Below are 72089 nucleotides of genomic sequence, written 5' to 3'. Positions count from 1 at the left end.
TAAAAATGGCTGGCCATGCTTAGCTTCTAAGATCGGACACAATCTGGTGTCTTTAGGGTATTTAAACAGAGGCTGGATTGCCATCTGTCGGGAATGCTTTGATTGAGAGTTGCTGCATGGTCCTTGTGGTCTCTTCCTACTCTATGATTCTATCATTCTATAAGACAAACCTATCATGGGGTTTTCTTGGCAAGTTTCTTCAGAGGGCATTTGCTATAACCTCTTCCAAGGCCGAGAGAGTATGACTTGTCCAAGGTCACCCAGTGGGTTTCTATGGCTGAGCAGGGATTTGAACCCTGGTCTCTAACACTCAAGCCACTACAGGCTGGCTCTCAGGGTATTTATTATGTAGACTTGTCAATAATTTAACAGGTCACTAGGGGTCCCTCTGGTATAAAGGATTTTGCTGGGAAAGGCAAGAAGATTTGGATATATTTTTAAAAAATTACAGCCAGATCTGCCTTGGTCAGTTGGTGGCACTCTTCTCCCTCTCCTTGGTTTTTCATTGCACTGTAATGCAAGAGAGACCATCAAATGAAAATGTATTAACAATAGAATAACCAGTTTATTCTGCAGCAAAATTGAGGGTCTTGTTGCATAACATCTCCTCCTCCCCTTCTTTGCAAAACAAGGATAGATCAGATGAAAGCAAAATGCAGTAGTACTATGCAACTTTATATTCTATTGATGATGCTTAGAATTACATTATGTTGCCACACATTGTATGTTAAATATGTCATATTTAGCTTGTGGTCTGCTAGGATCCCTTTTCATTCATATTGCTGCCAAACCAGGTCACTCATCCTGTGTTTATCTGAGATGATGATGATGATGATGATGATGATGATGATGGTGATTCAAGACATCAAGTTGGTTGTTGTTGTGTGTCTCCAAGTCATTTTTTATGTACGGCGACAAGATTTTCTTGGCAACTTTCTTCAGAGGTGGTTTGTCTCTGAGGCTGGGAGAGTGTGACTTGCCCAAGGTGACCCAAGGGCCTTTCGTGGCAGAGTGGGGATTTGAAATCTGCTCTACAGAGTCTTAGTCCAATGACCATACTGCTACACCATGCTGCCAATATAGTACCTTACAGTTGCCCATGCTGAAATTCCTTTTGTTTATTATGATCTGGTTCTCCTATCCATCTTGAAATAAAGACAGACAGACAGACAGACAGACAGTGGTTATAACACATATAAACTATTTCACAACAAAATAAATATACAAGAAAAGCACGGGGGAAAGGGCCAAATGGTCATATGTGAGAAGGGTAGCAACTATCATGCTGACTATTGACTAGTGAAATAGTGAACATTTCAGTTTAACAAAGAATTAAAAGATTTTTCAAGAGAATCAGAAGCAAAGTGTAGCATTCTGAAGATATATGGGATGGTGGTGGAAAGTGATAGATGTTGTGTGCTTTCAAGTTGTTTCCGACTCATGATGATCCCAAGGCGAGCCTATCACAGGGCTTTCTTGGCAAGATTTCTTCAGAGGAGATTGCTATTGCCTTCCTCTGAGGCTGAGAGAGTATGACTTGCCCACGGTTGCCCAGGGTCACCCAGTGGGTTTCATGGCTGTGCAGGGATTCAAACCCTGGTTTTCAGAGTTGTGGTCCAACACTCAAACCATGACACCATGCTGGCTCTCCATTTCCTGTACATGTCCATTTTAAATCTCAGCTTATCAGAAAACTCCTTTCTTTAGAGGCCTCTCATTTTTCTTTCTTGCTGGAATTGTGTGCAGTTGTACCTTCAATACTATACACTGGGCCCTTGGTATCTGCTGGGGTTTGGTTCCAGGATCCCCTATGGATGTCAAAATCTATGAATGCTCAAGTCCCATTAAATACAATGGCATTGTAAAATGGTGTCCCTTACATGAAAAGCAAAATCAAAGTTTGTTTTTGTGAATACACACACACACACATATATTCTGTGAATATAACTGGATGGTTGAACCTGTGTACAAGGAATCTGTAGATACTGACAGCTGACTCTTTGAGAATCTCCCATCTACCATGAACTCCCTTCTTTATGAATGTTTCTGAGTATGGGATCTCACCCCATATTTCCATCAGCTCCTTAACTTCATCGTTCCAACCAGCCTTGTACTGGAATCATGTAGTGTTGCTTGGAGTTTGCACAAGGCACGCTAACCACCAGTACCAAAGAGACTGTAGTAATGTTTGGGGCTTGCTGCTACTCAGTTGATCTGAGGTTTGGAGGAGCATGGTGTGGGGAGGAGAGATGTTTAACTTTGTTCAATTCCCAGCTTGGCCATGAAACCCACTGGGTTTCAACCTCAGGGGAAGTCAATGGCAAACCTCCTCTGGACAAATCTCGCCAAGAAAACTACAGCCTTGGGGTTGCCATAAGTTGAAAAGACCTGAAGGCACATAACAACAACAAAATCTTTCTCTTTCTATCACCACCATCCTGTTTATCTCCAGGATGCTACACTTTGCTTTGGGATGAAATATACTGATTCCTTGGGGTTACCATAAGCCGGAAACAATTTGAAAGCTAACAACAACAACTGTCCCTTTCCATCTCCACCACCACCACCATCTCATTCATCTCCAGGATGTTACACATTGGCCGCATTCCCACTTACAGATGATTTAGTTTCTGAGCCTATTACATGGATGAAGGAGGGCAATCCCACCTTCATCCATGTAATAGGGAGCAGATTTGAATCTCTAGTGGTTCACACTTGGGCTGAATCACTTTATTGAAAAACACGCAGAAAAAATGAGCATCAAAATGACATGTGTTATATGGGTCTAGCACAGGACCCCCTTCTCCAAACCACTTCAGCAGTTTGGATCAAGTGTGAAACGGTTGTTTAAACTGGTTCAAACCGATTTGCAAACTGGTTTAAAAGCTAGTGGAAATGAGGCCTTTGCTTAGGGATGAAATGTATTGATTCCTTGGGGTTACCATAAGCCGGAAACAACTTGAAAGGACACAACAACAACAGCAACAACTATCTCTTTCCACCACCATCCTGTTCATCTCCAAGATGCTACACTTTGCTTAGGGATGAAACACACTGATTCCCCCTTTCACCTTTTAATTCTTGGTTAAACTGAAATTATCACTATTTCACTAGTCAACAGTCAGCAAGACAATTGCTAGCCCTCTCTACATTTGTCCATGGATGTTGGACTGCAACAGCTATCATCCCTGCAGTATTGGCTGAGGCTACTGGGAGTCCTGGTCTCACAAGGCCAGGAGGGCCAAACATTGCTCACTCCTGGTATAAGGTGGGTGGTGAACCAAAACCTCATGTGATGGGAGAGATGTGGCCTGTAGGGCAGCCTTGTCCTTAGAGGAAGAGAGAGCGACTGAGAAGGAGCACAGGGTAAAGACTCTGCAATGTTATTTTTTCCTGGAATCTGCTTTTCTGCTCCAGGCGACCATTAATCTAATATTAAGCCCCTTAACCTTTCTAATTGTTCTCTTTCAGTATCAGCTGGTTGCCTATTAACCTTTCAATCTCTTCCATAATGCGGTTACTGCTGACTCCATGTAGTCTTGGCTCCAACGCTGTATTACCTCCAGCAGTGAATTGTTTGCAGACTTGCCTGTCCCTTCCTTTTCTTATAGTCTTCCTCAGTAATTATTATTGCAATTAAGAAGCCAGTCTGAGCTGGAGTTTTCAGCATCCAGTTTTCAGAGGTGACTTTACGAAGTCTCTGTGCACAGTTCTTTGTTGGTCTTTATTTTATAACTGTGGTGGGATTTTTGCAGGTGTACGTTACTGCATTTCATTTTATCACACTTGTTATTGGGACTGCAATAAAGAAAAAATTTCTGAAGTGCAACACCTGGATGATCTGTAAGCATCTCCATGGGAAAGTTCAAAATATAGGAGACTCAGCATGACATAGTGGTTTGAGCATTGGACTACAACTCTGGAAACCAGGGCAGTGGTGTCACAAGGGGGATGCAGGGGTACAAACCACACCAGGTGACAACCAAATTGGGGGTGTGTGTGTCCACTGCTCCCCCAAAAGTCTTCCTTTTGGCAGAAACAGGCTGTGGCATTCAGCTGAGTCCCATTAAAATGCTGAAGGTGTGAGTAGGGTGAGGCTAGTGGAAAGAGAAAGGAGAGGCCCCAAGTTTTTAAAAATTAAATTTCAAATTAATTTTTTTAAAAAATTAATATTTTAAAAATTAAAAATATTTTTTGACATTTGAAATTTTCATTTAAAAGCATACACACCTGGGCACTCTTCTTTCTCCTTTCCCTGAGCCTCACCTCACTCACACCATCTCTTCAGCATTTTTATGGGGCTCAGGTGAATGCCACAGTCTGTTTAGATGCAGTTAAAATGGAGAGAGGGCCTTTCATCTGCCTCTGGGGCTAGACAGGATGGAGCTGTGCCTGCCTCTTCTTCTCTCCCTCTGATGCCAGCATGATAGCAATTATGATGGGGGGAGAGCCCTCCATCTGTTTCTGGGGCTAGACATGGTGGAGCTGTGCCTGTTTCTTCTCTTACTTTGAGGCCAGGGCATTGCTGCCTAACATCCAGCCAGGTGGGACAGAGAGGCAAGAGCAGCAGGGAAGAAAGGAGTCTGTAGTGCCGCTGCCACTGCTGGCATCTCTCTTTCCTGGCTGACCATCAGCCCTGCCCAGTGGTGTCACCAGGGGTGTGTGGACCACTCTTGGTGACACCCAGATAGGGTTACCATAAATCAGGACCTCCAAACCAGGAAAAATGTAGGACAAAATTATGAAATGTAGGACACAAAAAGTGTCCTACATTTTAGAATTAAATCACTGGTGGCCCACACACTCCTTCCCGGCCTCTGCGGAGGCCTCGGCCTCCGGAGAGGCCGGGAAAGAGAGCGCGGAGCCGCTGGCGATCGCCAGGGCCACCCCTCCTTCTCAGCCTCCGGAGAGGCCGGGAAAGAGGGCGTGGGGACGCAGGGAGGCGGGTAGGGTGGGGCGGCCGCACGCAGGAGGCGCCGCCTCCCCCTTCACCTCCTCCGCCCCAGGCCTCGCTGCCCTCCTCTTCCTCCACGCGGCCATGCGAGGTGGAGGAGGAGGAGGGCAGCGAGGCCCCGCGGGTTGCAGAGCAACCCCGCAGCAACCGGGGTTGTCCCGGTTTTTAGCGGCACCCATGACGGGAGCGGGCAGGTGCCGCCAAAACCGGGAAAATCCCAGTTGCAGCCAGGTTATGGCAACCCTACACCCAGAGGGCTACTGGGTGAGCAAAAAGGCACTTTCTCATTTACCCAGCAGCCTCCCCAGATGCTAAATAGGCTCTCCAGAGGCAGCAGCATCCTCATCTCAGTGGTGGTGGCTGCTGGAGGGCGCTGCCTTCAGGGTGTGGCGTGACACCAACCTGAGGAATGCCACTGGCCTTACCAGACTTGGAAGGGGCTGCTGGGTGACAGGAAGGATGTTGAGGATGGATCAAGCTTGTTTTCTGCTGCTCCAGAGAATAGGACACGGAGCAATGGATGCAAGCTACAGGAAAAGAGATTCCAGCTCAATATTAGGAGGAACGTCCTGAAAGTAAGGGCTGTTCGACAATGGAACACACTCCCTTAGAGAGTGGTGGAGTCTCCTTCCTTGGAGGTCTTTAAACAGAGGCTGGATGGCCATCTGTCGGGTATGCTTTGATTGAGAGTTCCTGCATGGCGGAATGGGGTTGAACTGGATGGCCCTTGTGGTCTCTTCCAACTCTGTGATTCTATAGGAGTACCCCATCCCCACCAGGAGTGGGCAGAGGGCCCAACCGAGTGTCACACCTGAGGTGTCACCTGGTGCAGTCTGCACTCCCCACACCCCCTAGTGATGCGCCTGGTGTCAGGGAAAAGGGACATCACTTCAAACCCATCCATGAAAGGTGTTGATCTTGCTTTGGTCATGCCATTGCCACTGCATGGATGCGTTACAAACTGCATAGCAATATTAAAGGCAACATATATGAGAGGTAGCACACTATCCTCTGTGTGGGGATTTCTTCCCTCCCTTGTTTGTCCAATTGTGACAAGGCTTACCCCCAAGTTCCAACCTCTTTGGATCTAGTTATCCACCCTGCTCTTATTCCCCCAGGTCTCCTTTCTTTCTAGATTGGGTTTCTGGACCTCAGGGGGACCCTTTAGTGTGGACAGGTGCGTGACTTAGCTTTGTGTTCGTTATGGTAGAGAATGACCACCCCTTGATTCAGGGTAAAAAAAAGACAATTTGAATTATGAGTTAACCAAATAACCAGAGATTTAATGTGGTTTATTGCATCCTGTTAAAGAGTAGATACTTTAACACGTTCCAGAACTTTGTTCCAACCAAATAATGATATTCAACCTGAGTGATGTCAGACTTTGTTCTTCAGCTCATTCAGATAACCAGGACACATTCATTTCTCACTTATTCCTCCACCTGTCAACTCACACACAATCACACAATCACATACATCCTCCTTTTCTATGAAAGTCCAACATTTTGTCCAGGAAGAATTCCAAAATATCTTTCATTTTGAGCATGACTAAGGCTGCATCCACTCTGCAGAATTAATGCAGTTTGACACCACTTTAACTATGATGGCTCAGTGCTATGCAATTCTGGGAACTGTAGTTTTGTGAGACTTTTAGCTTTCTCTGTCAGAGAACACCAAAACAGATTACAGTTCCCAGAATTCCACAGCACTCAACCATGGCAGTTAAAGACGTGTCCAACTGGATTGTTTCTGCAGTGTGAATGCAGTCAAAGAAGCATGAATGTACATTTATATGTTTGTAGCTTTTATTTGGTCATGTCCACAATTTTTATCGAATGTCCTACATTTTTGCAGTGCCTTGACCTCCTTTGTGGTTATGATATCTGGTCACCAAAGTGTAATCTTCTGGGGCAGGAGGTGCTATCTTGAATTATTACTAATTTTCAAGTTTAAAAATATGACAAACGAACAATAGGAATGCAGTAAGCATCAACGGACAAAGTGAAAACAGGGGAAAGAAAAAGAAGACAAAACATAAGAAGTGAACACTGAAAGGTTCGACATGCTCCAGTGCAACAAGAAGAGAGATCTAGATGGGCAATAGCTGGCTGTTTCAAGTTGCAGATCTATAAATCTCAGAAGAAGCTGATTCAAAGTTTCTCCATTTGTTCCAAAGGATTCTACATAGATAAATCTTTTTTAGGAAAGACAACAAATTAATACCATGTCTTAATAAAGTTATCAAGTTATTGCTTTCTGTTGCTTTGTATTGCACATTAATGCTTCAGGGGGACAGTTTCCATATGCTTTGGAAACACTGTGGGAAGGATTGCTTCCAGCGTTGTGAAGACTCCAGACATTCATTCACAATAGGATGAAGGATACTCAATCACTGGATCATTCACTCATTTACTGACTCACTCATGCAGATGTACATACATACATAAGTAAACGGCTATGCACACTATGCTTGCCAGAACCAACCAGTCCCACCCAACAAAAATCCCCTCTGGACTCCATGCTGATGTTGCCTTAAAGCGCCAGCAACACACAAGATTATCTAGATTTTATGAACAAATTTGGGTTAAAAAGTAAATGTTTTTTAAAAAAAGCAAATTAAAGTCCTCAGATTCACAGTCCCTGCAAATTCTCTCTGAATCCTCCAGAACAATGTGGGTTCTGAATTTGGGTCCTACAAGATGATGTGGAATTTATTTATTTATTTTGTCAGTGTAGGGGACCCCTCAGAGAAGTCTCTCTTCAGTTTTAGCCTGAACTTTAAACTATCCAGGTTGTTGAACCTCATCTCCAAAGTAGGCTCATAACCTTGGACAGTTCTGGGCACCACAATTCAAAAAGGGTGATGAGTATCTGGAGTATTCCCAGAGGAGGGCGACTAAAACGGTGAAGGGTCTGGAAACCATGAAGCCCTATGAGGAGAGACTTAGGGAGCTGGGTATGTTTCACCTGGAGAAGAGAAGGTTAAGAAGTGATATGCTACTTCTGTTTAAGTATCCAAAGGGATGCTGTATTGAGGATGGAGCAAGCTTGTTTTCTGTTGCTCCAGAGACTAGGACCTGGAGCAATGGGTTCAAGTTACAGGAAAAGAGATTCCACCTCAACATTAGGAGGAACTTCCTGACAGTAAGGCTTGTTGGACAGTGAAACACACTCCCTTAGAGAGTGGTAGAGTCTCCTTCTTTGGAGCATTTTCAACAGAGGCTGGATAGCCATCTGTCTGGGGTGTTTTGACTGAGATTTCCTGCATGGCAGGGGGTTGGACTGGATGGCCCTTGAGGTCTCTTCCAACTCTATGATTCTATGATTTACCAGTTATTTCTTTGAGGAAGCAAAGTTGCTTTTGTGACATAGACAAGCGTGTGTGTGTGTGTGTGTGTGTAAGAGAAAGAGAGAATTTGAAATGTCCCACCTAGAACTGTGTGATAATGGATACCGCAAAAATATAATGACAGTTCACAACAGGATGACCAGCAATGTCACGGTCATTCCTACTGGGATAAACTAAATCACTATCCATTACAAGAGAGGAAATAACAGCTTGATTCAGGCACTACTGCTTAGAATAAAATAAAATAAGGGTGTGTCTTCTATGTATGAATTTTCCAACCCAGCCTGGGGAAGTGAGTTTTTCTGCAACAGACTAATATAGCCATTCATTTGGAAGATGCTAGGGGAGGAAAGATGCTTCAGATATCCACCTCAGCAGTGCCTCCACTACAGGTTACCTGTTTGCTCCTTTGCAATTATTTTACATCAATTTGGGAAGGAGGCATTCAGTCCTTTTGGATGGAAACTTCAATCTGGGTGATAGTTCCAGGGCCTTTGAATGGCAACAATGCCATCTTTGTCTTCCCAGATAAGCAGCTGAGCCAAAGCCAAGTTCCTATCACATGGCCTTCACCCCGAACAGCCTTCAGTACTCAGAAAGGCTACATATCACTGCCTTAGTTGTTGCTGTAATTGTTTATTTGCCAGCCTGGAGACCATCACCTGTAGCTAGAGGTCTGGCATTGTACTGGTAAGGAAGGAGGCAAGATTCATTATGAATTCTTTTTGAACTGTGGTGACCAGATCTGGACACAGTATTCAAGCGAAGGCCAGACCAAAGTCAAACAGAGTGATACTATTACTTGATTTGAATAAGTTGAGAATGGAGCTCACAAGACATCAGAAGGCTGCCCCATAGCTGTCTCTATCAGATTCTCCTGGGATTAATACACATAATCTCACTCATAGTGTCAATACAGTCAGTACAGGTAATCATCAGTCAATAAGGTAATCAGTTAACTTAGACGGGGCTTGCTCACACCTCAAAATATGGCAAAGATGACTGGCAAATAGTTATGACAGAACTATCTGTGTAATGTGAAATTTAATTTTTTTTAAAAAATGTGAAAGGCCACACTTTGCCTATGTACATCAACACAAAATATCTTCTGCAGATAGGAACTCGAGTTGAATTCTTTCCTGCTGCCACACCTGACATTTCTGCCTTTTTGTGCAGAGTGTGGCACTCTGTGTATTTTCCTGAATATTTTTTATCATAGGTTGCTGGCCATATCGTGGCATGCATAGATTGCAAGCCCAAGTAACAAACATTTTGCTGCCAGAAGATACCACATAATGGGTGCCAGAACTGGAATAGCAGGAGCCGTGCCATCCTGACACAAGCATAATGCTTCTCTGGTTTGGCTAGGAGCCGGGGAAGTGATGATGCTGGTCACAGAGCAGGGTGGCACAAGCAGCCCAGCTAGATGCTAGAAGACAAAGCTTTGCCCCAGCTTTCTAATCTACTAAGGTCCTCTTGAATTTTTATTCTGTCCTCTGAGGTATTAGCTACTCCTCCTAATTTGGTGCCTTTTAAACAATCAAAGACATGTTTAGACCTGAGAGGTTTTTTCCTTAGAAATTCTCTCATTCAGTTGTTGACAAGAACAGCATTCTTAATTTGTTACTCCTGTGTGCCTTCATTTCTGGCTTATGGCAACCCTAAGGTGAACGTATTATGGGGTTTTCCTGGCAAGTTTTGTTCAGAGGGGATTGCCTTTGCCTTCTTCTAAGATTTAGGCGCTTTACAGAGCGTCTAAAAAGGGCGCTCTGCTGGCGCCCGTGTTTGCTGCGCCAGGGAACTGCAGCGGACAAACCACGCGATTCCATGGCACAGCAAAAAGAACCCGCAAAAAGCGGGTTCTTTTTGCCGGGTGGCTATGATGCCGCAAGGCGCCAATGGCACACTTGTGGCATCATTACTGTGCTGTGACATGCTAAGCGTCCGCGACGTCAAAATGGTGGCGCCCATGTGTATAGGGCGCTGCCATTTTGACGTACCCAGTATGTCCTGGGGTGAGGCCTGATTGGATACTGCGTCCTTGGCCAACCCCTAGGATGTACTGGGGGCGTGGCAAAGGCCCGTGTAGAACGGGCCTTAGAGAGTTTGATTTGCCTAAGGTAAGCCAGTAGGTTTCCATGGCTGAGTGGGAATTAGAACCCTGGTCTCCAGAGGGGTAGAATTCAGAGACCTAGCCATGTTAGTATGGAATATCAGTATGCAAGGGCATCTTGTAGTACCTTTGTGACTAATTGTGCAAAAGAAGTTGTAGCATAAACTTCTGTAGACTTGAAACCTGGGGACAGAGTCAGGATGTAGCGCCTGCATTATGCACACCCCGAATCTTCCCGATGCAAACTACAGGAAAAGAGATTCCACCTCAACATTAGGAAGAACATCCTGACAGTAATTGCTATTTGACAATGGAAACCACTCCCTTGGAGGGTGGTGGTCTCCTTCTTTGGAAGCAGTCCTTAAATAGAGGTTGGATGGCCATCTGTCCCAGGGAGGGCTGTGACTGTGTGTTCCTGCATGGCAGAAGGAGATTGGATTGGATGGCCCTTGAGGTCTCTTCCAGCTCTATGATTCTATTATTCACTCTGCCCTTTGTCTGCCACTGTAGTGCTGCATGGGGAAATGCACCATGGCTGGCCATCCAAGACCCTTCTGGAATGACTGCTGAGCTGCTGTAGCTCCCCATGGTCATTCCATGACTGGTGGAGAGCAGAGAAGGGGAGTTATGAAAGGATCTGACTGTAGATGTACTTTGACTGCCTCCCATGGCATTCTAGGGTTTGTAGTTTGGTGAGGCCTAAAAGCTCTCTGGTTGAGGATTCTAAATGCCTTTCCCTAAACTACAAACCCAAGAAGGCCACAGGAGGCAGCCAGAGCAGTCAAAGTGGAATAGCAGCACTATAAGAGGGCAGTGCAATAAATTCTTCATGGCCAGATGCACCATCCAGTGAGGCCCACAAGGTCCTTCAGTTCTTTCAGAGAGAATGATATACTCATTCCCTTCTGGCGGAAGGGAGTTTAAGCTCAACAGTCAGTGTGTGAGTGATGCATTTGGTCATTGTGGTGGGTAGAAAGGAATACAGTCCTCCTCCACCATCACAACAATAAAAGGCATACACAGGTGTAAGGTGTGTACGTGGGGAAGCAGGGATGTCAGCCAACCCCTCTCCCAGGCCATTTGTTGTTGCATGTCTTCAGGTTATTTCAGCTTATGGTAAGCCTAAGGAGAACCTAACGTGGAGTTTTCTGGGCATGTTTTGTTCAGAGGGGGTTCGCAGTTGCCGTCCTCTCAGGCTGAGAGAGTGTGACTTGCCCAGGCTCATCCAGTGGGTTTCCTCCTAGGTCATAGTCCCATCAAAATTGCTTCTAGATGCTTGGTACCAAAGATTTTTGTTTTGTTTTTTAAAAACACCTAACAAGCACACAATAAAAATGTAAGTGTATGTTTACACAAAAACATGAATGTCTGTTCACACACCACTTAGGACAGCAAACAGCAATTAAAGTAAAATAAAAAAAAATCACTCTCAAGTAAAATTCATTCAATATTAGCACACATCCTCATTACAGATCTCTGTAGTCAAACTCATTTTCCAAAGGGCTGTGAAGTGCAGTATGGTTCCAAACCGCACTGAGCTACTGGCTGACTGAAATAATTGTTTTGTGCTGATATATTTAGTGTAAGTCACAAGCATAGTTACTACTTACCTAAAAAGTGAAAGAGCGCATGGGTGGATAATCTATGGCCCTCCAAGTGCTGTTGGCCACCAACTCCCATAAACCTGCATCATGGCATGGGATATATGGGAGTAAGTGAGGAGAATGAAAGTTGTACAACACGTGTTGAGCTGCACTCTTCCCCCACAATATACTCCAAGGAGTAGGGAAGAAGACTCCCCAAATGCCTCTTCTACTTCTGCTTTTCTGTGGGAAGGTGAACTGGCTCCAGGTGAAATTCTCACTTTCTGTGGGAAAGTGAACTTGATCCATCTCCTCTGAAGGGGGCTCCTGGACACAATTTTGGTCTCCCTACATGCCCTGTTCCTTACTATTTCCATGTTAGTGCCACCCATCAGAGCAGAGTGGCCAGATGTCCTAACCACAAAGGAAGCAAGGCACCACAAAATGTAGGCTATTCAATAAAAATGTAGGACACGACCAAATAAAAGCTCGAAACACCTATCTAAATACAACTGCATGTTTCTTAGTCCTGCTAAAAATGCAAGATGTTTTCAAATTCGTCCTGGGCAGAAGGCTGAAATGTTGGTCATGTCCTGGAAAAGGAGGATGCCTGGTCACCCTGCATCAGAGTAACTTCCAACTTTGGGCTTTAGTCTCTTCCTTAGGCCATCAAGGTCCCAGGACTGAAATCCCAAACTGTTCCCCCTTCCCTAGCCTTCTCTTCCTTTTCAGCTGTTCAGACCACTCCCAACTTTTCAACAAGTTCTTCTACATTTGGATATCTCTCTCCTCTTTCTATCACTTTGAGTCTTGGTGAGAAAAACAGCAGTGAAGGCAACATGAATGGCTTTGTAACTTGATGGGAACAGGGCCTGTTACAGACTGCCAAAATAAAGCTGCTTCGGGTCTCTTTGGAGGTATGCTATTTAAATGATTCATGGGTCCTAAGAGTCTGGAGGTTGCGCCAAAGCCACACTCCATTCCTAAGCACTGGAGTGCAGCTTTGGTGCAGCTTCCGGATTCTTAGGGTGCATGCATCATTTAAACAGCATACCTCCAAAGAGACCTGAAGCAGCTTTATTTTGGCAGTCTGTAACAGGCAGCAATTCTGCCCTGCAGATGAGCCTTGAAGATGCAAGGGGCTTCTTTTCCCTTAAGAAAGAAGTTGGCACCACGAGCTTTTGTAGACTTAAGTCTACTTCCTCAGAAGCTCATGCTGCCAACTTCTTTCTTTCAGTTAGTCTCAACGGTGCTACAAGATCTCTCCACATACTGATTCTACAGACTAGCATGGCTATATCTTTGAATTCTTCTCCCTTGTTTCTCTCATCCAGTGCCTTCAGGCTCTACCATCTGATCATCCTTCTCCATAAGGGTGCTTGGATTATATGACTTGATATACCTCCATGCCTGGCCTCTCAGGGCCTGAGGCTCAGTAAACCTGCCTGCTGGTGACCATCTGAGTTGAAGTGTTATCATAAAACATAGTGGCACCTAGGAGCTCCAGGGGTCTGGGATTGGCAAGGACAGAAATAGAGCAGCTGCCTGCATGCTGAGGGATACATCATTGCACCTGTAAGAAATCTGAACCTATTGTTCTTTCTTTCAGTGCCCCCCTCCCTTCGTAAATCAGTATCTCTTAAAGTATCTTTGTTTTTTCTCTTAAGGAAGAAAAAGAAAGAAAGAAAAATCTTTCTCTAAAGCAATACATCTACTACAGTAGGCCCTCTATATCTGCAGATTCCTTATCTACAGATTTGAGCATCTATGGATTGAAATATTTTTTAAAATATAAATTCCAAAAGGAAAGCTTGATTTTGGCATTTTATACAAGAGACACCATTTTACTATGCCATTGTATTTCATGGGACTTGAGCCTCCACAGATTTTGGTATCTATGGAGGGTCTTGGAACCAAACCCCGGCGGATACCAAGGACCCACTGTATATTTTAACTGTTTTCCTACAACCATTTGAGCCTTACCAATTTCATAGTGAATAATATCCCACTAAATTTATCTATTTAAGATATTTTTATCCTATTTTACTACTTAAAATGTTCTGTCACAGATGAATAATTGTTAGCTCAATAGGTTCATGTAATAAAAGTTTTGTGATCACCTTGCTTTTTCATGAGTCCCATCCCAAAGTCCCATTTTGGTCTCAAGGAAATAGGATCAGCCTACATCAAGTCCAACCACCTTGTCATATACTGGCTGTCTTTGACTCAGGAACTCAGAACTTCAGTGTAAACCAGCAAGCTTTATTCAGAAGCCAAAGTGGTTTGCAGCATGGTGATGTTTTCAGGACTAAGGCATTTTAAAATGAAGTGCTTAGAACTGGATGAGGTACTCCAGATGAAGCCTGACCAACACAGAACAGAGTAGGACTAATCCTTCGTTCGACTTAGTAACTATGCTCCTATTAATAGCATTCACCTCCTTTGCTGCAGCATTATACTGGTGGCTCATGTTCGATTTATGATCAACAATAATCCCAAGGTCCTTTTCACATGTATTACTGCTGAGCCATATATTCCGTACTGCCGGTGTATTTGGTTTTTGTGGCCTAAACGTAGAAAAATAGTTAAGAGAAAGTGAGCGAGACTCTGAACACCTTCCAAGTAAAGTCTTTCCAGTACTTTCCAGTACTGATGACTTCCGTGCAATTTGGCAACTGATTAACTGGGCAGCTTCAGTGTTGAAAGGTAATGTTCCTCCAGCAGTTAAACATTCACCCATCTGGTAAAGTGACATACAGAACAAAAAGTACTGAAAGTGCACCTCCCTATTTCTAACAAACTCCCATCACAGAAAAGTGAAGATCATTACATAGACAATTGTTTGCACCTTTCCCACTGAACAGGCTGGTTCATTGCTGCTTTCCGTATTGGGGTCAAGGATCAAATCCCGTAACTGGCAAGGCCAAAGTACATTGTGAAGGAACAGCAAGTGCTGCATTCCAAAGAATCAGCTGTTTCTAGCTTCAGGAGGAGCAGTCGCACAAAATGCTCTCAGGATTTACAGACTTGAGGATTTAGAGGGAATCTAGGTACTGCATTCAGGCCAAGTGTGGGCATTTTCAGAGAGTCGCTATTCTCCAAAAACCCACTCACTTGGCCTGAATGCAGTACCCAGAGTTCCTCTGAATCCTCAAGTCTGTAAATCTTGTGAGCATTTTGTGCAAGTGCTCCTTAATGTGCTTACTGCTCCTTAATGTTACTACATGACATGGAACAACTAAATGATGCATATGACATGCTTAGAACCCATGTTATTTTGACTCAATAAACAGGATGGAGTAAGGAAAACCAAAGTTTGTTGAGCCCTTACTGGTCACAGAAGCTACTCAATATGTTGCTTAGCTTATGATTCAAAGCTGAAGCTTCTATCACTCTGCAAAGGTGTTAATCAAACTTACGAGTACAGCTCAGTCACATACCCTCCAACTATCCCACTTTGGTAGGGACAGTCCTGATTAATCCTCTGTAATTCCAGTTTTTCAGCTGCTTTTAAAATGTCTCAGTTTCTCTCTCCTCCTCCTTTCCCCCTTTGTCCTCAGCTTACTTCAGTTGCTGCAAACTGAATTCAAAGGGCAAAAGTAGTTTGCACTCAGCAGGGGAAGAGGAGAAGGAATGGAATGGAATCTTGCCCTTTCCAGTGGGCTAAAGTAAAAGTAAACTGCTGCAGCCTCTCCAAGCTTGTGTGTTCATAGAATCATAGAGCTAGAAGAGACCTCAAGGGCCATTCAGTCCAACCCCTGCCATGCAGGAACTCACAATCAAGGTACACCCGACAGATGGCCATCCAACCTCTGTTTAAAAACCTCCAAAGAAGGAGACTCCGCCACTCTTTGAGGGAGTGTGTTCCATTTTCAAACAGCTCTTACTGTCAGGAACCTCTTCCTAATGTTGAGGTGGAATCTCTGTTCTTGTAGCTTGCATCCACTGTTCCATGTCCTAGTCTCTGGAGCAGCAGGAAAAAAGCTTGCTCCATCCTCAGTATGACAACCTTTCAAATACTTAAACAGGGCTATCGTATCATCTCTTCTCCAAGCCTTCTTCCTCATTAATAGCTTTCCGCATCTTGATCTGATGCTGTTTGGCTGCCTATGTCCTGGTTTTCATTTGTGAAATGTAGGAACATACGCAGTTATATATTTGTTGTTTGTTGTGCTTGTGTGCTTGTGTTTCTGACATATGGCAACCCTAAGGCAAACCTATCATGAAGTTTTCTTGCAAGATTTCTTCAGAGGAGGTTTGCCATTGCCTTATCATGAGGCTGAGAGCATGTGACTTGCCCAATGTCATCCAGTGGGTTTACATAGTTGAACTGGAATTTGAACCTTGCTCTCAAGAATCATAGGAGTTTATCAGACAAGGGAAACTGGAAATATAATCCAATGGCAATCTGAATGCAATCATGGGGTTTAACGTTATTGCATGATAACCCACTACACGCAAATTTGGGCAATGGGAAGTCAGTCCGAGCGCAATCATGGGGTTTCACGTTATTGCATGATAGACTACCACACGCAAATTCGGGCAATGGCATGCTATTTTTGGGCAATGGGGAGCCAGTTCGAATGCAATGAGCATTCACATAATTTCGCTAAACTAGCGACTTTATGTGAATGCGTTCTGGCCCCACTTTCTTTTCATTCGAAATTAAGAGAAATTCCTCTGGTGTGATAAACTCCATAGTCCAGTGCTCAAACTAATACAGCATGGTAGCTCTAGTGATGCACTAAAAAGTAGATATGGGCAGATGTAATATGATGTATTGGCCTTTGATGGAATTTCAGAATTGTCGAACCCATGTTCCCTGTAATGATGTCCACTTGCAAAATGTATTTCCTTTGTTTTATTTAATTGTATTTTTAAATCATAGAAGTAGAGCTTGGAAACATTGCTTTTATGAACAGCAACTTCCAGTATCCCTAGGCACCTTGCAAGCTGAGGATTCTCAGGGTTATAGTCCAAAAGGTAATATTTCCAAACTCAGAATGGATATTGGTTTAAAACAGTGGTTCCCAAACTTTGGTCCACAAGCTGTTTTGGACTTTACCTCCCAGAAGTCATAGCCAGCCTGGCCAACAGCCAAGAATTCTGTGAGGTCCAAAACATCTGGAGGATCAAAGTTTGGGAACCACTGGTTTAAAAGAACGGAAATTACTGCTTAAAAGGTAAAGTTCATATATGTGTGCTCGCTTTGTACAGAAGTGGAGTTTGCAGCAGCTGAGTTGCTTTGCCCCATTAGGAGGCTTCCTTGAATGCTTTGTAGTTGCACTGCCCTGTTATCTATGGAACTTAATAGCATTTACAACCGCAACAAAAATTCCATGACGCTCAGGGGAAAAAATAACCTGTCATCACCCATGCATTCCCTCCAGGGCTATGGAGATTTCACACACACTTTCATGCAGAGGGCAGGGTGCTTGGAATGGGGAGGCTTTGGTCAGGCAAAAAGGTCATTCATAGGTTGCTAACATGACAGCCTTATGGTGGCAGAAACTATGGCTTCTTTAAGAAACCCTCCATCTGGATTTAGGGTTTCTTAATAATATTCAGCATGAAAATCAGCATGTTTTTAATAGACTATAGAAAGCTTTTGATTGCATAGATCATGAAAGGCTATGGAATGCCCTTAAAGACATGGGAGTGCCAACATATCTGTTAGTCTTCATGAGGGATCTATACTCAGGACAAGAGGCTACTGTCAGAACAGAACAAGGAGAAATAGGATGGTTTCCAACTGGCAAAGGGGTCAGGCAAGGCTGCATCCTTTCAACCTTCATTTCAACTTTTATGCAGAACATATTATAAGAAAAGCAGGCTTGGACACAGAAGAAGGAGTGAAAATAGGAGGAAGGAATATCAACAATCCAAGATATGCAGATGACACCATAGTACTAGCAGAAAACCTCACAGACTTGGAACACCTATAAGGAAGATCAAAGAAGAAAGTGCACAGGCAGGCTTAATATTGAACATAAAGAAAAACAAAAATTATGACCACCGAGGACCTTCACAAGTTCAACCTAGACGATGAAGAAATAGAAATAGTAAAAGAATTTCCATACCTGGGATCAAACACTGATAGAAATGGAGACTGCAGTCAGGAAATCAGAAGAAGATTAAAAATGGGGATGGCAGCCGTGAAAGAACTAGAAAAGATTCTAAAATGCAAAGATATACAACTGAGCACAAAAGTTAGAATCATACAAACCACTGTATTCCCTATTACCATGTATGGATGTGAGAGTTGGACAGTTAAGAAAGAAGATAGGAAGAAAATCCATTCATTTGAGATGTGGTGCTGAAAAAGAGTGGTGAGGACCCAAGGACAGCCAAAAGGACAAACAAATGGGTCCTTCAGCAGATTAAGCCAGAAACCTCCCTGGAAGCCAAGATGACCAAACTGAGGCTGTCGTACTTCGGACACAACATGAGAAGGAAGGACTCATTGTAAATGACAATAATGCTGGGAAAGGTGGAGGGAAGTAAGAAAAGAGGAAGGCCACATGCCAGATGGATGGACTCTATTAAGGAGGTCACAGGCTTTATGGGGTTGCAGGAATTAAGAAGAGTAATGGAGGGTCTTGGAGATGTCTCATCCATAGGGTCGCCATGGCGCGGAACAGACCATCCCAAAAGGGCGGCCTGCCGGCACATGGATTTCCACCGGAGGGAAGCCTCAGCCGCCAAATGGCAAGGCTTCCCGCCGGCGGAAAAAGAACTCACAAAAAGCGGGTTCTTTTTACGTCATGCTTGTGACACCCAAGTGCACAAATGGCACACTCATTATGTCAGAAGCACAATGTGATGTGCAGACACTATGCGTCCATCACGTCGTAATGGCAGTGCCCATGTAGACGGGGTCCCACCATTTTGATGCCACCAGTACGTACTAAGATTAGGGAGTGTCTGCATGGTGTGCACTCCCTAACCCTATTACTGCCACCGCCACCATGCCACATTTTGCCCGTCTGTAATGGGCCCATGAACTGAGATCGACTTGAGGGCAGTTAACAACAACAATACTCTGCATAAACTTTAGTTTATTTTAATTCATAACCACCTTTGCTACAGGTCTTGGGAACCAAGATAGCTCACAACATGATTAAAAAACAGTTATGACTAAAATTACAGCAAGTTGCAGTATTAACATTTCTCACCAATTGTCATAACAACCAGATTCCAGCTTATCTCTAAGGCATATACTTCCACAAGACCCCATTGGGCAGACTGGCTCTGCACTTGCTAAGCAAATAGAGTCAGCCCTCTGTATCCATGGATTCTTTATTCAGGGATATATATGTGTTCCAAAAAAGCAAACCTTGATTTTGCCATTTTATATAAGGGACACAATTTTACTATGCTACTGTATTCAGTGGGCCCTTGGTATCTGCTGGAGTTTGGTTCAAGAACCCCCTATGGATACCAAAACTGGTGGATGCTCCAGTCCTATTAAATACAATGGCATAGTGAAATAGTCTCCCTAATATTAAATGGCAAAATCAAGGTTTGCTTTTTTGGAATTTATATATTTTTTGAATATTTTGAAGCTGTGGATGCTTGGATCTGTGGATAAAGAATTGACAATAGTACATGTGAAACTTATTTAGGAGCCCTAGTAGACCACAAGTTGATTTTAAGTAACAGTGTGATGCAGCAGCTAAAAAAGCCAATGCAATTCTAGGCTGCATCAACAGAGATATAATGTCTAGATCAAGGGATTTAATAGTGCCATTCTATTCTATTCTAGTTAGGCCTTGCCTGGAATACTGTGTCCAGTTCTGGGCACCACAATTCAAAAAGGATGTTGAGAAACTGGAGCATGTCCAGAGGAGGGCAACCAAAATGGCGAAGGGTCTGGAAACCTTAAAGCCCTATGAAGAGAGATTTAGGGAGCTGGGGATGTTTAGTCTGGAAAAGAGAAGGTTAAGAGGTGATATGATAGCTCTGTTTAACTATTTGAAGGGATGTCATATTGAGGGATGTGGTGGTTTAGTGGTTAAGATGCCAGTTCTGATGATCAGGAGATTGGAAGGTTGGCAGTTTGAGGCCCAAGCACTGCATGATGGGGTGAGCTCCCATTACTAGTCCCAGCTTCTGCCAACCTAGCACTTTGAAAGCATGCAAATGCAAGTTGATAAATAGGTACCACTTAAGTAGGAAGGTAACAGCATTTAGTGCACTTATGCTGGCCACATGACCACCAGAGCAGTTCTTAGACAACGCTGGCTCTTTGGCTTAGAAATGGAAATGAGTACCGCCCCCTACAGTCAGTTATGACTAGACAATCATTTCAAGGGACTACCTTTACCTTTTTAACATATTGAGGCTAGAGCAAGCTTGTTTCCTGCTGTTTCAGAGAATAGGACCTGGAGCAATGGATGCAAGCTCCAGGAAAAGAGATTCCACCCCAACATTAGGAAGATCTTCCTGACAGTAAGAGCTGCTTGACAGTGGAAGATGCAGTTGCCTTGATGGGTGGTGGAGTCTCCTTTGGAGGTTTTCAAACATCTGTCACAGGGAATACTTTGATTGTGTCTTTCTGCATGGCAGAATCGGGTTGGACTGGATGGCACTTGTGGTCTCTTTCAGCTCTGTGATTCTATATTTTCAGATTCTCTGTTTTCATGTGTGGCTGAACAACATCAGAGTGCAGTCTAGATGACAAAAAGTTATTATTGAGCAAGAATGCACAAGCTGAGAGAGGCTGCGGTTTGCTTTTGCCTGTGGGTCCTGGGAAGAAGGGCAAGGCTGTGCCACTTCCGCTCCTCTCTACCCTGCTGAGTTATCTGAGTACAAACTGTGATGTTGAAGGCTTTTATGGCCGGCATCCATAGTTTTTTCTGGTTTTTTCAGGCTATGTGGCCATGTTTTAGAAAAGTTTATTCCTGACATTTCGCCAGCAACTGTGACTGGCATCTTCAGAGAATATTGGCATGGAAGAGAGTGGGTATAACCCACTCTCTTCCATTCGAGTATACCCACTCTCTTCCATGGCAATATTCTCTGAAGATGCCAGCCACAGATGCTGGCAACCATCTCCTTCATCTTTGTTCATCACCTGCCCCACATGTGAGAGGCATTTATTTTTCTGGATAATGGGAGAAGAACCCTTGTTTGCGCTTTGTTTCTTTACTGTAGGACTGTTTGTACTTTGCCACTTCTGCCAGAGATTATAATCCAATAAAAACTGTAACAGGGAAGAGCAAACAATTATGATTCTGGGTATACAGCAATTTTCTTATCAGACTCACATTATTGAATGTTTATGAGGAACAAGGGCCACCTTTGGCTTTCCAAGGCTAGTTTGTGCATCCTACTCTACTGCCTTTTGTCCTTATCCAAACTTGGTTTGTGGATACTATCATAGCTTGAGTCCAACCGGCTAGAAAGCTACTGACTTGCCAGGGAAATGAGCACAAGGAAGGAGATACAGAGAACATCCCTGGAGGTCATCTAAGGTGTTTGGAAAACTTTCTTTCCTTTGGGATGAATCCTTTTGCTTTTGTATTACCTGAAAGTTTTAACAGTTCATTTCCCATGGAATTAAAATTGCAAAAACTAGGGGACTGTTCAAGAATGTTACAACTGAGTATGCTTGTGAAGATGCTCTAAATGCCATCTTCCAATTAGGGTACGTCATGAGATGAAAATGGGCCATTTTCAGAGCTAGGAAGAGTTATTCTTATCAAATGGCTGGGAGATTCAAGGGGTTATAATACAATAAAGTGACATTTCCAAGTTGTAGTCTCTATGGTCTATGTTTCATTTCTGCATCCAAATGTTTAACTGAATATAATTTTCTGTTCACTTGTTTTAGAAACTGCAATCCTTTGAAAATTGGAAGGAAGAGTGGCCAATATGGATCATAGGGACACTCTGACATTATGTGTGATGCGGCAGCTAAAAAAGCCAACGTAATTCTAGGCTACATCAATAGAAGTATAGTGTCTAGAATGAGGACAGTAATAATAGTACCACTCTATTCTGCATTGGTTTGAGAATTGGACTAGCACTCTGGAGACCAGGGTTCAAATCCCAACTCAGACATGGAAACCCAGTAGGTAACCTTGGTCAAGTCACACTCTCTCAGCCTCAGGGGAAGGCCATGGCAAACCTCCTCTCAACAAATCTTGGCAAGAAAACCCTGTGATAGGTTTGCCTTAGGGTCATCATAAGTGAGAAACGACTTGAAGGCATACAACCCACACACAGAGAGTAAATCCTGGCATAGTGTAGTGGTGTGGCATGGCGTACTGGTTTGAGTTTTGGACTCTGGAGACCAGGGTTGAAATCCCAGCTTGGCCATGTAAACCCACACTCTCTCATCCTGAGAGGATGGCAATGGCAAACCTCCTGTGAAGAAACCTGCCAAGAAAACCCTGCGATAGCTTCGCCTTAGGGTTGCCGTAAGACAGAATTGAGGTGAAGGCACAGGACAAAACCAATAAATCCTTGGTGGCACAGAAGAACATTTAATACCCTTTAGAGGCCATAGGCTCACAGAAGGTCACCAGATAGCTTGCCCTGTTCTTGTGCATGAGAGGCCTCTGAAGCCCAAGCTATTTATCCACCAGGCTCTGTAGGTAGGTAGACAGTTTCCTTTGCTTGGATTAACATTTCATGCGCTCTGTGCTGGACACTTGACACCCTCCAAGGGAATCTGGTATCAGCGGAGCGCTTGTCACCTGCCTCTGCTTGCTGGCATCTCAGAGCCTGCGGCAGCAGCAGACCTTTTCAGCAGTAACAACAGAGAGAAAGAAAAAGAGAAATTGATAGAGAAGCCTTGGCTTTGTGTCCCTCTCAGGAGGTCAGTCCTGGTTTCTGTTACTCACCAGCTTAGCACATAGCCCAAAGTATGTGTGTGTGTGTGCGCGCACGCACATACACACATGCGCTTTGGGGAGGAAAGAGGTGTGAGCAGGAGGCCAAGTCATCTGATCCATAATTGATTTATTCTTCTAAAATGTACTTTTGCAGCATGTCAATGAACAGCTTGGCCGAGGTAGAGGCAGAACAGAGCTCTTTGTCTGGCCGGTGGGGAACAAAGGCCCGCCTGTGAGCGTGTGGGCAGCACTGACCCAGCAGCGAGATCAGCTGCCTGGCCTGCTTTCCTGTTCTGCAATTACACAAGGCATCCTGGCCACCGGGCAAAAGGCTTTGCAGGATGCCAAGGGCTTAAGAAGTGGAGGATGAGGGTCAGGGCTTTGGAGGGATTCAGTTCCCACTTACTTGGATGCACAGTGCACATCTAGCCTTATTAAAAAGGATCAAGGGAAGTAACAGTGCCACTCTATTCTGCTTTGGTCAGGCCTCACCTGGAAGACTGTGTCCAGTTCTGGGCACCACAATTCAAAAAAGATGTTGAGAAACTGGAGTGTGTCCAAAGGAGGGTGACCAAAATGATGAAGGGTCTGGAAACCACCAAGCCTTGTGTGGCGAGACTTAGGCAGCTGGGTATGTTTAACCTTGGAGAAGAGAAGGTTAAGAGGGTGACATGATAGCCCTATCTACATATTTGAAGGGGTGTTATATTGAGGATGGAGCAAGCTTGTTTTCTGCAGCTCAAGAGTCTAGGAAACAGTAGATTCAAACTACAGGAAAAGAGATTCCACCTAAACATTAGGAGGAACTTCCTGACAGTAAGTGCTGTTTGGCAGTGAAAGATGCTCCCTCCAAATGTGATGGAGTCTCCTTCTTTGGAGCTTTTGAAAGAGAGGCTGGATAGCCATCTGTTGGGAGTGCTTTGATTGTGAGTCCCTGCATGGCAGGGGAGGTTGTTGGATTGGATGGCCTTGGGCTCTCTTCCAACGTTAGGATTCTATTATCCCTCCTTCCTCTGGGCTGCTTCTCATCTTTGTCTTTTTTCCTCACCATTTCCCAATGGTGCCTTTGAGGGAGATGCTAGGACACCCCTTTTTTAAAAGAAGGCTTGCTACAGCCAGCATAGGTAGCGGTTTGCATGTTGCACTATGACCCTGAAGACCAGGATTCAAATCTTGGCGTGGCCATGTAAACTTACTGGGAGACCTTGGGAAGTCTCTAAACCTCTGAGGATGGCCATGGCAAACTCCCTCCAAAGAATCTTGCCAAGAAAACACTGTGATAGGGGTGCCTTAGGGTCACCATAAGTTGGAAATGTTTTGAAGGCACACCACCACCACCACCACCCCAACAACAATGCTGGATTTCGTCTCCCATAAATCTACAAAAGTTGAATGTGACATAATGTTATCAGTCTGCAAAAGTAAAACGTTACAAACGTTTGTGACATAACATGCTATTGTCACAATTGTGCAAGCAGCACCAGCCCTCCCATGCTGAATGCATGTGCCATGCTCCTAGTTGACGTGAGCAGGTTTCCTCGGGTTCTCAGGTGTATTATTCAGCAGGAACCAAACCCCCAGTCTCCACTGACCAGTTATAGACTCATAGGATTCTACAGCTGGAAGAGACCCCAAGGCCCATCCAGTCCAACCCTTTGCCATGCAGGAGCTCAGAATCAAAGCATCTCCGACAGATGGCCATCCAGCTCTGTTTAAAAACATCCAAGGAAGGAGACTCCACCACCCTCTGAGGGAGTGTGTTCCATGGTCAAACAGCCCTTACTGTCAGGAAGTTCCTCCTAATGTTGAGGTGGAATCTAATGTAATAAGACACTACAGAGCAGAAGTTCAGTGAGATTTTGCTGTTGTGTGCCTTCAAGTTGTTTCTGACTTATGGCAACCCTAAGGCGACCCTATCATGGGGTTTTCCCTGCAATATTTGTTCAGTGTGTTGCCATCGGCTTCCTCTGAGGCTGAAAGTGTGGGACTTGCCTAAGGTCATGGGTTTCCATGGCCAAGCAAGGATTCGAACCTTGATCTTGAGCTGTAGTCCAACGCTCAAACCACTGCATCATGGTGGCTCTCCCAGTGAGATACTTACTGAAGCTGGTGATACTTTGTTGTTGTTGTGTGCCTTCAAGGACCACAAATGGATCTATTTAACCATGATGGAGCTAATGCTGCTGTTGTGGCTCCAAATGTTCCCCCTCCTTTGAACGAGTCTCATCATGAAACTATACTAGTCTGTTGTTGTTGTATTGTGCCTTGAAGTCATTTCCGACTTATGGCAACCCCAAGGAAAACCTATCATGGGGTTTCCTTGGTAAGTTTCTTCAGAGAGAAGGGTGGCGTTGTCATGCCCTGAGGCTGAGAGAGTGTGACTTGCCCAAGGTCACCCAGTGGGTTTCATGGCTGAGCTGGGAATCAAACCCTGGTCTCCAGAGTCAAAGTCATACCATTATGCCATGCCGGCTCTGGTGATGCAAAATACTCCAAGTACAACAGGAGCAGGGAACCCTTTTCTTATGAATGGGCATTCACTTGCAGGGAAGGTTAATGGGAGCAGGGAGGGATTGCCTAATGTGGACTTTTTAGCATTGCAGTATTGCAGGTCTCTCCTGGTATAAAAGCCCAGCCCCTTGAACATGGCATGCTTCTTTTCCTTTTCTGCTTCGCTCTGCCATGAGGTTATGCTGCGGTCTTCAACTCAGTTTTTGGCCACTGTCTTCGCTGTCTGCATCATACTGTGCCACATTAATGGAGTCAGGACTGCTAGAAATAAAACCACTAAGCAAGATGCTGCTGCTGGGTATCTGCCTGAGAAACAGCACTCTCTGGGATTTAAAACTATGATTTATTTGCTTAGCTTTGGGCGACAGCTGGTGTTTACAGGGGCTGGTTCAAGCAAGATCTGTCAGGGTTCTCGGATGGTTCTGGCAAGTTTCAATCTGAGTGCAGAAAAACTGCAGATTTAAGGGACTGGCAGGACAGCCGGAGGCACAGCCGCAGATGACGTGTGTCCTTCACCCAACAAGGTGTGTTATTATCCAGAGCCAGTTATTTTGGCACTGGGTAGAAAAATCATATTTCCTGCCTCAGAGATAAAGGAGAACAGGTTTCCTATGTTCGCTTACTTGGGAGTATGTACCATCAAACTCAATGGCACTTACTTCTGAGCAGACTAGGATAGAGCCAGTGTGGCACAATGGTTTGAGTGTTGGACTATGACTCCGGAGACCAGGGTTCTAATCCTGGCTTGGCTGTGTAAACCCACTGGCTGACCTTGGGCAAGTCCTATGGTCTCAGCCTCAGAGGATGGCAAAGGCAAACCTCTGAAGAAATCTCATAACCTCATAAGTTGGAAATGACTTGAAGCCAAAGAACAAGATTAGTATATAATTTCGCTGCTAAGACACATTGATGGGGGATGTTTGGACCCACAACAGCAGCATTAGCTCCATTGTGGTTAAATGGAACTTTCCTTGCTAGAAGCAGGATGCCTACTTTCAAGTTGCTGCTGCCAAGACTTTCCAGAAACATCAGATAAGTGGGGTTGTTTTTTTTTTTTTGAGGTCATACACATTTAGGGTGCTTAATACTTGTAGTAGAATAGTCTGTATGTTTAGATGCAAATCCTACTGGCTGCCTTTAGGTCTTACTCCTAGGAAAGAAGTACAGGGTTGCATGGCAGCCTTAATGTGATATGTGGAAGCCTTGATACAAACCACAACTCCTTTCACTTGGGGGTTTGAGCTCATGGTGAATGACTCATGCTGTCCTATTTGCTGTGAGGATGGATCAGCACAAGCCGATTTGCTGTGCAGATAGTGATATCGACCGAGATTCATGCTTGCAAAAGAAAAGCTCTCACTCAAGGCAACTTTGAAATTCAACCCTGAACTGCTTAGTAATTCAAGACTGCCAAGGCCACAAGAGAGAAGGGGTCAGATTCCAAAAAGGAGAAGCTCTATGGACCTCTGCACGGAGTCCAGAAGGGCAGGAAAGGGTTGGTTTGCATTTGAGTGTAAAATAGATATTACTCATTCACTCACCAGTGTCTTCTCTTGCTGCCTGAAGATACTGAAGTGTATTCTGTGGGGATGATGAATTAATTAGCAAGCAGTTCTCACTTGCCCAAGGCTTGAGTTAAGGATTAGTAGCTCCTCTTGCATTATATACTCGCTGCCACTGAAAATTGTTTGGAAGCTTCAGCTGGTGCAGAATGGAACAGGCTACCTGCCATGTGCAGAAAACTTGCCAGGAGCAAATATGACACTGGTGCTCCACTGTACGTTGGCTCTCTAGTGTTTTCTAGCCACACATTGGAAGCCTGATCTGAAATAAAGCTCCAGCCACTTGAATCCTTGTCCATCTCCTCCCATTGCATTATTTAAAACCTGCACTTAAATAAAGGCTGCAGTTCACTTACCTGGAACTAAGCCTTGGCTGCATTTGTACTGCAGAAATAATACAGTTTCAAACCACTTTAACAGCCATGGCTCATTGCTATGGAGTTCTGGGATTTGTAGTTTTGTTAGATACTTAGCCTTCTCTGCCAGAGCACTCAGGGCCACAACAAACTACAAAACCCAGGTTTCCATAGCAGTGAGCCATGGCAATTAAAGTGGTGTCAAACTACATTATTTTTGCAGTGCAGACGCAGCCTGAACAAAATGAAGCTTACTTACAAATAGAAATTATGGAGCTGTTTTGTTAATACCCTGTCAAAATTGCACAGCTAGGAGTAGAGTGCCAGTTGCACCTGTTCCTGGGGGAACCTGGATCTGGCTAGTCACACAAGCCTCAATTTCAGCCTGTTTGGTCTATTTTAATCACTCTGCATGGGACTGCCTTTCTCCTTTTGTGTCCTGTCTTTTTATATTGTAAGCCTGAGGGCAGGGAACTGTCTAATTAAAAATAATAATAATTGTAAACCACTCTGAGAGCTTTTAGGGCTGAAGGGTGGGGTATAAATACTGTAAAATAAAAAATAAAAAAAACTGTTCAAAAACTTCAATGGGTCCAAAACAATGCGGCCAACGTGGTGCCCAGGGCTGGCTACAGGGAACAGATAACTCCCTTGTTCAAACAGCTTCAGTGGCTAACACTTTGTTTCTGGGCACAATTCCAAGTTCTGGTTACGACCTAGAAAGCCCTATATAGCTTAGACCCAGATCGGAAAGGAGAATCTCTCCCTGTAAGAACCTGCCTGTGTCTGAAGATCCTCAGGAGGGGGCTTTCTCTTGGTTCCACAACTGTCACAGTCCCATCTGGTGCAGAAAAAATGGAAGGATCTTCTCAGTGGCTGCTCCCAGACTATGGAAACCTCTTTCACAGAAGACAAGGCTGGCCCCCTTTCTATTCTCCTCACTGACAGTTCTGTCTTTTAACTTTCTCATAAGTTGCCTTAGTTACCATGTTGGGAGAAAGGGGGAATTAAGAAGGTTAAATGAATATAGTTTTGGTCCTCAGCATCCACAAATCTGTAGAAAAAGCATTGTGCCTGCAACTTTGGGATGCTAAAACTTGTGTTTGTTTTTAGGGATCCCTCTTGCAACACTATGTTAATGCTAGGTCATTCCATTTTACTTCAATAAACTCAATGGGGAAATGCTTATTAGTGTAGACAACAGGGAATCCACAACCATGTGTGCACACCCTAATCCAGGACTTTGGCTGGAGCACCAACTATGTAATCTCCCACCCCATGAAGTGGTTTCAGCCAGTGCTTGTATGCAAGGGGAGACAGGATTTGCTGTCAGCCAAAATGTTAGGACATGGGCCTGATTTTTTTTTTTTTTTTTTGGGGGGGGGGAGTAGTGTTCACTCATCACAGTTTATGTCATCTGGCTTGCAGAAGGGGTGCATTCATTTTCCCCAACTCCAAACCAACCAACCAACCAGGATGCTGCTGCGTAGCAGATTCCTGCTCCATGGGCACACAGCATAGCATTCCAAGTGACAGCACTCAAAGACACAAAGTCCTCTTATAATCCACCTTTATTTGTAAAAGTCCAGATAGAAAATCTTGGGGTTTTTTTCTTAAAAACAAAACAAAAAGGCACATTTAAAACCATCCCTACCCTGGACTACATATAATAGGCACTCCCTTCCTCTCCACTGCCTGTTTCCTTTCTTCTCTCTCTGCTTGCTTCTGCCCTATAAGGGCTCCATCTCCTTGCTCTCCAGAAGTCCACAGCAGAGAAGGGTCAAGGAAGTGCAACTGAGGCTGTTCCAGCAGTACTTTAGTAGTATGTTTCCTTTTCCACCCAGCCTGAATGGAGGAAGGAGTGGGGAAAAGAGTGAGAGAGAGAAAATATACATCAGCCTGAGTTTCCTACTTCTCCCAAGGTTTCAATTACTGCATTGCAAAAGTTGGAGAACGTGCCAACACTCCTGACAACCACTGGGTCCATGGGCACTCCACAGGTATTCAGAACTCTTTTGAGCAGTACAACATATTTCTCCTCTCCATTTTTGGAATTTTAGTTTAATATTGCTTTATCATCTATATGTTTTGATTATATGTATTTGTCAGTTTGCTTTATGTTACGTTGTATTGTTCTTTTTGTATTCTATCTGGATTTGTTTTACAATTGGGTGGCATAGTTTTACTGTATTACTCTTTCTTCGTGTGTGTGTGTGTGTGTGTGTGTGTGTGTGTGTGTGCACTGTACACTGTGCAGCAGACTGTAAAGACTGCACACCTTTGGCAGGGCTTTCTTTTTAATTTGCAAAGTGCCTTATACACTGAGGATACTATATACATAAATGATGATGATGATAGATGGTGGTGGTGATGATGACCAATCAACCAAAGATGTTCAGTTATGCTGAAATACACCGGTGCTTCCTGTGGACATGCTCACTATGGGAAAGCTCCCACAGTATAAGTAATAATGGCCAAGAATAAATAGGAATAAACTCTTCTAGAACATGGCCACATAGCCCAAAAACCCCACAAAAAACAACGAACAGCAGACATCTTACCTCCCGGGCTGCGTCTGATGATAAGTTTTCGTACTTCATCATATACAAAGATGAGGAGAGAGTAAGGGAAGGCACAGAACCACCATGTTGGTCTGCAAGGGAGGAAACACAGTTGTTGTAAACAATGGCATAAATGGGGTTCAGAGAGGGCCGCCCAAACCAAATATTATCAATGTACAATTTAAGATAAGCCCAAAGCCACTTTTTATATCAACTCATTCAAGAAATTAAGAGTGGCAAAGGTTATGCCAGATTGGCCGCAGCAGTAGTGGGAAAGGTGAAAGCTCAAAGGTCAATGGGATTCGTTACTTACTTGAGAGGATACATCCTCAAGGCAACATCCATACCAGGGCAGTAAGAGAGGAAAGCAGCCAAGGCAGTCTCTTCAAAGAGACCAAAAATCAGGATCTTGTTCCTGGGGAAGCACATTTTAAAAAAAAGGTCAGTGCAGGAGGAGACAATTTTTTTCTCAATAATTACTCTGTGTGGAAGCTAGTACAAACTACTAGGCTTCCTTAGCTTTCAACTTGTTTTACTCAGGTTGATATCAAAATGTTTTTTCTTCCACAAGAAATCTAATGCATATTGCTCTTGGCTTCTCATTTTGAGCAATTCTGGGTCTCATTGGGGGATGCGGTGGGGGGAGAGGGAAAAGAATTGTGAGCTGGCTACTCACTTCATTCCTTGTTGGAAGACAGAGTTTCTTCTGGTCTTGCAAATAACCAAATCTGCCCATTGCACCACCACAATGCTGACAAAGAAGGCTGTATGGCAAGTGAATTCCACAATTTTTCTTTGTTCGTATGTCTGATGGATTAAAAAGCAGGAGGGGTGTTGTTTAGAATTCTTGCTTCTTCTGTTCATTATTGAATACAAAATCACCAGGAATGTGAGTAATGTGCCTTATCTTTTGGGCTGCTGGGACACTCACCCATTGCTGTCCATAGCTGTCTTCCACATCGTTAACCCATCGGTCATCCCATATCACTCTAATGCCCAACAAGGAGGATGGCAAGAAGCCATTCTCTGCAAGGATCACAAAGTAGGTGAAGAAGCCTCCCAAAGCTTGGATCATTCCTGGACAGAGGGTGGGGGGGAGTGTCAATTAGGCAGATGAGCAATGCTAGAAGATAATCTATGAATAAAGTACACCCACACTGACCCTTTACTTTTCTAAGAGCCCGAGGGCACATCTGTGCATAGTCACTGTCTCCAAGCTGACTATCACTGGAGCCATGCTTTCTCCGTCATGGTCTGGCTGTGTAAAAAGAGATCAAGGCCCAGATATCTGCTATTTCCCTTCCCCCCTCTCTTCTGCACTCTCCTGGTATCCTTCAGTACAGGGTGGGATACACATATTAAGAAATTCTTCTACTCTGTTGGTCAAAAGGCAGCAGGGCTTTGGGTAGATCAAAGACAATGAGCCCAAGTTCTGGCTGGACCCAATACAGAGGCCATTGTGTCTATTAAGCCTGGCACTGTGTGCAAGGACTGGGAGCTACTCTCTAGGTTTCAGACAGGAGTCATTCTTAGCTATACCTGGGCCAAGAAGCTGCCACCTGCTAAATCTGGGTGGAGAAGCCTTTCCTCCCCACTGATTGCTGTCAACAGCCATTTGTGTAAACAGAAACTTTTTTTCCTAAGCCAAATAGCTTATTTGGGAGGTTGAAATGTTCTTGTGTGCTTTGTTGTGTACCTTCAAGTCATTTCTGACTTACGGCAACCCGAAGGCAAATTTTCTTTCCCTTTCTGGACTTTGTTTTTCCTTCCTCACGGGTTGAGAGTGTATGATTTGCACAGGGTACCTAGGCAGTTTCCATGGCTGAATGTGGATTTGAAACCTGATTTCCAGAGCTGTAGTCCAATGCTCAAACCACTACCCCATGCTGACCCTGTGTGTATGTGTTGGTTATATGGGGGTACATGGATATGTGGGTGGGTGAAGATTATTATGAACATATCCCAGGAATATGGCAGGACCTCAAAAGAGTCTCCAACCATTATACATGCAAAGCATGTACTCTGCTAATGTTTTTTAATGTCCGAAGGTAGGAAAATTACTTTTTGTAGTACAACTCTCAGAATAACCCTTCCAAACTGGTGGGCTGTGGTGTGTATTCTAAGACTTCAGTCCAAACATAAAACTTTTCCAGGCTCTGATTATATCCTTTCTCCATCTGCCCATAGTCATAAAACATCCACAGCCAGTCATCAAAGAGAGAGGACTAGTGTTGAGTAAGGACTTACCAATCTGACCATAAGCCATGCTGATCAGCCTTTCATTTACCAGTTTGTCTGTCTTGGGATTTCTGGGCTGTCTCTTCATGATGTCACTTTCTGCTTGTTCATATGCCAAAGAGATTGCGGGAACCTTTACAATGCAGGAGGAGAGGGAAAGAGAGATGGAACATCAGATACTGATTCAATGTTTTCCCATCTTGCACGAACCTTTATTATTCAGGGAGGATGGGAGAGAGAATGCATGTGAGAGTGAGTGCAAAGAAGGAAAATATGATGTTTTAAGACAAACATTCTAAAACACCCATGCAGTATAAATGTATGCCTCTGGCTACTGGGGATGGGGTTTTAGATAATGGTGAAAATAGATAAGGAGCCTGTGAGGTAGCCTTACTAACCATGTCAGTACCCAAGTCAATGCACAAGATAGTCACTGTCCCGAGTGGCAGGGGAATGTTGGCAATGATGAAGATGAGGAAAGGTGTGATCTCAGGAATGTTACTGGTCAAAGTGTAAGCAATTGACTTCTTCAGGTTATCAAAAATCAGGCGGCCTGAAAGAAAAGAGCCTTTTTTAATTAAAAGGGGTGGGGGGAAACATTGCTGTTATGTAAACACAGAACCCTAGGTATAAGTGACCAACCTCCACTAGCTAAACAAGCCCGCTACAGAACAAGATTCAGTTCACATGGATATGGAAAGGCAAAGAAATATCACCACAGTAGAACATACAATGGAAATCCAAAAAACTGGGGCTGGATATACTTTGTTGATTTTGTAGGAGCCAACAGTCATGTCCAAAGACTATGCAATGAGGCTTTCCACATTCATTTATGAAACACCCACCCACAGCCATACCCACAAGTTTTCAAGCCTCTTGAATCTGACATGGAAGAGATGGTATGACATAGAAGCATTCTATTCCATTGTGTGTAGGTCACTCTGGCTCTTCATGGCATTAATAACTCACCCTCTTCAACTCCAGTAACAATAGAAGCAAAGTTGTCATCCAACAGAATCATGTCAGCTGCTTGTTTGGAGACATCTGACCCAGCAATACCCATAGCAACACCAATATCTGCCTTCTTCAAAGCAGGGGAATCATTCACACCATCGCCTGTGACAGCTACAATAGCACCCTACAAAGAGGAAAGAACAAAGGGAAGAGCTTTCATTCTCAGGCTGGTTTATGTGAGTTATCTCAAGCACAGGCCATCTGCTAGCTTCAGGTCTCCCCTAGTTCATTGGACAACTTCTAATTTCCAGACATGGTGGTGTTACTCTCTGTTGGTAATGGGCCAAAGATCTCATTTAGGTCACATGATTTACAATCTGAAGTGCTGGATGAAATCCCCAGCATCTCAAGAAGTTCGGCTCTCATGTATCAGAAAATACTTCCAGCCAGAATAGATGTTGCCAGGCATGGTGAAAACTGAATTAGAGAGCATAAAGGCCCTTCATTTATAGTTGGAGAGCACTGACAAGACAGATCAAGTTCTAGTGGGGAACAGTGCAGAAAACAACAGTAGTAAAATAACCCAGGTGTCTACTGTATTGTAATTACAATGCTAAGTAAATACCACACATTTCCAATGGATAGAAATTGCAGGAATACAGAGGTTGTCTAAACACTGAGAAGAATTCTCAATATTCCTAGCTGTTTGGGACTATGGACCAGATTGACTTAGGATGCGGTGGGCTCTCCTTCATTGGAAGTATTGAAGCTGTACATTCCACGCTGCAGATTCTGGACTGAGAAATGAATAGCACTAGAAGCTCTTCAAAGACCTTTTATTGCTGCTGTAGAAAGTTAAAAGCACCACACTGCAGAGGTGAATTGTTCGGCTTACCTGTCGCTGGCAGCCTTCCACAATGATCAGCTTCTGCTGGGGAGATGTTCTGGCAAAAACTATTTCTGTATGGTGTGTTAGAATGTCATCTAGCTGCTCAGCAGTCATGTCCTTCAAGTCTGAGCCATGAATTACACATGCTTTGGCATCCCTGAAAGTTGAAATACAGCATACTCTGAACTTATTCATTAATTTACTCATTAATGTACGAGTAAATGTTACTCATTAATGCATGCATTAAGTTCAAGTGTGAGGTGAAGAAAAAACACAATTTAAACAATTCTTGCTCCAGTACAGCACGCCCGCGCTTTGCCGCTGTGTGCTGCAGGTGTGAGTCCCATTACTTCCAATGGGGCTCCAGCACACGCGGAATCCCCCTTACGCGGAGGGATCCAGAACGGATCCCTGCGTAAGGGGAGGGCGCACTGTACTGTCTACTAGTCCTCTTCACATCCTGCTGGTAAACTCCAGAACACAGAGGACAACTGACAGTTTCCTCCCACTCCCCAGGACAATCTCTATTGTCTGCATTGGACTGAAGTGCTGTTCAGTACCTGGGGTTCACCTGGCTAACAGGAATGTTAAGACGAAGTGCAATATCTTCTACAGTCTCATTGCCTTCAGAGATGATGCCAACTCCCTTGGCAATAGCTTTAGCTGTGATAGGATGGTCTCCTGTCACCATAATAACCTGCAAGGCAATACAAACCAACATCAGTCTGCAGAAGCAACAGCACAGACTAGCTAGAAATGTGTTTTTTCAAAATAGCCTTTTCTGAGATTTTGTGGGTTTTTCGGGCTATGTGGCTATGTTGTAGAACAGTTTCTTCCTGACGTTTCACCAGCATCTGTGGCTGGCATCTTTTCTTCTTTGCTCCTTTCATTTGTACCCTGTCTTTTTCCCAGACTGAGATTCACAGTGGCTTACAAAAGACAAAAATTTACAACAAAAACCCATAGAGTTAAAAATAGGTGAGATTAAACTAACAACAGAATTAAACTAATTTAAAATATTATTTATGAAAAATACTAAAAGCAGGAGAACATTTTAAAAAGCCCTCCTGTTGTTAACAATCAATTTCCAAAGGCTTTCTGGAACAGAAAGGTCTTACCCTGCCGCCAAAAAGACAGCAAGGAAGGAATCATCCTAATTTCTGAAGGGTAGGGTGGGAGTTCCAAAGTCTCAAAACAGCTACAGAGAAGGCCCTCTCTTGCATTCCCACCAAACATGACTGTGAAGGTGGTGGGGTAGGCATAAGAACGTCCACTGAAGATCTCAGAAGACCTCATCCAGGCTCACAGCGGAAGATATAGTCCTTCAAATGGCCTGTACCTGTGCCACTATGGCCAGAATCCTATCGGTTATTCTCCGGCAGATCCACTGGATCAATGGCTGATTGGCCAGTCAGCACATAGGTGTAAATCCCACTGGAAGAAGCAACAGGATTCAAGCCAAAGAGGCTGGTGCTGCTGTGGAGTATTCAAGAAGGACAAAAGCACTAGGAGCAATTGTTTTGATTGATCCCTTCTGCAATAGAAAGCAGTGTACCAATTTCCCTGGCATCCTTGTGTGTCCAGTCCTCAGAACACAGGTGGACCTTTACACACTTTGACACTGTGTTTATGAAAGTAAACTGTGTTAACATCTGGAAAAATCCTGTGAAGGAGCAATTTTACCTTTATTCCAGCACTTCTGCATTTGCCAACAGCATCAGGCACAGCAGCACGGGGAGGGTCAATCATAGAAATGAGCCCAACAAAACAGAGATTCTCTACTGGGAAGTTCACTTCATCTGTGTCAAACTGGAAGTCTTCAGGGAACTGCTCATCTGGCAGGGCCAGGTGGCAAAATCCTGCAAAAAAACCAGTTCAAACGGTTTTATATGCCAGTGTACTCTTACGGAGCAGGAGATCACCAGGCCTATTCCTCTTGGTGCCTAGAAGCCATTTGGGAAATTATTATTAGGCAGCCAAATCTAGGCTGCCTCTGTAGTATTATGAGGTTACAATTTGGCCCTGCTAATATTTTGTTTGACAGGCCATGTAAGGCTACAGAACCCGTCACGCACTGTCCCAGTTAGCCCTTTACAAGCACCTCAAGTGTTTGATTCTACGAACACAGGAAAGCAAATCTACTACTGTAAGACAGAACTAAATCCACCTTACCCAATACTCTCTCCCCAAGGCCTCCCAATTCAAGGTACGCATTCTGAAATGCATCTTTGGCCTCTTCATCTAAGGGCTGTTCTTTCCCATGGATCAGGATTGTGCTGCAACGGTCCAGGATCCTCTCTGGGGCTCCTTTCATTACAAGCAGGTATCGTGATTCTGATGGGTTTGCATTCTTGTGGATTGACAGCTGTGTTTTTGTAACAGAATTTTAAAAAAAAACAAAACAAAACAGTGTGTCACTGGGTTTGGAGCGCACTCTTTAAGTTTAATACACACAATCTTCAAACCTCTGACACAAAAAACTGAACTCCAACTGATGTCATACAACCACACTTGGTTGGCTAAATATAAGACTAATCTATCTCCCAAAGATGCTGTGTTTACGAGAAGCTACTTGTTTTTGTGAGACATGGCAGATGATTCTTACTTGGTACTTGTTGGTAGAGTTGAACGGTATCTCCACCACCTTGGCATTCTTCTCCCTCATCTCCTTGACAGACCCACAGCAGAGTTCAATGCATTTTAGGAGTGCAGATTCAGAGGCATCTCCTGCCACCGCTCTCTAGCAAACAAACACAACAGCTCTCAGTGAATTTATGAAAGCTTTTAAAGGCTATCCTATCAATAAATATCATTCATGTGCAAGACTCATTCCTCATATAATATGCTAAATCCCCATCAAGACTTCCCACTCAAAAACAAGTGAGAAGTGGTTTAAAGATAAGCATATATTCTGTGGCAAACCAAGACTCGATCTAAAATTGGCCTGTGCTTTGTTAGCTTGCATGTGCTTCCACATGGCTTTCTTGCAAGGATGTTCAATTTGTTCCGCTGACAAAGAGCATCTATACTTAAAGATGCATAATTTCCAATCCACTAAGCTTTATGCAGCCTAGCAACCATATAAAGTTGCTGACCACAGACTTGATAAACTTCCTAGCTTTGTTGCTTGTTTAGGACAGGCAGTTCATCAAGCACCTTATAAACTACAAATACATGGCCAGTGAACTGTTTTCAGCTCAGTGGGCACAAGTCCTGCACACCTGCTCAAATCACACTTGGACACTTTTACAACTGGCATAAACATGTATGTAGCTTTATTGGCATTTCTACCATGTTCTGTCTGCGTAGGAATCAGCACATCCCTTCATCCGTTTGCTTTTCTGCTATGAAGGCTCTCTTAATCCCAACCCCAATACAGTCCTCCCTCTGTTTTTGCGGGAGATCCGTTCTGGATCCCCTCACCCTGCCATGACAATGCAAAAATGCACATATTCAAGCCCTACTGCCTTGAAAGGAGGCACGCTCCTGCAGGGGCATGCCACAGGCACGTGCCTCATTTTAACTCCCTCCGTTCACCACCCTGCAAATAATCAAGGGGCATGTATCCTAAGTCTGCGAGAACAGAAGGAAGACTATACTAGAATACTGTCAAAAATTTTTCACTGACAACTTGTGAATAAGGAATGGATGTTATTTGGTCCTCCAGCACTGGAGATATAGCCAGGTGCCTTCTCTGCCATCCATAGAATCTTGCTATTCCTCAAGATTCCTTCGTTTTCATGATTTCTCCTTCACCAGCGGATAGCCAAGGGGTTTGGAGGCAGAAAATTTGCTCCCTTTGGAACCTTGTTGGGATGTGCAGACACACACATCCATACCCCTTTCTCTCCAAGATAGCTCCCCCCCCCAAAAAAAATAAATTGCTTAGCACTTTTTTAAAAAAATGGTTCCCCCCCTAAAAAAAATTTTTTTGTGTGTGCGTGCGCGCCTCAAAATTAACTCTGGGGACTACTTTTGGCAGCTACCTCTGGCCTTGAAAATAAAGGCAGGACATGATAGACAAATGAGCAGCAGCAACAAGAGACTGACACTCACCTTCAGGATGGGAACATTTTCTTGGTTAGCCTGAAACACTGCCCGGTTGCAAAGTCCTGCGACCCTGGATAAAGCGGACCAAGTAGCAGATGTCTTGTCAAAAGAAGCACCTTGGAGGAGGAAGCAGGAAACAGGGCCCCATTTAGCTCCATTCCCAAAATCAGTCCCAGATCCATCCACTTATCTCCACTTCCCCTTGTATGACACTAAACATGAATTCATATCCACCAAGACTGTGTAGAACATTTTCTTAAATCCTTTGAACGGTGGTAATTACGGGCTGCACAATACATGCTGCCAGACCCAGGTTCACTCCTGATCCACATCACTCAATGAAGCAGCAACTGCTGTCCCTGCTTCAGGCTTTCTGGGAATATTAAGAAGAGCAATTTCTGAACAGCAGCTAGTTTTTGTATTTTCAAAGAAACTGTGGTCATGCTTCTGTGTACATGTTGGGACAATCCAAGATCTTCCGCACCAGGCCCAAACACTCAGTCTGCAAACAGCCTTCTCGGTCACCACTGTAAGATGCTTATTTACAAATAAAAGAAAGATCTTCACCATGCATTTCACCAGCAACAACTCTCTCTTCACCACTACTAAATATCCTACTCTTATGCAGGGGCTCCCAGGGATATTATATTTAAGGAACTGATCCACTCTAGTCTTATTTAACTTCAACAATACTACAGCTTCAGATGTTCCCACACCATTTTTTCAGGAAGCTTCTGAAAAATGTCTTTTCCTTGACTGCACTGGATATTATGCAATACATTGCAGATCCTATTAATACTTCAGATAATGTTAGCTTACATATTTTGGCCATGAGCAGATGGTAGTGCCTATCTCTGACAGGAAGGACAGGCAACTTACCACTCTGGTTTTCTGTAGTGTCAGCCTCATGGATCTGGTTATCAAACCACATGTGAGCCACGGTCATCCGGTTCTGAGTCAGGGTACCCGTTTTGTCAGAGCAAATTGTAGATGTGGAGCCGAGGGTTTCTACAGCTTCCAAATTCTTCACAAGACAATTCTTACGAGCCATGCGCTTGGCTGTGAGCGTCAGACAAACCTACAGAATGACGAAGAGATGGATGTGTGTATGCACTGTGGTCCTGTCTCCTCAATCTTTTGTTGAAAGGAGATAAAATTTGCTTTTGAAAAGCATGGACCAGCAGTTGCTGAAAGCTGCTCATCCAACAAATAGTCACTCTCAACTTACTGTGACTGTAGCAAGCAGACCCTCGGGCACATTGGCCACAATGATGCCAATAAGGAAGATAACAGCCTCCAGCCAAGTGTATTCAAGGATCAGTGAAAGGATGAAGAAGGAAACACCAAGGAATACAGCTACACCAGTAATTATGTGGATGAAGTGCTCAATCTCTTTGGAAATGGGTGTCTGTCCCCCTTCCAGTCCAGAGGCCAATGTGGCAATGCGGCCCATTACAGTACGATCACCAGTGTTAATGACTACACCACGGGCAGTACCTGGAGACAATGATCAAGAGCACAGTTAAATCACATATTTATGTGAACCACTATCTTAGTTGTGGTACTGCACTTCACTGCTTGACAGGTTCCTTCCTGTCAAGCAGATCAAAAGATGCTGCAACTCCAACCAGGTGGCACACTGATTTTCACCCCATCTTCATTTTCTGATCATCTACCACATACTTGCTTTTTCTTCTCTGGAGATAAGCTGCCCACTATCCATGTCTGTTCGTCTGCCCCCCGCCCCCATCCCAGCAAAGATTCCTTTCTAGCACAAGAACTATCAAGCCAGCACATTTGGGTGGCAAGATTTTCCAGGTGTCTGACAAGCTCATCACAAAGCAAGTATAGCCAAACAAATGGCAGGAACTACTACAGCAAGATTCGGGTTTATACTCTAGTTTTGGCTTAGGCCTGGTTGGAATTAAGTTCTCCAAACTACCAAGCATCTCTGCCTGAATGCCCTCTTTGTTCAGAGAGAGAACGCAGACACAAGCAATTGCATGTTGTTTTTGTTGGGAACAACAGTAACCTGCCAGCTTTAGTATGCTGACAGAAAAGCTACCCTGCTGGCAAGAGCTCCCCTCATTCACCCTTGGCCCTTGCTATTCATCATTTTGAAGCTCCTTTGGCTCAGTTGATCAAACAGTGTAAAACCACTTTTTCTCTTTTTACCTTCAACACAATTGGTAGAGAAAAAAGCAATATTCCTCGTCTCTAGTGGGTTCTCATTTGTGAAGTCTGGTGACCTTGTTTGAGGCTCTGATTCACCCGTGAGAGAAGAGTTATCCACCTGCATGAAAAAACATGTCAGAGGAAGATATCACAAAAGGTTGCAACAGGAGTGGGCACCTGCACTGGTCCCTCAGAAGATCTTGGAGGGCTACACCCCACCATAACAAATCAAAAAGTTTTGTGACAAGGGGAAACTGATCCAGGAGTTAACTTCCTGGTTGGTTCCCATAAGAAGAAAAGGCCTCCCTCCCCTGGGCCTAAAATGGCTGAAAAAGGCAAAATTAAGCCCCAAAATTGACCCAGACATTTTTCTTTAAAAGCAAACAAACAAACCAATTTGGACTCTGGGAGCCATATTGGGCGCATGTGGTCTTCCTGCCAGACTTTCCCTACCCTGGGTTACAAGAAGGAAATAAACCTAAGGTAGGCATAATTCTACAGGTGCATTTTAGCCTCTTCAGTACTGCACATACCTTACAACCGTGTGCTGAAATGATCCTGAGATCTGCTGGAATTCTGTCTCCTCCCTTCACCTCCACTAAATCTCCAACAACCACCCCTTCAGCATTGATGCTCAACTTCTCTCCATTTCGGACCACCAGAGCTTGCTGCAACAAAGAAGAGGAACTTTCAAATGGCACTCAACAACACCTGAGCATTTGATAAGCTCCTTTTACCCACTTGATACTGGTTCTCTATCACCATACAGAACAGCAGCAGAGGAAATTGAACATGCTGTCCTTACATACCTGAGGTACCATATTTTTGAAGGATTCCATGATCTTTGAACTTTTTGCTTCTTGGTAGTACGAGAAGCAACCAGTTATGATGACAACAGCAGCCAGCACGATACCAAGATACAACTAGAAGATACAAATGCAAAACTTAGATCAGTTTAAGTGAGAAGTGTTTTAAATGACAGACACAGTGTCATAAGATCAACGGTAAGCATACAATCCTAAGACTTGATTGTACAGTGGGAAAGTGTTCCCTTTTGAACTGGGCTATACACGTTAGACACATCAGAACCACTATCTAGATTAATACCACATCCATTTCTCCCATCAACACTATGTATTTACTCACATTGTCTTTGTTTGCTTCCTCCTCTGTTGCAGCTTGAATACCATATGCCAAAAAACAAAGAATTGCTCCAATCCACAGGAGAAGGGCAAAGCCCCCAAACAACTGCCGGCAGAATTTGACCCATTCTGGGGTTGTGGGAGGAGGAGTGAGAGCATTGGGGCCATCACGAGCCAAGATCTCTGCAGCACGGGCAGGAGTCAGGCCCTAAAAATCAGAAAAGGGAAGAGAAAATTCAACATATACTATAATGCCCAAGATCAATTACACCTGTGCTGCACTCAGGAGGGACCATCCTCAAAGCTAAGAAAGCGAGGCTGTTTTGGTAGGCACCTCAAAACGCCAATTCTTCTGTTACTGATCTACTCTACAAAGTCATTTTATTTAAATTAACTTCCTTATTAGTAATAATTTGTTGTACTTCTATATTTTGCTTGTGCTGGTCTATGATCGTAATAAAGATGAACAGAACTATATTTTACAAATGAGCATATGTGTTTTCAAAAAGTCTTGTTGAGTGGAAATGTCTTTTTGATTTAAAAGTTGATAAAAGTTGGAGTCCTTTAATCAAGCCTGCATTACATTATCTTTTTTTAGGTATGCAACTGCTCTGGCCCATGTAGGATAAAAGTCCATGGTTATATATTCACTAAGAGCAGAAATGGCAAACTGGCATTTCACAGCAAGGCATGTACCCTGGCCAAAACCAAGGAGCAACTTTTTAGCAGGATGGTGGTGTTGTGAGGTGTGGTGTGGGGGGGTTGTGCTGGCTCCTTCCCCAAGGGTAGATGAACTGTTAAGAAAATAAGGACACTCTAGCAGTTTTTTTGCTCTTTCAAAGCCAAAGTGAAACTGTCCCATACAGATGGACACATTACCCGGCTGAGGTCTGTTCCATATTTCCGATGAAGTTCATCAAGGCTGAGTTTGTGATCATCCTGCAAAGTAGAAAAAGATAAATGTAACAAGATCCAGACACTGAAAAGTGTCGTCAATAATCACAATGAGGTTCAATAGCAAAATTAAGCTGAAGAGGTTTTCATCACTGATAAGGAAACTTAAAATTTGTAAAAACTCCTAAGATCAGCCAATCTTAGGAGTTTAGCCAAACAATAGCTTCATCTACTGCATCTTGTTTGAACATGTACACTTACTGTACACAGCTTTACAGAATCAACAGGTACATATACCCTTCTTTCTACCTGAGACCCTGGGACTGCATAACTTCCAAAAACCCACAGAAGTCCATGTCTCAAGCAGCTACTACTCAGTCAGTGGTCCATATGCAGATGACTGAGCTTTGAATCTTGAATCTTAATTTTGCTTTATGCTCACTAGATAGACTTGAGTAAGTCACTTTCTCTCACCTTCAGCTGTAAATTACTTTGCAGGTTTATTACAAGGAGAACATGATAACATAAGTGAGGAACTCATGGCTATTCTACATGAACAATAATACTTAGATTTTATATTATTATATACACAAGAAGGCTTCCTTGTTGTCCATTTTAGGCTACTCTCAACAGAAGATTACCCCTTCCACACACCCATCCTGATGTCAACACAACTGCCATAGATTTAAAAAAAAAAAAGGAAAGGAAAAAAAAAACAGATAGAAAGTACAATTGGCAAAGAGTACAATCTGCCCGCGCCATCTGCAGGCTTGCCATCCGCAGACTTGAGCTCACGCAGACAGCAAGCCCCAGTGGACAAAATGGGCATGGGAGCGCGCTGCCATAGGAATCCATAGGATTCCAGCATAAGCAGTTTTTCCCATACGTGAGGGAGTTTGGAACGGAGCCCTGCATATAGGAAGGGCCCACTGTAATGAAAGGCTAAAATTTAGGCCAGTGTCTTAAAGTTCATAAGCCAACTTCCTCCCCTTCTCTCTTAGGCAAAGAGTTCTTACCAGTGAAACTTCCTTCTTCAGTTCTTCCATATCCTTCTCTTTCTTCCCCTTTTTCGTCTTGGGTCCATGCTCGTTTGTAGCAGCTGGCTCATACTTGTCACGCCCAGTCTACAAAAAACAAAAACAAAAACAGACAAGATGAGGAGATGCCTTGCACTGAATCAGGCCGCTGGTCCATCCAGTTCAGTACCATGCAGAGCCAAAACACATGCTCTGCTTTACAGCCATGACATCCTCCATCAGACAGAGATCTGGTAAGAACTCTGGAAATGATCCTTCTGGGACACTGGGATCCCTTCAAACTCTAAGGCCTATTAAACACAGCAGGATTTATCTCTGTATAAACATGCACAAAAGGGGACTATAATTATCACAATGCACAAGACCAGGTCCTCAAGTATTCTTTTCATCAGCCATTCTCAGTGGTGCAACATATCTGCTTGATCCACAAATGACTTAAAGGAAAATACAATCTAGGTTCAAAACCCACTGCAGAAATAATCCGGTTTGAGACTGCTTTAACTGCCTTGGCTCAATGCTAGGGAATTTTGGGAGATGTAGTTTTGTGAGACATTTAGCCTTCTCTGTCAGAGAGCTCTAGTGCCACAATAAATTACAGTTTCCAGGGTTCCCTAGCATTGAATCGGGGCAAATGGGATTATTTCTGCAGTGTGTTCTGGACTCAAGTGCCATTTAAACATTAAAAACCCAACATACATCCCATCCCATTCCCAACAAGGGTAACAACCAAAGATTCCAGCTAAACCTGACTGAATTAAAGGAAGTGTCAGAAAAGTCTCCCTCCATGTATATTATTTGCCAAAGGGAGGAAAGTCCACTGCAAGTCCACAGGATCAATGCTTAATAGGTCACCCACACATAGTCTGGTCCTGAACTCCTGAGGAACTCCCACCAGCCCCCAGCAGCTGATATGCCCATTGGGTCCATCATTCTCTGGCTGCAATCCAAAGGAATTATTTAGATTTATACAAGTGATCTCCATATGTACACAAAACAGGTCATTTAGAAACAGACATTCTACATGCCTAATCTTTGTAAGACTGTGGTGGTTTCTAAGGAAATTCCATAAAAGTCTTATCACAAGATTAGACTAAGGGAGCTACTTTGTGGAACAGTTGTCTTGTTCTCAGTGTTTTAGCTTTATAAACTGGACTGTGGAAGAAGGGGAAAACCCTGAATTATACCATTTGGTTTTTTGTAGTCTGTTTCCCTTTCTAAAGTTATTATAATAAGAGACCCACCCCCACTCTTCTTCAGATAGCTATTAGCAAAACAGCACATAAAGATCTTTGCAGAATTGCTATGAATTTCATCAAGTGAGAACTGGGGTTATTCAGAGAATTTAGCAGCAGGACTAACTCTTCCCTATATCCCCTTCCCCATATACCATATAGAATGGTATGTAGCATCTAGGAAATTAACATCTAAACGCAAAGGATTATTGGTAGTTCCACCACCTCGTACAGCTCTATCTGTGAGCCTTTCTGAACCTGGTTCTGCATTTACAGAACAGTCTTCCTTTGCCCCTCTAGCTGGAGAAGGATCTGGATTGAAGCCCTTCCTCTCGGACTTGCCAGAGTTGCTGGGTGTGCATATGGTTGCTGAGATGAATAGTGACTGATAAGGAGTTTGTTTTTGTATATTAGCACATTATTTTAGTATATTATAGTCTTGTGTTTTATCATCTGTTTTTGATTATGTATGTTTGATGTTCTGCCCTTTGGTGGAAAGGGTGTTATAAATGTTGTTGTTATCCCCTCTTTCATACCCACAGTTGGGCAGCATTTCTAGGCAGCATCCCCTCTTTCACACCAACAGCATTTATTTTCAATAGCCTTTTCTCTCTGCTGCTGCTTGCAAGACCTCCAATTGGAACTCAATGTGGAAACTGTGGAAACAGCAGCTAAAAGATACACAAAACTCAGGATGGCCAGATGTCATACCGTAAAGGAGGACAAGACATTACAAAATGTATGACATTCAAGCAAAATGGAGGACATAACCAAATGAAAGCTAAAAACACTCATAGAAATTTGGGCCCAGGACAGACCGCCCAAAAAGGGCGACCTGCTGGGCGGCCTATTTCCCTCTGGAGGGACAGCATACGGTTTGGTGGCTGCAGTGTCCCTTGGGAGTAAAAAGAACCCAGAAAACCCGGGGGGGGGGGGTTTTAGCCGCTGGACGGATGTCACAAGTGCACCAATGGCGCACTTGTGACATAAGCGACGAGCAGCTACGTGTATATGTTGTGCATTGCTTACATCAAAATGGTGGTGCCCGTGTACACGGGACACCGCCATTAGTCCACTGTAACTCCATGCTAGGGTTAGGGTCCGTGCAGTTGGTGCACAGTTCCTAATGCTAGAACTGGTGGTGACATGGCACTTTGTGACCACCTGTCCCGCATCATAAATTTGTGCTTCTTAGTCATGCATAAAATGGAGGAAATTTTGAAATTCTTGTTGGACAGGAGCCTGACATGTAGTAGCAATTCACCAAAGCATCCGAACTACAAATCTAGAAACTATGGTCTGATGTTCCCAATCAGGAGGAAGCAGACTTCTAAAGAGATCTGAGCACAGTAATGTCTGAGTCTGCCACAGTTTGATGGAAGGCTTAAATTTAGAGTACATGAATCATGGTAATCTTCAGGGACTATACACATGCATTGTGAAAACACACCAAGTCGCTTCCTGCATCTGTCTTGCCTCTCCCTTCTTGAATTTGCTAATAACCCAACTTGTACACAAGTTACTTACTATAGGTTCTGATAAAGATGCAGAATTTGTTTTGTAAAGGAGATGTTAAGGGAAAGCTAGGACATCTGGAGAGACATAACGAATTGGGCCAGGAAAACAACACAAAAACTTTTCACACAAACACACACACACACCATCTTCACAAAAATCAAGGTGGAAGGGAGAACCAGGCTCAGAGAGACAACCTCTCCTTACCTCTCATGCAGATGTAGAAAATTATGCCACCTAACTGGAAAGCCAACTCAGTTCCCCAGCAACAAAAGCAGTATTCCTCAGCAAATAAAATAAAATAAAAATGCACATAGAATCCTTGAAACTCATTGATATTTGCAAACGAGATGGATGTGGAGAGTCATTCCAATAATTTGGCATCTCAGCCAACAGCAGAGATTCTCTTCTCTTCTCCAACCTTGAAAGTAGATGGTTCCTGGATGTCCAAACATCCTCTTTCACCAAGGTATGGGGTGATTCAAGAAGGGTTGTGAGACTGGATCTGGGACAGGGTCCCTGTAACTTTAAACCTTAATAGGTAATGGAGCAGGACGACGTACTGTAAAGCTCTATTAAGTGGGACAAAGATACCTGTCCTCCCTCACTGTTCAAATCCTAACCTTCAGCCAAAGTTGGGTATCCCAACTTGGCCACTGCACACTGGTAAGGCGGTGGGAGGACAACACTGGTCTGTTTTTGTAGCTACCCTCTGTGCCCCTGCCACCACTCACCACTGGTGGAGAGGGGAGTCCCATCCCAGATTTTACCTGCTCTGCATCTACACTGCAGAAATAATCCAGTTCGACACCACTTTAACTGCCATAGCTCAATGCTATGAAATTCTGGGAATGGACATTTGTTGTGGCACCAGAACAAACTTCCATTCCCAGAATTCAGTAGCATGGAGCCGTGGCTGTTAGAGTCGAGTCAAAATGGATTATTTTGCAATGTGGATGCAGTCCTTGCAACCCCAGGGAAGGTTCCAATATTGAATTCTTAAACACGGACCTTTAAAGGGAATCCTGATGAGCTGGAGCACTCTAGATGTAACAGAGACATAGGATCTACGTTATATTTAGCAGCTTGATTGCTTAAAATTAGTACAGTTTTTCTTAAGCCAAGCCATGCTCAGTTGAGCATATCTTGTCATCACATTTACTTAAAAGTTTTGGATGTTGTTGTTGTACCTTCAACTAATTTCTGACATATGGCAGACCCAAGGCAAACCTATCATGGGAGTTTTCTTGTTCTGAGACTGCCTTCCCCTGAAGCTAAGAGTGTTTGATTTATGCAAGGTCACCCAGTGGGTTTCTAAAGCCAAGCAGGGATTTGAACCATGACAGCCAACATGGTGTAATGGTTTGAGTGTTGGACTATGACTCTGGAGACTAGGGTTCGATTCCCAGCTTGGCCATGAAATCCACTGGGTAACCCTGGGCAAATCACATGCTCTCAGCCTCAGAAGAAGGCAATGGCAAACCTCCTCTAAACAAATCTTACTAAGAAAAGCCTCAGGGCTGGCCATAAATTGGAAACAGCTTGAAGGCACACAACAACAACAACAACAACAACAACAACTCCAGTGCTGTAGTCCAATGCTCAACAACTGGTAGAACATTATTAGAGGCAAAGAGAGGCAAGCTGATTGCCAGCGGAATGAGCAATGTTCCATTTCAGAGGTGCTTTTTTATTTCTGACATAGCATCTAAAATCCAATGTAATTGCAGAACTGAAGACCAATATTTATTTTCCTCATACTTTCTGCAGTGTGCCCAGAGCTGTACTCCGTAAGGAAGAACACCACAGGCTGTTTTCAATAAATGGAAGGGAGCTTTTGTTCTCTGCCTGTTATCTGTGCAGAAGGTGAAGCCAAGCTGAAAATGTTCCACATTCTTGACGTTTTCTCTCCACTGCAACGTTTCACCTCCCCCTTTTCAGGAAAGAGAAGTCATGTGAAGGGAGGGGAATAAAAATGTACGACAACCTTTAAATAAGCCCCACTTCAACCGTCACAACCTCTTCCTTTAAATACAACTGAGCTGCAAAAACTCTCCAGGATCATGTCAGACAGAGGCACCAAGAACAGACCGCTTGGCACAGTGTGGTTTACTTTGTCCCTTCTTTTTATAGTCAAAGAAAGTGCAACTTATGAATCATACGGGGCACAAACCTTGCTTTGTTTTTTGTCACCTCTCACAGCTCGGACCTCTTCACATACGACATTTCTAAAACGGTTTGGTTTGCCCATTTCCGTGTTCCTCCCTCCCTGAACATGAGTCATGTGCCTGGGAAATTCTGGAGTTCCCCCACCCCAACTTCTTTGTATACTACCAAAGTACATTTCAGTGTTCTGCTTAAATATTACAGTTGGCCAATTCATTCTGCCAGCCTCCACTCCCAAAGGACCCCAGAGATCATAATTATACAGTTCTCCATATCCACAGATTGTTTATCCAGGGATTCAAGCATCTTTGGCTTGAAAATATTTTTAAAATATATGAATTATAGGACACCATTTTTATTCTGTCACTGCATTTAATGGGACACAAGCATCCATGGATTCTGGTATTCATGGGTGTGTGTGTATTCTGGATCCAAACCCCAGCAGATACCAAGGACCCACTGTACATCCACAGCTTGAAAATACTTTTAAAATGTATAAATTCCAAAAAGCAAACCATAATTTTGCCACTTTATATAAGAGACACCATTTTATTATGGCACCATATTTAATATGACTTAAGCATCCTCAGAGTCTGGTATTCACAGGAGGGCCTGAAACCAAACTCCAGCAGATACCAAGGGCCCACTATATATCCACAGCCTGAAAATATTTTTAAAATTGTAAATAAATTCCAAATAACAAACCTTGATTTTGCTGTTTTAAATAAGTGACACCATTTTATTATGCCACTACATTTAATAGGACTTGAGCATCCATAGAATCTCGTGCCCATGGGGGGTCTTGGAAGCCAAACCCCAGTGGATACAAAGGACCCACTGTACAATTGGACCATTGTATCCACAGATTCAAGCATCCAAGGCTTGAAAATATTTTAAAATACATAAATTTCCAAAAGCAAACTATTATTTTGCCACTTTATATAAGGGACACCATTATATTGTGCGATAGTATGTAATGGGACTTGAGCATCTGCGGATTTTGCTATCCTGTGGAACCAAACTCCAGCGGATACCAAGGGCTCACTGCACATCCTATTTTTAGTATAAATATTTGAAGGGATGTCATATTGAGGAAGCAGCAAGCTTGTTTTCTGCTGCTCCAGAGAACAGGACCAGGAACAATGGATGTAAGCTCCAGGAAAAGAGATTCCACTTCCTGACAGTAAGGGCTGTTTGACAGTGGAACACACTCCCTCGGAGTGTAGTGGAGTCTCCTTTCCTGGAGGTCTTTAAACAGAGGCTGGATGACCATCTATTGGGGATGCTTTGACTGAGATTTCCTGCATGGCAGGAGGTTGGACTGGATGGCCCTTGTGGTCTCTTCCAACTCTACGATTCTATATTTTCATGGATGTTTGGTTTAGATGTACCATGGCAAATGTCATAATTTAGGCAATGCCAATTTATTTCCTCACCGCTGACTCCAATCAGTAAACAGGTCGGAGCAGTTGGCATAATGTAATAATCATAAGAGAAAGGCTTCAAAATCCTTGCTCTGTGCCTCAAATCACTACACCATGTTGGCTCCCTCTTAAATCCTGATTCTAATATTCAAGAAATTCCAATTAAGTGCAAGTATGAGCAAAAAATAGAGCTCTGTAGACCACAACAGATGGGCTGCACATTCCCATGAGTCCTAGTTTGCTGTGGCTTCTGTTCTTTCTTGAAAACTGTGTGTGAGGGTGTTGAGCCAACATTATAAACCAACAAATGTCCATTGATATAATTCAGTTGCCTCATCTTGTGGAAACAGTCCTATAAAAAGCTTTGATATTTTTAAATTTATGATGACATCCATTTGTAATTTAACCAATGAACAGCTTTTTTTTTAAATACTAGTGTGACCAAGTAGGTGAGCAAAGTGTTGAATTCCTAGTCCAGAAACACAACAGTTAATTCTATCGTCGTCGTCGTCGTCATCATCATCATCATCATCATCAATCCTGTCTTTCTCCCAGTATAGGGACTTAACATATATACTTCAAGCCTGCATATATTAAATGTTGATTTATGAAGCACAAAAGTAAGTGCTGCTATAAACACATACAGTACAACCTCAAATAACTCATACAATCTGGACATATGTCCAGATACAGTAAAAGCACTTATTTCTGCAAAAAAGGTTATTCTAATAACACAAACAGTGCAAAGAAATTATACCCTTTTGCAATTTTAATTAAAAGACATGGGCTAGAGCCAACATTCAAAAGAATGCTAAGGCTGCAATCCTACACGCATTTGCTTGTTTCAAATCCTAGTGAGATTGCTTAGAAAAGACATGCCTGGATTGTACTGAAAGTCATGCGGTCATGACCAGATAAAACAGGAGGTGAAGGGTATGATAAAGAGCATTGGTTTGAGATATGATATGAAGAACAACGGAATGAAGGTTACAGGCCTCAAGCCAAGGTATCTCAAGCTCAATGGCTTAATTTGCAATTTATAGAGTTGGTGCAAATATTTAGAAAATTTGTTGAATGTGTATATATCTAATGTCTTGCAGCAGTTTTTTGGCAATTTACAAGAAATAAAAAGCTTATTTTAACTACAAAACAGAGCATTTTAAAAAGTCAACCTCAGAATGAGATGCTGGTTTCAGAATGCAATGCCACAAACACATGCACTGTCTACGCCCTGTAAAAAAAATCTAGAACTCCCCCATAGTTTGAGACCTTGCACCACTGGACCTCCTCCTACCATGCTCCCAGAGCATGAGAAAGCAGAATATTAAATAAGTAGGAGGGCTGCCCTTTCAATCTGGAGTAGATAAAAAAGCCAGAGTACATAAAACAAAGTCCCTGGGAATCTGCTTTGCTATTGTAGTGACATCATTAAAACAGCATCCCAAAGAGCTGAAGCAGCTACTGTTCTGTGCCTCAGCAACAGATGAACGACTGTTATCTTCTGAAGGCAAGTCACAGGCAGTGACCTCTTCTTCCCCCCCACACCATGGCTGGGGAAGAAAGAGAAAAGGCCAAAGCCATTTTACCACCTGGATGAATCAGGGCAACCTGCAAGGCAAGAAAGGATGCTGTTTGTTGTAGAAGCCAGAGCTGAATATCTAATTCCTGGCAAGCTGCCACCTCAGAGTCTAAATTCAGTGGTTCCCAAACGTTGGTTCCCTAGATTTTTGGGGATTCAACTCTCAGAAACCCCAGCCAGTTTAATCAACAGTCAGGAATTCTGGAAGCAGAAGTCCATAACATCTGGAGAACCAGAGTTTGGGAATCACTGGTCTAATCTATTATTTAAGAAAGGCTACTGAATTGGGGAGCGAGCCAGGGTGGCATTGTGATTTGAGTGTTGGGCTACAACTTTGGAGACCAGTGTATGATTCCATGCTCAGCTATGAAACCCACTGGGTGACCCTGGGCAGATTACACTCTTCCAACCTTAGGAGAAGGCAATGGCAAACCTCCTCTGAACAAATCTTGCCAAAAAGACCCCATAATAAGGTCGTCATAAGCCAGAAACAACTTGAATGCACACAACAACAACAACAACAACCTGACTGGGGGAGGGGTGAGAAAATAAGGATCCTTTGTTCAATTCAGTCCAACCACAAACCTTGGACTAATCTTGGATGCCAAGATTAAGCATGCTCACGTTACTCATTTAAGCAGTTTTAGATTCTACACTCTGGCAAAAATTGGCCAGAGTTAGATAGAAAGCAAGCCATTTTGCACCCATACTGCAGAAACAATCCAGTCTGACACCACTTCAACTGCCATGGCTCCATGTTGTGGAACTCTGGGAACAATGGTTTGTTCTGGTACCAAGCTCTGTAACAGAGAAAGCTAAATATCTCACAGAATTACAAAACCCAAAATTTCATAGCACTGAGCCAAGACAGTTAAAGTGGTGTCAATTATTTCTGCAGTGAGGACGCAGCCCTACTCTCATGAGTTCCATGGATACCACTCTGGAAAGCAGTGGTTGTCCCATTTCTTTAATGCACCTGCCCTCCAACATTTGTACTAGCTCCCTTGGGTTTTCTGTTTTAACCTCAAGCACAACTGACGACAGTTGCAAGACCCCTAGCAGTGTGAAGAAGCATCATGCCAAGTTGACAGTGCTCAGCCTGTGTGGAGGGAATGCCAATACACATAGTATTTTAATACCTGAGTTTTATACACGTCTGGATCTGGATAGGGATTGGGATCAAAACCATAGAAGCAAGCCAACAGGTACATTCTAGGCCAGAGATTCCCAAAGTTTGGTCCTCCAGGTATTTGGGACTTCAGCTCCCAGAAGCCCCAGCCAGTTTGGCCAACAGCGAGGAATTCTTGGAGCTGAAGTCCAAAGCATCTGGAGGAACAAAGTTTGGGAACCATTGTTCTAGGCCAACGACCCGTGTATGAACACACAGTAATTCTGCTCCCCCCTACTTATTTCAGAGAAAGAAACTGGCAAAATCACCTCTGAGTATTCCTTGCCTAAGAAACCCTATGAAATTCATGAGGATGAGAGCCAGCATGGCATAGTGGTTTGAGTGTTGGACTATGACTCTAGAGACCAAGATTTGATTCCTGGCTCAGCCATGAAACCCACTGAGTGACCTTGGTCAAATCACACTTTCTCAGCCTCAAAAGGAAGGCAGTGGCAAACCTCCTCTGAACAAATCTTGCCAAGAAAATCCCATGATAGGTTTTCCTTATGGTCATCCTCTGCTGGAAACGACTTGAAGGCGCATAACAAGAAAACTATGAAATTCATGAGGTTGCCATAAAACAACAGGCAACTTGAAGGCACATCCACACACGCCACAATTGCATTGAGCCTTCTAAAAGGGGGGAAATGAAGATGACCCGGCATCTAGTGTGATTTTATCCAAACAGAAGTGTTTCAACATCATTTGTCCACCAGATGATATTCTAGACATATGTGAGTTCCTAACCTCCTTCTGATGTATGGCTTGCTGCAGGTCAGATGCATTTGTAATTGCAAGGGCATGACTCAATGAGAAAGGCCAAAAGTTTTAACCACTGTTCAAGACATCTCTCGCCCCCCCTGTGAGGTAATGGAAAAATTAACCCTCTTGACAGATGTGGGGTAGCATATTAATGCCAGAAAATGCCAATGGCAATGGAGCATGCAGAGTAAATTCAAAAGGTCTGTGTGTGAGAGTGCTAAAACTGGTGCTGGAAAGCAGCAATGCCTCTCTCACTTGACCATTTCAGGGAAAAACAGGCTCCTTCAACTAGCTTATCTCTCCTCGAGTTTCACTCCTTTTATGGGCCACAGAATCCCTTCTCATGAAGGGGCCTTATTGCTGATACAATCCAAGTGAACGCACTATCTCTCTGAGGCAAGGTTGGTCTGCCCATAGACGAGACAGGCAATACCAAGGGAAGCACCCTTTGTAGCGAAGATGCTTTCATTTGCAAGAACAGAGCACTAGGTCACAACACTCCTGTCTCTGGCTAACAATGGCAGTGTTGCCAACCACCCCATTGTACTTTATCCCCCTTGCCCCTAAAAAATGTCATTGGTACAGTTACTCTCCTATTCCTAGAACCTGCAATCCCAAATCCAGGGGAACTCAAAAGCAAGGAAGTAGAGAACCTGCCATCAGCTAGGAAGCCCATTGGTATTTAATCCCAGGCCAGAAAATACAGGCAGAGCACCACAATCTTCCCCTTGAAGGCTGTGTGCGCAGCGTACACATTTTTCTGTGTTACAGCTGTGCTGCACACTCCCACAAGAAGTCTTCCCAACAAATCCACTTACTAGGTTTCCAGGGGATGATGCCTCTGAGGAGGGATCCTCTCAGGAGCCCAACTTAAGAAATACCTTTCTTCTTCCCAGTGCTCTGTCTGTCAGAGGATACAAAATTCATCCTGAACAGAGATTGCACTGAACACTCCAAATTGTTGTTGCCATGTCCATTCAAGTCATTACTAACTTATGGCGACCCAAAGGTGACCCTATCACTTTTTTTTTATACATACTTCTGCAGAAGATGTTTGCCATTGCCATCTTGAGGCTGAGAGTATGAGACTTGCCAAGATTACCTAGTGGGTTTCACAGCTGAGCTAGCATTTGAACCCTGGTCTCCAGAGTTGTATTTCAATGCTCAAACCACATCCCCACACTGACAAAAAATTACAGTAGGATTAAAGATACGCTTTCCTGTTCCTTGCAGATACAGTACCACAGGAGTCAGCGGTGCCCAAATTACAGATTGACAATAGGCAAAGTCAAAATTTACAGATCCCAAGTAAGTCACAGTTAGTTAATAGATCAAAGCTATGGAAATTCACTTCCACTGACCAAAAAGCAAACAAATAAACCCAACCTCTCAGGTACAGCTACCTTACTGAGATCTAATGTGGAGGAAATTTAGATTGGAACCATCACCAGAAACACTTTGACTACAACTTTTATTATTTCAAATAAAGGCAACAAAACATCAATGAAATCTAAACTCACTAGCAACAAGCATTTTCCTTTTATTTGCAGCAAAATGCAGAGACCTTGAATGCTTGTTGAGACAGGTAACCCAACCCAACAATTTACAGTACAGTTGGCCCTCCACATTCACTGGGGTTAGGGGCACAGGACCCCTATGAAAGCGGGGGGGGGGGGATTAAAAAAACACAATTCTTTTTGTCTAAGAGAACACCTTTCTAGGAATCTTTAGGTCCTCCAGAGCAATTCAATGGTCAACATCTGCCAGAAGTTGACCACAGAATCACCATGGAGGACCTACAAATGCCTAGAGAAGTGTTTTCTCTAGTAATCTCTAGATCCTCCAGCACAACTCAATGGTAAATTTCCAGCCGAATTTCTCTGGAAGACCTACAGATTCCTAGAGATAACATATTAATCAAATTCACAAATAATCAAAACTGCAAAAGTCAAAGCTGCAAATGTGGAGGGTAATTCCAAAATTAATCAGGCTCAGAATCCAAAATTATCCATGGTCATTTCTGACATTTTGCTGTATGTGGGAGTAACCCTGAAACTAGGTTGCAAGTGCAACCCCAGCCAATAGACTATGGATCCACACAATTTTCTCAGGTTAAGTGTTACAGAGTGAAAATCACAATTTTGTGAGTTCCATCAAAGCAAGGAAGCAGATTGGTAAATGAAGGGCTGTATGCACACTTACTGATAGGTATGTATTTCCTGATTTCAATTAGTGTGCAATGTACAAATTCCTTTCCTTTGTAAGAATGGCACTCTAATGGCATTCCAGAGAAGACTGGGAACCCGGCATTTTCAGGTGCAGGCAGCGTTCTCATGCTCATTGCCCAACTGCTCTTCCTGATCCACCAGCGTGAAACAACACACTACACATTCAATAAGCCAGGGAACTTATCATTTTGTCCAAAAGTGATATCTGTGCAGCAGAAATTCTACAAGAGCTCTTATGCAACCACTACAATGATAAGGGCACGATTGCTACCACGCCTTACATACAAAGGGTGGGGAAAGTGCAATCTTTAGACCACTGGGCTCCAATTTGGGGCCTCAGACCCCCTCAATTTAGAAAAAGACACTGAATATATTTTCCCCATGCCCCCATAGGTTAAAGCCTCTGCAAAATGTAGGACCTTGGCCCTCACACACACACCTCAAACCAATGAAAAGCAAAACTAAAAGTGATGTGATATCGCTTCTCTTTGTGCTGGGCATACCACGAAGAGCTGTGGCAATATAAAATGTCCTCCTTCTCCTCTGTAGCTGCTTACTCCATCCTCTCCTCTGACTCAGTGATTTGGTCTCCCATGTGTTTAGGACCTCAAGATCCAGAAGCCCCAGTCAGCTTGGTAGTCAGGAACTCTGGAAGCTGAAGTCCAAAACACCAGGATGACCTGAATTTGGGAACCACTGCTTGCATTTTCCTTGTTCTGGGACATTCAAATGATGAACAATACAGTTTAAAAATCTCTAGTAAGGATAACTAAACTGCAGTTGGCCCTCCACATTTGCGGCTTTGACTTTTGTGGATTTGCGGATTTTGCAGACCCCTGGTCAGAGTCTCAATCTAGCACTCAAATCACACCGGCTATGTATTGATCATATTTTCATTTTGCCTTTCCGCTCAGGATCCTACAGGGTTTTACAGCTGACCCTCCACATTTGCAGCTTTGACTTTTGCGGATTTGATTATTTTCAGTTTTGGTTAATATGTTCTCTAAGGATCTCTAGCTCCTCCAGCGTCACTCTGCCAGATGTTGACCACGGAGTTGTGCTGGAGAACCTAGAAGTTCTTATAGAAAACACTTCTCTAGACATTTATAGGTCCTCACACTTGATTCAATGATCAACTGCTGGCAAATGTTGACCACAGAGTTGTACTGGAGGACCTGGAGATTCCTAGAGAGGTATTCTTTCAAACAAAAACAATAGTGTTTTTTTAATTTGTGGTGTTTTCACATTCACAGGGGTCCTTTACCCCTAACCGCAGTGTGGAGGGACCACTATACTAGAGTACACATATGCACAGAGAAAGTGATGTCAAAAGCTCTGCTAGCAAAGTATGCACATGAGATCACATTAATTTCTTAGATGGAAATCCACATCCCCTGTGACATAATGGAAAAATCAACCCCCCCGACTGAATCCATCATGTTGTTCAGCACTTTTGTACTTGTGTTGTTGTTGTTTAAAAAAATAACACATTAGGTATTGGCTATATTGTTTTATCACTATATTTTCTTGCTATGCAATCATAAAGTTGACTCTGGAGAACCGGGTTCAGTTCCCTGCTCAGCCATGAAACTCACTGGGAAAGTCATACTCTCTCAGCCTCAGAGGAAGGCAATGGCAAACTTCCTCTAAACAAATTCTGCCAAAAACCCCCATTATTGGCCCACTTGAGGGTCGCCATAAATCAGAAACAACTTGAAGGCACACTACAACAACAAAACAGCAATGAAAGGTTAAAATATGGCTGCTATCAGAAACTTTTAACAAAAGATTACATGCCTACATAGATTACTATCTTGTTTCCTGAATAGTGCCTCAAACACCTTAGTACAAAGAGATTTTTAGTTCCACTACTATATCGTCCAGATATACGTGCAACAAGCAATGGAGGTGGAACAGCTATGCTGGGAAAAAGCCCCCCCACACACACACACACACATAATTTGATTAGAGTCCTTAAAACTGAAAAGGGCATGCAGAAGGTTAAAAGTCACTTGCAGGCCAATATCCAAAAACCTGGTTGTAACGGAGGGGCCCTACTGGCATTCATAGTAATAATCTGGTGCAAACAGGTTTATGTCTTGAGGCTATACTTAAATCTTTGGTTACGTAAGCACCAAATCCAAGAGTTAGCTGCAAAACAGGTTCAAGTAATTTTCCATTTTTTCTCATGGTGAAATATGTTCATCCTTTGAGTACTCCGTGTGGCGTGGAGGTTGTTTTTTTTTACTTGAAACTCAAACTGACTCCTCTGAATCTGAGATCCCTTTGGGGTTTGCTTAACGAAGCCAGTGCTAACAAGGAGAATTCCCAGACTGCAGAACTTCAGCTTTGTTTGTTTAAACCCAGCCAAGGCACTAACAGCCCATGTTCAATGGAAGCTCTTATGTTTTGTTGCAATTAAGGTTCCAGTTCCACAAATGCAAACAGTGACGGACTAAACAACAAAAAAGAATTTTTAACCGGTAAAGACCAGTCTAAACTGTTACTTACCACCAAAACCTCGCCTGTAACATTTCTCTAGGGAAACTAGAAGGTGCATCCAGAACTGTAAAGCTTGCTATTGCTACGTTAAGGATTTTGCTGGCAACCGTCTGTCTATATCAGTGATGTCCAGAGAAGTGTTTTATCTAGCAAGTTCTAGGTTCTCCAGCACAACTCTATGGTCAACTTCTGGCAGAGTTGTGCTGGAGGAGCTAGAGATTCCTAGAGAGAACATGTTAATCAAATCCGCAAATAATCAAAGCCGCAAATTAAAACCCTGTACAATCCTGAGTGGAAAAGCAAAATGAAAATATGATTGATACGTAGCCAGTGTGGTTTGAGTGCTGGATTGAGACTCTGGAGACCAGGATTGAAATCCCACTTGGCCATGAAAACCACTGTGTGACCTTGGGCAAGTCCTGGTGCACAAACTACGGATTGCTAGTCCCTGGCAAGTTTCCAGGAAAGAAACATTTGTAGTCAATGGGCAAAAAAATGATGCAAAAACCCAGCCGCCCATCTTCAGATAGCTGGAGGAACACAGCTCTGCTTTGTGATCTCTAGGCATTTAGAATCAGATAACTGGCTGTTGATATGTGCCTACAAGGAGTCTCCTACTTATGTCAAGCCTAAAGCCATATCATGGGGTTTTCTTGGCAAGATTTGTTCAGAGGATGGAGGGCTTGCCATTCCCACCCTGTGAGGATAAGACAGTGGAACTTGCCCAAGCTTTCCCAGTATGTTTCCGTGGCCGAGGTAGGATTCAAATCCTGGTCTCCAGAGTCCAGTGCTCAAACCACTGCACCACACTGGTTCTCACTGCAATTTTATAATTGCATAGACATATGATGACCCTTAGGGGATTTTCATGGCAAGTTTCATTCAGATGGGTTTGCAATTCCCGTCCTCTGAGGTTGAGAGAGTGGGACTTGCCCAAGGTTACCCAGTGACTTTCCTCAACTGAGCTGGGATCCGAACCCTGCTCTCCTGAGAGTCACAGTCCAACGCTCAAACCACGACACCCGGCTGGTTCTCTAGATAAGATAAGTAGCTACAAGAAGTTAAAAGGGGGCCCAAGCCGGATCTGTTTGCCTCCAATGCCATTCATCAAGAGAACTTGACTCCTGTGTGCCACTTACCACCCAGTGGAATAAAACTATTTTGTTTTCTAAAACTCTTGGAATCTCAGATTAAAGCTTTATATTTTCATTGTAACTGATTATCTGTTTTATTTTGTGTTTGGAGGTTTTTTTTGGGGGGGGCTTATAGTTTACTAGTGTTGGACACGGCAACCTTGTCAAAGGAGAAACCTTTACCCTTTTTTACTGCTGTATTTTACTTTTGCATTTTTAGTATTATATTTCAGTATTTTGTATTATTGATGTAATTCTAAATGTTTTATTCAGTTGTAAAGCATTATGTACATGGACGGCAGTATATAAATAAACTATAATAATAACAAATGTCCTAATAAGAGTTAGGAGGCAGTGAAACCCACTGAACTCCATATTTAAGACTGGATTCTAAGAGCTAAAGGCTGCTCTTTTGCTGAAGCACAAAGCCCAGGAACCATCTCTGGCTGCAAACAGCAACCATATGAAAAGCAATTAAAATGTCTCCCAAAGACCTGGATCAAGCAACTTTAATTCAAGACCGTTCTAACTGCTCTGGCTCAGTGCTAGGGAATTCTGGGAACTGTAGTTTATGAGACAGCCTTCTCTGTCAGACAGGTCTAGTGCCACAATAAACTACAATTCCCAGGTTACCCTAGTATTGAGCCAGGGCAGTTAAAGCAGTCTCAAACTGAATTATTTCTGCAGTGTGTTTTGGACCTTAGCTTCAAAGCTGTGATTATGCTCTGTACTTAACAAGAAAGAGGGAGAAAATCCAGAAAGGGGCCTACTTCCTATATAGTACTCTGTGGCTGACATCGGCACTGCAAAAATAAAGCAGTCTGACACCACTTTAACTGCCCTTGCTCATTGCTACAGAATTCTGGGAACTGTAGTTTTGTGAGACATTTAGCTTTGTCTCCCAGAGAGTGCTGGTGCTGCCACAAACTACAGTTCCTAGGGTTCCACAACATGCAGCCACAGCAGTCAAAGTGGTGTCAAACTGGATTAATTCTGCTGTGCAGATGCAGCCTATTATCTGGGAAAGATGTCTAGAATGCTGAAAGTACAGTCAAAAAGGGATCCAAATGATACTACGTCTTTGTGACAACGACATGACATACTATGGAACAACGCTCGATGGAACTGCAAGGTCTTGAAGATATGGAAGCTTCCTCAATTAAGCAATTGCTTCTGTCTCTACCTTCCCTGCAATTATATAAGCAATTATAATTCACAATCCTCATGCAAAACATGGTCCCTGAGGCAGAGGAGTCAAGTATTGCATTCAGATTTAGTGCTCACTTAATTTCCACATTAAGTGCAAGGAGGCTCCTCCACTCTTCTGGCAATTTCGAATGGTCAGGTGGATAGACCTGAGTTTAAATTAGGTGCAGTCCCTATTTCTCAACCCAAGCCTACCTTACAGGTTGCTGTGACAATGAAGTGCAGGTGACTATACAGTGTTCCCTCCACATTCCCTGGGGTTAGGGGGTGAAGGACCACTGTGAATGCAGAAAAGAAAAGGCAAATGAAAGAAACATGGTTCTTTTTACCAAAGAGAACCTCTCTCTAGCAATCTCCAGGTCCTCCATTCAACTCTGTGGTCAACATGTGCCAAAGGTTTATCATAGAATCATGCTTGAGGACCTACAAATGCTTAGAGAAGTATTTTCTCTAGGAACTTCTAGATCCTCCAGTACAACTCTATGGTCAACTTCTGTCAGAATTGGGCTGGAGGAGGACTTAAGAGATTCCTAGAGAGAACAAGGAAAAGCAAAATAATCAATACATAGCCAGGACGGTTTGAGTGTTAGATTGAGAATCCGGAGACCAGGGTTCAAATCCCACTTGGCCATGAAATCCAATGGGCTGACCTTGGGCAGGCCACTCTCTCCCAGCCTCAGAGGATGGCAATGGCAACCCGCCTCTCAAGAAACCTGTGGTAGGATTGCTGTAAGTCAGAAATGATGTGAAGACTGACAACACACACATAAATGTTGGGGTGTTCAGGAGGAATACTAAGTCAGGGCCCCTCACTTTTCTTTGAAGCTCTCTTCCTCACATTCCTGGCTCTGGTTCGAGGCACAAAATCTCTAGAAGCCACTCCAGTTGCTGGAAGGTTCACTGTTTTTCTCCCATTGCCTGTAGCGCATAACGGACGAGAGGCTAAAAAACAGTGGCCTCGGACAGAGATGCAAACCTCTTGTACAGTCATGTATGACTAAGTCTCATGATCATGGTTTTAATTTAAAAAGAACCCTATCCAGCTGTGGTTTTCCACAATTGTGACATTCACCTTCCGTTTTTAGCCTCCAGCCTAACTTTAGACACCGCTATGCGCCAACAGCTCACTTTCCCTGAAAGAAACGCTTTGTGTTTGCGTCCTCACTGCAGAAATAATCCTGTTTGGCACCAGTTTAACTGCCGTTGGCGCTGCTCTGGTGCCACCGCAAACTACAATTCCCAGGCTTCCACAGCATGGGAGCCAATGGCGGTCTCTGGTGCCACCGCAAACTACAATTCCCAGGCTTCCACAGCATGGGAGCCAATGGCAGTCTCTGGTGCCACCGCAAACTACAATTCTCAATCCTCTTCCATAACACTGAACCATGGCAATTCAAGTGGTGCCACAAACTGCAGTTCCCAGGCTTCCAGAGCCAGTCTCTGGCCCTCCCCCACAAACTACAATTCCCAGGCTTCCACAGCATGGAGCCAATGGAAACCTGTGCCTTTTGACCCCACTTTTATCTCCCCCAGCTCAGCAGTGTTCCAAGTGCATCCTGGGAATGGTAGTTCTGCGAGTCCTTCTTTCAGCCTTCTGTATCAGAGGGGCTACAATGGCCAGGGTTCCACTGAGCATGGAGCCAAGGGCAGTTAAAGCGGAGGCACCCACAGACACAGGACAAGGGACTGGGGTGGGAGGCTATTCCCCCGGGTCACCTGCAGAGGGGCTTTCATGCTTTTGGTTGTTTTCTCTTTGAGGTTGAGAGAGTGTGACTGGACCCAAGGCACCCTCCTCCCTTCTCCCAGTGGCCTTCCAAGGCTGAGCTGGAACCCTAGTTAGTCATGCATCTGAGGAAGTAGGCTGAGATCTAGAAGAGCTCATGCTACCAGTTTCTTCCAGTGAGCCTCAAAGGTGCTACAAGAAGATCTCTCTACAGACTGATTTCAAGGACTAACAGGGCTATTATATCTTTGGGTTGAGCCTCCTCCGAGGCTGAGAGAGTGTGGCTCCTCCAAGGTCCACCTGGTGGGTTTCCATGGGGCTCCTTCCTTACCCCTTTCCCCATGGCGGAGGCGGTGGTGGCTCCCCTGCTGCTGCTGCTGCTCCTCTGGGTGCTCTTTGGGGCGAGTGCCACGTGTGAGGCTGCGGGGCGAGTAGGCCTTGCTTGGGTCGGGAGCGTGCGCTGGCTCTTCTGGCCCCTTCTTCCTCCCTGGCTCCCTTCCTCCGCCGACTGGCCGCCTGGCTGCCCTGAAAGCTTCCTAAAGGCGCCTCCGACCCAGAGCCTCGCCACGCCCCCAAGGCTAGGCCACGCCCCCCAAAACCACCACGACGACGTCGACGACGAGGCCTATGCTGCCTCTCTGTAGTCTGAGGCAACGCCTCAGTCTGCCTCAAACCCTAGAATCCCATAGTATCATGGCAGAAAAAGGGGCTGGAGGAGTGGATGGCCCTTGTGGGCTCTGCTGTGGCTGCCTCCACAGTAGAAAAATGAATGATCCAAGCTTGGCACCACTTTAACTTGTTGTTTGGCTCTTTGCTGTGGAATTCTGGGAGTTGGAGTTTGTTGTGGGGCACAACAAACTCCCAACTCCCAGAAGTCCACAGCAAAGAGCCAAACAAAGAGTTAAAGTAGTGTGTAAATTTACAGCGCTTTATAAATAAAGGTTAATAATAATAATAATAATAGTGCCAAACCTGATCATTTAACCAGTGTAGACGCAGCCAAAAAAAGAGTTGGAAGAGACCACAAGGGCCATCCACTCCAACCTCTTTTTCAGCCATGATACTATGGGATTCTGGGATTTGTAGTTTTACTGAGACATTCACATTCTTCTCTGTTGGTGCCACAGCGAACTACAGATCCCAGCGTCCCGTAGCCATTGAGCCATGGGAGTTTAAAGTGAAAGTCAAAACTGACAATGGCCAAGCCTGGGGAGTTGTAGTTTGTTGGCACCAGAAGTGGAGGTCTGAGAGGAAACACACACACACACACACACACACACACACACACACCTCCACAAGAGGAGACCAAAGTTCTGGTGCCACAACAAACTATAATTTCCAGGCTTCCATAGCAGTGAGGCAATGGCAGTTGAGATGACACAGCAAACTGCAATTCCCAGGTATTGGTAGCATTGAGCCAAAAGTAGTCTCTGGTGTCACTGCAAACTACAATTCCCAGGCTTCCATAGGATTGAGCCAAAGGCAGTCTCTGGTGTCTCTACAAACTACAATCCCCAGGCTTCCATAGGATTGAGCCAAAGGCAGTCTCTGGTGTCACGTTAAACTACAATTCTCAGGCTTCCATAGGATTGAGCCAAGGGCAGTCTCTGGTGTCACGTTAAACTACAATTCTCAGGCTTCCATAGGATTGAGCCAAAGACAGTCTCTGGTGTCACATTAAACTACAATTCTCAGGCTTCCATAGGATTGAGCCGAAGGCAGTCTCTGGTGTCTCTACAAACTACAATCCCCAGGCTTCCATAGGATTGAGCCAAAGGCAGTATCTGGTGTCACGTTAAACTACAATTCTCAGGCTTCCATAGGATTGAGCCAAGGGCAGTCTCTGGTGTCACGTTAAACTACAATTCTCAGGCTTCCATAGGATTGAGCCAAAGGCAGTCTCTGGTGTCACGTTAAACTACAATTCTCAGGCTTCCATAGGATTGAGCCAAGGTCAGTCTCTGGTGTCACGTTAAACTACAATTCTCAGGCTTCCATAGGATTGAGCCAAAGGCAATCTCTGGTGTCACGTTAAACTACAATTCTCAGGCTTCCATAGGATTGAGCCAAAGGCAGTCTCTGGTGTCTCTACAAACTACAATCCCCAGGCTTCAATAGGATTGAGCCAAAGGCAATCTCTGGTGTCACGTTAAACTACAATTCTCAGGCTTCCATAGGATTGAGCCAAAGGCAGTCTCTGGTGTCTCTACAAACTACAATCCCCAGGCTTCCATAGGATTGAGCCAAAGGCAGTCTCTGGTGTCTCTACAAACTACAATCCCCAGGCTTCCATAGGATTGAGCCAAAGGCAGTCTCTGGTGTCACGTTAAACTACAATTCTCAGGCTTCCATAGCACGAAGCCAATAGCAGTTTCCTCTCAACAGGAAAGACTGTATTGGCTGACATCCAGACTGCAGAAATAATCCAGTTTGAGACTGTTTCAACTCCATGCTTTGGAATCCTGGGGTTTGTTGTTTTTTTGTAGGGGCACCAGAGCTCTCTGACGCTGTTGTTATCATGTGCCTTCAAGTCGTTTCTGACTTATGGCGAAACTATACGTAATTGGGTTTTCTTGGCAAGTTTCTTCAGAGGGGGTTTAGTATGATCTCCCCCTAAGGCTGAGAGAGTGTGACTCATCCAAAGTGCATTTACATGGCTGAACCAGGATTCAAACGCTAGTCTCCAGAGGCCTAATCCTACACTCAGACAACTATGCCACACTGGCCTCTGAGCTCTCTGACAGAGAAGACTAAAATGTCTCACAAAACTACAAATCCCAGGATTCCCTAGGATTGAGCCAGAGCTGCTAAGGAATGCCCTTGAGTTCTTGTGGTATTTCCAGAATCCATATTGCAGAATCCATATTGCAGAAATAATCTGTGTTGATGCCACTTTAATGGCCATGGCTCAGTGCTATGGAATTCTGGGAGCTACAGTCCCCAGAATTCCATAGCACTGAGTCATGGCTGTTAAAGTAGTGTCAAACACTGGATTATTTCTGCAATATGGATTCAGCCTTAAGTCTCCACTTCTGCAGACTGAAGAAGTTCCAGGAGCATGATGAGAGCCGGGAGCCTCCTTAGAAGAGGGGGGGTCTGGTTGGGGGAGAGGGTGAAATTAATGGGTTGCCCAAGGAAAGGACTGAGAAAAGGGTTGATCTTTCACAAGATATAAGCATTTAACGTCTCAATTTGAAATCTAAATTTCAACAATCTGCCCTTTGCAAGGTTTATCTCAAGCTGGAGGCATGGCCTGAAAGCATACAGTGCCGCAATCTTGGTGGAGCTATGTGGGTCTACATCTGATTCTGTGGACCTCAAGGTCCATGATGGGGGACCAATTGTCAGGTTGTGAATGAAATAAAATAAGTAAAGGTTTGAGCCAAGTAAAACTGGCAAAGTTTTACTTGGATCAAGTATGATCAGACTCACTCTGCTTGTAAATTCTATAAATGTAATTAATGCAGAGGCAGTTGAGTTTAATTCATAACACCTTAACAATCATCTCTTGCATATTTCTATCTACATTGTTTTTAATCTGCTGTTTTTTACATTTTGTAAATCCAGTGGGGAGAGAGGCAGATTAGTAAATAAATAAACATTATCTGAAGAGCAATCATATGCATATTTACTCATATTTACTTGTAGTCTCTTCCAAGCTGTGGGACTTGCTTTCCTCCAATTTGTTTTGCTCAGGTGTGCTACATGCCCTGATACCCATCAGCCTTCATTTTTTATTCCCTTTTGTTTCTTTCATCTGTCAATTTTGGATCTCGCCTCCAATTTTCAATCCTCAGTTACCAAAGCATAACCATAGATCTTATGAACATCTAGGGGTAGCCTTGTTGGATCTTATATTTGGGGATATGGTTCATAATCTGCACCGGTGATGGAAGTTGGCAATGCAGTGACAAGTTAGTAATGACAACAACCCCACATTACTGAGACTGCAACCTCACTGCAGAAATAATCTGGTTTGACACCACTTTTAACTGCTATGGCTCTGTGCAATGGAATTCTTGGTGTCACAACAATACTCTGGTGCCACAACAAATTGCACTTCCCAGAATTCCCAGTTAAAGTGGTATCAAACATGATTATTTCTGCAGTGTGAATGCAGCCTTCATCAGACTGTCTGGCCTGTTCTGCCCCATCCACCTGCACTCCAGTGGCCCTTAAGGTGAAGGAAAGTGTGGTTCATTTACCTGCTCTTTGCTATATCTGAGTCTACCCATCGTGAAATTTGAATGGGAGGTAAAACATTTCCCTGTGCTTGTTGAAAAACCTTTGGAAAGCATAATACGAACTAAGGAGATATGTTAGCTATACACATACATGCTTGCCTCAGGGGAGAGGAGAACACCTTGAACTGGAAGTTTCCATTTAATTTGGAATCAGACTCAGGATCTGCAGGAAAGCTACTAGTCTGAAATGCACTCCAGAAATGTTTTTGCCTGGCATTGGTTCTATCCAGATTTTTTAAAGGACAGAATTCTGCTCCTTTTGTAATAGCAGAGCGAAAACACTCTTCTTATTCATTGTATATGCACTTTGTTGTTGTGTGACTTCAACTTGTTTCCAATTTATGGTGACCCTAAGGCATTCTTGGTAAGTGTTTTCAGAGGGGATTTGCCATCACCATCCTCAGAGGATTTCATGGCTCAGTGGGGATTCAAAAAGCCATAGTCCAACACTAAAACCACGATGCCACACTGCTACAATTGACCCTTCGTATCCACAGATATTTTTTTTATTCACAGATTCAAGCATCCACGGCTTGAAAATATTTTTAAAATATATGCGGTACATTCTCAAAAGCAAACCTTGATTTTGCTATTTTATGTAAGAAAAACCATTTTACTATCCCATTGTAATATTTTCAGATTGTGGATGGTTGAATCTGTGGATAAGGAATCCAAGGATATGGAGAACTGACTGTAATTGTTTTGAGTTGCTCTGCATTTCTTTATTCACGTGAAATATTCATTTTAAAAAAAATATAAACCTGTTTCGATAGCATCCTATTAATATAAATCGGCAACTGCTCCCAGATTATGGAATGGTCTGCCAGATGAGATCCACCACATTACCACCTTAAATAGCTTTAAAAATGCTGTTAAGACGGATCTCATCCGGCAGGCCTTTCCTGAATAGATTCCCAGTCACCAAAAAGACCTAACCTGCTATACCCTGACTTCTGCTGCAATTATTGTTTGTTTTTTGTCTATTATTTTATGCTATGTTTTAAACTGTAATTTGTTTAATTGTATTTGAGGGGTGGGTGGGATCTTGGGATATGGGAATGTATGTTTTAATGTTGTAAGCAGCCCCGGTTGTATTACACAGAGGATATTCGTATCCATGGTGGGTTCTGGAACCAAACCCCAGCTGATACCAAGGGCCACTGTATAGGTGCTATTCCAGATTGTATGTTTCTCATATAATCAACATGTATATAAGAACTTCTACAATAAAATCTCCCTTCAGTCCATATATCCACACAACTGCATCTATTGTTTCATTATTACATTGGCTGCCGCAGTGTGAAACTCCTCAACTCATACCTCATTCCCTCTCAAACAAAACAGCTGATATCTGGAAAGAAAAATACTGGCCAACTTGGGAGTGCAGTTCTCTGCCATCTTGAATCATGGTTTCATTTGCAAGTATGCAAATTACAGGATGAATTACTATAGTAGTCCAAATGAATGTCAACTGTTGGCATAAGCAAAGGAAAGATTTTATTCTAAATATGAAAACATCAAGCAAAAGTGGGAGGAAAGAGTTGGGTTTGTTTTTGGTGCTACACATTCTGGATTTATGAAATACGAGGTAATAAAGCCTGGCTTTTGTTGAGCAATAAATGGGTTTCTGAAAGACTGATGAGTATGTATTTGTTTTGTTTTTAAATAATGATTATAATTTCCTTAGCTTTCCATTGCCATACAAACAGTGGAGTTTTCCAGCTTAATGAGAAGGGGAGGAGATGTTCTCAAACAATTACAAGTATAAGCCTCATCATTTTGTTCTCCAAGCCAGATACTAAACTTGGTAAAACCTTCATTCATCAGCCTTTTGTTATATGTATTAGTGGCAGAGCCATGAGTATTGCTGGAACAGTATCGGACAGTTTCCTTAACAATTCTGTAGCAAAGACTGCTTTGAGAAAGACTAATCTGTACCTTGATATAACATTTCACTGATTTATTTCTGATAAGAAATTTCCATGAAAAGCAACTAAGAAATTCAAAGGAAAGAGAGGCCTGCTTTGCTTCTGGGGTCTGGAAGAATTACGGTAGTATTTGATCCCTGCAGATCATAGGTGTACAACCATCTTTGCCTACTTTGTAAGCAAGCTGAGAGAGAGCCAGAAATACTTCTCTATTGGCCTTCTTAGAACTTCAGCAAGGCAAACCCTGTTTTGTCTGTTGCAGTGGTGGTGAAGAAGAGAATTAATAACTTGCAACATCTTAAAATTCATGTTTCTATTAATTCAAAGACACAGGAGATTATCACACGGGGAAAATCGGGGAATAAAAAGGCATGTACCCGGCAAAGTCGCGCATTCGCGCCGAAGATTTTCAGATGATGTCATGCTTATCCAGGACTTAACCCATGAAGATCCAGGAATGTTCCAGCAACAAACCATTCCCTAGACTTCCCTGTGAACTGTTTGTTGCTGGAGCATTCCTGGATCTTTGTGTGTTAAGTCCTGGATAAGTGCAATGTGTCTGAAAATTTTCAGTGTGAGCACACAACTTTGCCAAAATTATACCTTTTACTCCCAACTCCCCCCTCCCATCTGATAATCTCCATAGCTGTGTTAGTGTGGAAAATCAATATGCAAAGGGACCTTTGAGACTAACTGAAAGAAAGAAGTTGGCAGCATAAGCTTTCGTAGACTTGAGCCTACTTCCTCAGATGCATGGGTTAGAGTGGAAAGTCCAGCAACTGACCTATATAGCCATCTGTGTGTGAGCCAGCATGGTGTAGTGATTTGAAAGCTGGACTATGACTCTGGAGACCAGGGTTCGATTTCCAGCTCTGTTGTGAAACCTATTAGGTGATCTTGGCCAAATCATACACTCTCAGCCTCAGAGGATGGCAATGGCAAATCCCCTTTGAAGAAACCTTGCCAAGAAAAACCTGTGATAGGTTTGCCTTAGGGTTGCTATAAGTCAGAATGACTTGAAGGCACAGAACAGTAGTGTGAGAATGTCCATAACAATGCACAACTTTCTGGCTATGGAGATAAAGGTGACAAGTTCAATTTTAATTATGGTCATTGGGATACAAGGCAAGGGCATTGCCTAAAGCCAAGTTTAGTAGATAATCATATGAATGAGTATTGAGATGTAAAAAAACCTTTCAGGAGTTGGCCATAGAGCAAATCAAAAATCCACCAAATAACGATACCTTTATTGGGCCTACCAGAATGCACAATTGCATGCTACATATTTCGAAGCTCCACTGGCTTCTTCATCAGGCAAGGTGTTAAAAACCATACAGGATAAAAAAATTTTGAAGTTGTTAGTCATGGGCCTGGCATGCTGCTGTTTCTTGTTCTCACTTCAGAAGGTATGGAGGGGTATTATTTGCAAGCTGGAAGCTCCTCCTTCTGGCCATGTGGTCACTGGGAGATTCTCAAAGTCCAGGAAATTTAATATCCATTGGCATGTAGTGAGGGAGACAAGAAGAGGATATGATGAACTAGCCAAAAGAGCCCCAATGAGGCAGGTGTTTTAGTGTGTGTAGTGTGCAGAGGCTAGTGTTATAATGTGTATAGTGTGGCCGCGAATCCATTTTCTCTGTTCAACACACTAATGATGACCAGCAGTTTGTTGATATACTCCAATTCTGTGTTTTTTCTTTCCAGTTTTCCTTTGTAGTCTTATTGTTCAAGGCCTGCTGTTCTGAGGTCTGAGATGGAATGTCCAAACCCTTCACACACCGACTGCTATATAGGTCTCCCCAAATGCATTTGCACAAGTAGTTTAAAGTCTATGAAAGCTAATGCTACCAACTTATATCTTCCGTCTAGTCTCAAAGGCCTGGTACAGATGGGTGTTTTAGACGCTCTCATCATGTGCTAGGGGTTGCCTGGGCGCAGAGCACCCACACGCCTCGCAACCCTCGCATGTGACAAGGGCATAACAATGGTGGTGCCCTGTATACATGGGTGCCGCCATTGTTACGTAAGCACCGCACAGCGTCCGCACACCACCGCACAGCACTTACATAACAAGTGCACCAGTGGTGCATTTGTTACGCTGCCACCATGGCTTCAAAAGAACCCGCTTTTTGTGGGGGGGTTTTACGCTGGCGGGAAGCCGCATGGTTTGGCTGCTGCAGCTTCCCTCTGGCAGAAAAAGAGGCGCCGGCAGGCTGCCCTTTTTGGGCAGTCTGTACCTCGCCAAAGGTGCTGCAAGATCCCTTTGCATAATGTTTCTTTTAAGTTAATCTTCCAAACAAGGTCATTCAAGTTATTTTTATTTTGTGGCAACGTATAGTCTACATTTCAGAATTTTATTCTTAATCATCATACACATCGATAACATATGTTCACTAATGCTGTATATTCATAATATACATTCAGTAATATTAACTTTAGAAACTGAGGGTCAGTACAGACAAATGGCTCCGTGCCATCCGTTTTTGTCCCATGTCTGTGCTGCAGCATCCCCATGCTACAGCACAGATGCACCACAAAAAAAAAAAGAGCTGCCTAGATTTTTTGTGATGCCAGAAGCAGGAAGGGGTGTATCATGATGCCACTTCCTGCCAGTGACGTCTGGTCGCTGTACGGCGGCGGCATCATGGCAGCCTCATATGGCCCCTGGCCACGATGATGCCGGCGTCCGCACGTTAGGGTTCAGGAGCATGCAGTTGCTGCGTGCTCCCGAATGCTAAAATCACTGCCACCATGCCACAAAGTGCTCATGTATACCAGGCCTTACTTGGAACAATGGTAATACTGAGATAACTTGCATATCTATTAATCTGAAATTGTTGTGATTGCTTGATTTATTGTGTGAAAGAAATGCAATGGTTACTGTGAGAATGTGACATTTCTATGCAAAGCTCAAACAAATTCTAGATAAGAACAGTAACTGTTCACATCAGTAATTAGTTTTTTTTTAATTATTATTTTTAAAGATACAATAATAATCCATTGTTTTGTTCAAGACTTGAAATTAATTCTAATATTACATAGACTATATACTGAGATCATAATGCATTTTCAAACTAAAATACTTCGATTGCTAACATGTTTTTTAGTAATTAGTTGATAGGGCAATCTTCTACCATTGCTGTGTTACTTTAATAACTGTAGTGGGAAGGAATCCCTAGTCACTTAAAATCGGTTGAATCATTTTGCAGATTGCAAAGGTCTAGCACATACTCAAAAAGGCAGTGCCGGAGGACAAATTGTGAACTGAATACCATAGTGTGGCTTTAAAAGAAATTCATTTGGTCACGTTTTGTTTAGCCAATGCTGCTCAGAGAGTGCTGCCTTGTTTTTACTTTCCACTTGGACCTTCTCAATGTAATATAATGTAATTTGGGTGTGAGACAGATGAGAAGAAAGAGACTGCTTCTTCTCCGGATCGTTGCTGTAGTAACCGCACGGCTATGGCAATGATCAGGATCAAAAAGGAGCTACGAAATGGAGCTCCTTTTCATGGCATCATAAGGGCTGCGATGCAGCTTTTATGATGCCACTTCCTGGTAGAGACATTTGGGCGCTCTGGCGCCATTACATCACCATGCTGTGCCCTGTGTGGACGGGCCACAGGCTTAAGACGTAACGGTGCCAGTATAAGGGCTCGGCAAATGTGAATGCTGAGCCACGCTGAGCCCTTATTTCGCCACCGACACGCCGCTTCGTGCCCTTATGTAGTACCGGCCCTGAGCTTCTGAAATTATTCATTCTTTAATACTCAAATACTCTCCTTTAAGAACTGAAAAAATTCCAGAAGGTTTTAATGAGAAGAAAGATTAATAATAATGTTCAGCCTGGTTGTCCAGATGTTGAAATGGACACTGTTTATTTCATTTATATGCCACCTTTCTTCCAAAGTAGGACCAAAAGCAGCTCCCAGAAGGATCCACTGAAAAAACTGAACAATACAGTTTTTAAAAACAATTAAAATAATCATTTGAAATAATATAGAATGGGCCCTTGGTACCTGCTAGGATTTGGTTGATGTAAATACCAAAATCCATAGATGCTATGTGTGC

General features: G+C 43.5%; 1 protein-coding gene across 1 annotated transcript; it reads right to left on the bottom strand.

Annotated features, from left to right (window-relative positions):
* Window positions 1-28822: 28822 nt before the first annotated feature.
* Window positions 28823-62379, bottom strand: LOC149323558 (sodium/potassium-transporting ATPase subunit alpha-1). The gene is made up of 23 exons (XM_089489258.1): window positions 62179-62379; window positions 43189-43296; window positions 42158-42217; window positions 41283-41486; window positions 40946-41059; window positions 40670-40804; window positions 40137-40254; window positions 39190-39458; window positions 38841-39039; window positions 37968-38077; window positions 36517-36651; window positions 36084-36276; window positions 35595-35770; window positions 34472-34608; window positions 33918-34068; window positions 33038-33206; window positions 32467-32621; window positions 32078-32201; window positions 30762-30907; window positions 30507-30637; window positions 30144-30245; window positions 29831-29922; window positions 28823-29114 (listed from the first exon to the last, which is right to left on the bottom strand). The coding sequence occupies exons 1-23, from the start codon at window positions 62188-62190 to the stop codon at window positions 29086-29088; spliced, it is 3069 nt and encodes a 1022-aa protein (XP_089345384.1). The 5' UTR covers window positions 62191-62379; the 3' UTR covers window positions 28823-29085.
* Window positions 62380-72089: the final 9710 nt, after the last annotated feature.

Source organism: Sceloporus occidentalis, unplaced genomic scaffold (genome assembly GCF_023333645.1).
Source record: "Sceloporus occidentalis isolate IW3139 unplaced genomic scaffold, rSceOcc1.0.p SCAF_1, whole genome shotgun sequence".
NCBI classification, from domain to species: domain Eukaryota; kingdom Metazoa; phylum Chordata; class Lepidosauria; order Squamata; family Phrynosomatidae; genus Sceloporus; species Sceloporus occidentalis.
This window is presented reverse-complemented; position numbering and strand designations above follow the sequence as displayed.

Bases quoted from the DNA above. Each gene is read 5' to 3' on its own strand.
- LOC149323558 (XM_089489258.1), bottom strand. The intron at 39,459-40,136 runs GTAAAAAGAGAA...CATTGTCTCCAG, and splicing joins CTCTACCAATTGTGTTGAAG to GTACTGCCCGTGGTGTAGTC. The intron at 36,277-36,516 runs GTAAGAATCATC...ACAAAAACACAG, and splicing joins ACTCTACCAACAAGTACCAA to CTGTCAATCCACAAGAATGC.